Source organism: Hyla sarda, chromosome 2, assembly GCF_029499605.1.
Source record: "Hyla sarda isolate aHylSar1 chromosome 2, aHylSar1.hap1, whole genome shotgun sequence".
NCBI lineage: Eukaryota > Metazoa > Chordata > Amphibia > Anura > Hylidae > Hyla > Hyla sarda.
Genome location: NC_079190.1, coordinates 127,622,530 through 127,694,618, shown reverse-complemented (window position 1 = coordinate 127,694,618; position 72,089 = coordinate 127,622,530).

Genomic DNA, 72,089 nt, shown 5'->3' with positions numbered 1-72,089 from the left:
GACGAGGACACCGGGATTGATAGTAGGGTTTCCTCAAAGGCAGGCAGTACAGCAGGAGTGGGAATGGGGAGGGAGGGCAGAGGGTGAAGCTTGGCACGGGGCAGGGTGTCACCAGGACGGGGGCCAAGAGGAGGCAAGGCACAGTCCTGATAAGCCTTGGGGAGACCAGGTGTAGGAGGAGGCACTGAGGCTTGCCTGACGGGACTGGGAGGAGAGGAGAGGCATTTGTGGCAAGCAGAGCCCCAATTCTTGATCTCCCCGGTGGTCCAGTCAAGGGTGGGAGAATGAAGCTGGAGCCATGGCAGACCGAGGAGGACTTCGGAGGTGCAGTTGGGAAGGACGAAAAATTCAATTTTTTCGTGATGGGGTCCAATGCACATTAAGAGGGGTTTTGTGCGGTAACGCACGGTGCAATCCAATCTAACACCGTTGACCGAGGAAATGTAGAGCGGCTTGACGAGACGGGTCACCGGGATGCAGAACTTATTCACCAAAGAATCCAGAATAAAATTCCCAGAGGCACCAGAGTCCAAGCAGGCCACGGCTGAGAGGGAGGAGTTGGCAGAAGGAGAAATCCGCACGGACACCGTGAGACGTGGAGAAGCAAACTTCGAACCAAGAGACGCCACACCCACGTGAGCTGGGTGCGTGCGTGCGTTTCCTAGACGTGGAGGACGAATAGGGCAATCCACCAAGAAATTTTCGGTACTGGCACAGTACAGACAAAGATTTTCTTCCCTACGGCGATTCCTCTCTTCCTGGGTCAGGCGAGACCGATCCACTTGCATGGCCTCCTCGGCGGGAGGCACAGGCGTAGATTGCAAAGGATACTGTGGGAGAGGTGCCCAGAGATCTAAGTCTTTTTCCTGGCGGAGCTCCTGGTGTCTCTCAGAAAAACGCATGTCAATGCGGGTGGCCAAATGGATAAGTTCTTGCAGGTTGGCAGGAATCTCTCGTGCGGCCAGCACATCCTTCATGTTACTGGATAGGCCTTTTTTAAAGGTCGCGCAGAGAGCCTGGTTATTCCAAGATAATTCGGAATCGAGAGTACGAAATTGGATGGCGTACTCGCCTACTGAAGAATTACCCTGGACCAGGTTCAGCAGGGCAGTCTCGGCAGAAGAAGCTCGGGCTGGTTCCTCGAAGACACTACGGACTTCAGCGAAGAAGGACTGGACTGTGGCTGTGGCAGGATCATTGCGGTCCCAGAGCGGTGTGGCCCAAGACAAGGCCTTTCCAGAAAGAAGGCTCACTACGAACGCCACCTTAGACCGTTCTGTAGGAAATAGGTCCGACAACATCTCCATATGCAGGGAACATTGAAACAAAAATCCACGGCAGAGTCTAGAGTCCCCATCAAATTTGTCCGGCAGGGGCAAGCGGAGGCTAGGAGCGGCCACTCGCTGCGGAGGAGGTGCAGGAGCTGGCGGAGGAGATGGTTGCTGCTGTAGCAGTGACAGAAGTTGCTGTAACGTGGCGGTCAACTGCGACAGCTGCTGTCCTTGTTGGGCAATTTGCTGCGATTGCTGAGCGACCACCGTGGTAAGGTCAGCGAGACTTGGCAGCGGCACCTCAGCGGGATCCATGGCCGGATCTACTGTCACGATTCGGCTAGCTGGTTGGGCCGGATCTACTGTCACGATTCGGCTAGCTGGTTGTGGATCCACTGTGTCAGCGAGGGATTGGCGTGGACCGTGTCGGTGGACCGGTTTTAAGAGGCTACTGGTATTCACCAGAGCCCGTCGCAAAGCGGGATGGTCTTGCTGCGGCAGTAGCATCCAGGTTGTATCCACTAGCAACGGCTCAACCTCGCTGACTGCTGAGAAGGCGTGGGACAGAAGGACTAGACAGAGGCAAGGTCAGACGTAGCAGAAGGTCGGGGCAGGCGGCAAGGTTCGTAGTCAATATGGAAAGCAGGAGATCTGGTAACACAGGCTTTGGACAACACTAAACGCTTTCACTGGCACAAGGCAACAAGATCCGGCAAGGAAGTGCAGGGGAAGTGAGGTGATATAGCCAGGGAGCAGGTGGAAGCTAATTAGGCTAATTGGGCCAGGCACCGGGGCGTGAGCGCTCCGGGGAGGAGCAGGGACCCGGAGCGCTCGGCGTAACACAGACCTTCACCGCCAAGATTGGTTGTCTCATGTCTAAGAGCGTGTTATCCCCTATGGCTTTCGCTGCTTAGTACATAATACAGTTGATTATTTTTCACGTTCCCGAATTATAGGTGTCAGTTGATATCTACTCCATTGTTTTTGACATGTTAGTTTGCTTTTACTTTGCTTTTCTTTTGCTTGCAGTGCTTTACACACCAGCTTCACTGACTGGGCATCCTGTGACGGGTGAGTCTTGCTGTGCTGGTGCATCCCCTTTTTCTTTTCCCTCTTCTTCTCCCCCTTACTCGCTCTTCGCTATTATTTTGCCACTTTCCCCCCTCCCTTCCACATCCCACCTTTTCATCTCTGGTTCCTTTTCCTCCTCCGCACCTATTAGCTGACTCCCATCTAGAGATTATGGGTATTAAGGTAATGTCCCTGAATGTGAACGGACTTAACAGTCCTCAGAGACTAAACTTTCTCTGGCGAGAGGCGTTGCGCAATCCTGTGGACATACTGTGCATCCAGGAGACACATGTGTCCTCTACTCATCCCCCACCTCTGCGTCATAGAAAGTTTCCGACTATTGTCTCTTCTGAATATGTTAAGAAGAAACGGGGGGTCCTAATAGCATTTAGCGATAACCTTGCAGTCAACATCCAGCAAACAGTGATTGATCCTCAAAGTCGCTACATCATCATAGTGGGTCTCATTGATAATACTGAATACACTATAGTGAATCTATACGCTCCTAATGCAGGTCAGGGTCGTTTTTTACTGAGGTTGTTGAAGAGGGTGGACAGGATCCGGAGGGGTTCCCTGGTGGTGTGTGGAGACTTTAACTCAGTGGCGTCTCCTCTTCTAGACTGCTCCACCAATACTAGCATGCGCAGCTTCTCGCTAACAAATTTCCTAATGGCTCATGACCTTTTTGATATATGGAGACTGCAGCATGCTACAGAGCGTGGGTACACACACTGCTCAGCTAGATTTCATTCTTTCTCCCGCATAGACATGATTCTGATAGGTAGGTCCCTACTAGATAGAATCTCAGGGTCTGACATTGGTCTTAGGACGTGGTCAGACCACGCGCCGGTCTCTGTTACCATATCGGATGCTTTCCCTAAACATTCTGATTTTGTGTGGCGCGCCAATTCCCACCTCATTGCAAACAACACTCATGCTTCCTTTCTAGAAACCATCCTGACAGAATACTTCACCCTGAATAGGACCCCTGACGTCGATCCCACAACAGTATGGATGGCCCATAAGGCGGTGGTGAGGGGTTCATTTATTCAGTTGGGGGCTACCCTGAAAAGACGTAGGACACTTGAGCTAAATGAGTCCCTCAATAAGATCAGGGCTTTAGAGGCCATTCAGCAATCGTCCCCAGCTGGTGACGTTGGAGACACTGCTGAACATCTGCGGGCCGAGCGGCTTCATATGAGGAGACTCTTGTTGCATGACTACGAGAAATCACTTAGGAAGTCTAAACTATCTTACTATGTCCACGACAATAAAGTAGGATCACTTCTAGCGAAATAACTGAAACCTGAGTTCCTCAAGCAGCGTATCTCTACCCTTAAACACCCTTCTACTCTGCAACCTCAAACCTCCCCCCGCCAAATAGCAAACGCCTTTAAAGAGTACTATGAAGCACTCTATAATCTTACTCAAGACCCCTCATGTCCTCAGCCTCTTCAACCTGACATTGACGCCTTACCTGCCTCTCTACATCTCCCTCAACTCTCTCCTTCTGCTTTATCTATTCTAAATCGGCCCATCTCCCCTCAGGAAATAGCTGACGCTGTTAAGACTATGCCCAGCAACAAGGCACCGGGACTGGATGGTCTCCCCAATGAGTACTATAAGAGATTCTTACCCATATTACTCCCTCACTTACACCTAGTGTTCACAACATCTGTAGAGACGGGCTCTCTTCCAGCAGATATGCTAGATACCCTCATAACCACTATCCCGAAGCCTGGCAAATCCCCTGACTTGCCTTCAAATTATTGCCCTATTTCACTCCTTAACGGGGACATTAAGCTATACGCGAAGGTGATTGCGGCCTGTCTTCAGTCCTTTATGCCCGCTTTACTAGGGGAGGAGCAGGTAGGGTTCACACTGGGTCGCCAGGCCCCCGATAATACACGGCGGGTTATCTTCCTGCTACAACATTGTGAGGGTGGGGGAGTCCCTGCGATCTTTTTGACCCTGGATGCGGAGAAAGCTTTCGACAGGGTGAGCTGGCCTTATGCTTTTTCTGCCTTAAGGGCCTTTGGTTTTGAGGGCCCTATCGTTTCCGCTATACAGGCTTTGTACTCTAACCCTGTTGCGAAGGTTTTTACTAATGGAGCACTCTCTGGCCGGCTCACCCTGTCGAATGGTAATAGACAGGGATGCCCCCTTTCGCCCTTGATTTTTCTCATTGCTATAGAGCCTCTAGCCCAAGCGATTCGCTTACACCAGAACATTTCGGGGATTACAGTGGGGGACAGGGAACATAAATTAGCACTTTTTGCTGACGATGTGCTCTTGACCTTGACAAACCCAGCCTCCTCTTTGCCCTCTCTTTTTGAGATTCTAGACCACTTTAGCAAACTATCGTACTATAAGTTGAATGTCACCAAAACTCAGGCCCTCCCAGTGGGACTCCCCATCGAGTTGTTGGAGTCCCTCCGCCCCCGGTTCCCTCTGGATAGGCAGCGTCACTCTGTTGACTATCTGGGTATTAAACTCACCTCACCCTCCTCTTCTCTGTTTGCCTCCAACTTCCTACCGCTCCTTTCCACTCTGTCCACTTTTCTCTCTACCTATGACAAACGCATGCTATCCTGGTTCGGCCGTATTGCGGCATTCAAAATGATGCTCCTGCCGAAGATGCTATACCTCTTCCGAACTCTCCCCATAGCTATTCCCCAATCCTACTTTAAATCAGCTAACAGGCTGCTGGATGATTTCATCTGGCAGAATAAGAGACCTAGAGTCTCTAGGCGAGTCATGACACACCATAGGGGAATGGGAGGCCTAGGCAGACCAGACCTGGAGGATTATTATAGGGCTGCTATTCTAGATCAGATGACACATTGGTGGTCAGGGAACTCCAACAAGTTGTGGGTATCTGTTGAGACAGCCCACAGCACGGATTGCTCCCTTAGATCAAGGATTCTGACTCCTCTAGCAAATAAACCACCTCTCCCCACCCCTCTTTCGGCAATTAATGTCACGGACAGGATCTGGGCTACTAGCATTGCAAAATTCCCGACTCTAATCCAATGTCCTGCTAACCTTATCCCCCTTGAGCAACTGCTCCTACACATACCTGACCTGGATCTTTCTTTGTGGAAAGCTGCGGGCATTCATACCATACAAGACATTTTAGACGACTCAGACACAGTTCATTTCCCATCAATCCCAAATTGTTACAACATCTCACATACGGAATTCTACAAGAGCCTTCAGATTAGAAGCCTACTTAACACGGGATGGTTACGCTCTTTTAGACTGCCTCCGAGAATGCTAGGCTCGCTGGGATCATCGGGCCCCCTGAGGGGTGGGATTACACTTTTCTATGATATGCTGAATGGAAAGACGGAACTCGTCCCTCTGCCATTCATGTCCCGTTGGGAGAGTGAACTTGGAGTCTCGATCTCCTTGGAACAGTGGAAACTGGCCTTCCAGACTATTAGAGATAGCTTCAAATGTGCGAACCATCAAGAGGCAATGTTTAAGACCATTCATAGGTGGTACTTTACACCCCACAGATTGCACAAACTAAACGCTGCCTGCTCGGAGAGGTGTTGGAGGGGGTGCGGCCGAGAGGGGACTCTGCTGCACGTCCTTTGGGACTGTCCAGCTCTGGGTTATCTTTGGAGAGGAATCGAGTTAGTAGTCTCTAGGATAATGGGGATAGCCTTCTCACTGTCTCCTATAATGGCCCTTCTAATGATTGGTCTGGATGAGATCCCTTATGACTCACGCACTGTTATTGCACACCTCCTCATGTCAGCTAAATTATTTATTACCAGGCACTGGAAATCTCCTACTGTGCCTACCTTATCTGAAATATTGGCCAACGTAAACCTCTCCTATGACTATGAAAGAGCGTTCGCCTTGGCTAACCTGTCTGAACCCCGCTTCCAAAAGAGGTGGGAGGTGTGGAAGCGCAGTGCACATTATGTCCCCCTGGGAATGCATACTGGCTGAAGTCCTTCCATATGATCTTTCACTGTCTTCCCTGACTCCGCTACGACCCATCTGCTCTCCTCCCTATCTTTTTCCTAAAGGGGGTGCGCCACGTGTTGTTCACACATTGCTCACATTTTATCTTGCCTTCTGCCCGCTTGCTTTTTGCCTCGCCGCCTTCTCCAGTTCACATAGTGTCACACGCCAACTTGGCCTTTTCTAGGTGCTGATCGGGGCGGCTGCTCCGAGTCAACAGTCTTTATGATGTACTGCTACATTAATATTCTTGATTGTTTTAACTAATTTGTTTGTGTTTGATATTTGGGTAACGGTCTTTTTCTTTTGCCCCTTGTTTGTCAGCTCTAGGACACTGTCAATCGTACTTATTTGGAAGGTTTATTACCTTGACAGTAAAGAGTGGTTTATAGTCCATTACATCTTAAATTTACCCGCAGTTTTATGTCTAACTGACCGCACCCATAATGGATGCACTACCTATCTGCTTTCTATTTGGATAGCTGTGCCCTTCCGTACTATATTCTAATATCCGATTACCCTTTTTGGTTCAATTAGTTACTGTTTTTTCCAGGATGCAGAGATTGCTTCGACTAGTAGCTATGTCTTCCCTACATTTTCTCCTATACAATGTTTCTCTTGTGTCCTTGCCTACTGTGTGGTATCCATTTTGTATTGTAAAACTTGAATTAAAAAAAAAAAAAAAAAAAAAAATCAACTGGTGCCAGAAAGTTAAACAGATTTGTAAATTACTTCTATTTAAAAGTCTTAACCTTCCAGTACTTATCAGCTGTTGTATGCTCCAGAGGAAGTTGTATAGTCCTTTTCTGTTTGACCACAGTGCTCTCTGTTGACACCTCTGTCTGTGTCAGGAACTGTCCAGAGCAGGAGAGGGTTGCTAGGGGGATTTGCTTCTACTCTGGACAGTTCATGACATGGACATAGGTGTCAGCAGGGAGCACTGTTCTGACTGGAAAGAACTTTCTCTGGAGCATACAGCAGCTGATAAGTATTGACAGGCTAAACAATTTTTAATAGAAGTAATTTTCAAATCTGTTTAACCATCTAGCACCAGTTGATTTGAACATTTGCTTTCCACCGGAGTACCCCTTTAATCTAATGGCATGTGATATTGTCTTAAAGAATAACATAAAGATAATTATTTACAGTGCTAGAGGGACCGTTATTTTTTATATTTAAAGATTCTATAATAACGGGGAGTGTTTCATAGCACTGTTGCTTGGCAAATGTGGTACCAATATATAAAAGGGTTAAAATGGGATCCTGGGAACTATAGGCCTGTAAGTTTAACTTCTGTTGTGGGTAAGATTTTGAGGGATTTCTCAGAGATGCTATTCTTAACCCCTTAAGGACTCAGCCCATTTGGACCTTAAGGACAATTTTATTTTTACGCTTTAGTTTTTTCTTCCTCCCCTTCAAAAAATCATAACTCTTTTATATTTTCATCCACAGACTAGTATGAGGGCTTGTTTTTTGTGCGACCAGTTGTCCGTTGTAATGCCATCACTCACTTTACCATAAAATGTATGGTGCAACCAAAAAAATACTATTTGTGTGGGGAAATTAAAAAGAAAACCACAATTTTGCAAATTTTGGAAGGTTTTGTTTTCACGCCGTACAATTTATGGTAAATTGACATGTGTTGTTTATTCTCTGGGTCAATACTATTAAAATGATACCCATGATTATACACTTTTCTATTACTGTTGTGCTTAAAAAAAATCGCAAACTTTTTAACCAAATTAGTACGTTTAAAATCCCCCTATTTTGAAGACCTATAACTTTTTCATTTTTCCGTATAAGCGGTGGTATGAGGGCTCATTTTTTGTGCCATGATCTGTACTTTGTATTAATACCATATTTGCTTATACAAAACTTTTATTACATTTTTTTATTAATTTTTTGGGGAATAAAATGTTATAAAAAAGCAGCTATTTTGGACTTTTTTTTTTTTACGTTCACGCCGTTCACCATACGGGATCATTTACATTTTATTTTAATAGTACGGATTTTTACGCATGGGGTGATACCAAATATGTATATAAAATATTTGTTTTACACTTTTTGGGGTAAAATTGGGAAAATGGGACAATTTATGTTTTTATTGGGGGAGGGGGTTTTTCACATTTTTTTACTTTATTTTTTTACTTTTTTTACTTTATTTTTACACTCTTATAGTCCCCATAGGGGACTATTTATAGCAACCATTCGATTGCTAATCCTGTTCAGTGCTATGTATAGGACATAGCACTGATCAGGGTTATCGGTCATCTTCTGCTCTGGTCTGCGGGAAGGCAGATCAGAGCAGAAGACTCCACGAAGACAGCGGAGGCAGGTGAGGGGACCTCCGTCTGCCGTGCAGGATGATCGGATTGCCGCGGCAGCACTGCGGGTGATCCAATCATCCTGTTAAGTGATCGCGATGCTGCAGATGCCGTGATCTGTATTGATCACGGCATCTGAGGGGTTAATGGCGGACATCCGCGGGATCGCGGGTTTCCACCATTACCGGCGGGTCCCTGGCTGTGATCCGATGCCCGCGGTTATGCTCAGAACGTAAATGTACGTCTTGGTGCGTTAAGTATCACATCACCAGGATGTACATTTATGTAGTGCGTCGTTAAGGGGTTAAAGGGGTACTCAACTAGATAAAAAAAATTAAAATAAACTGGTGCCAGAAAGATAAACAGATTTGTAAATTAGAGCAGGAGACCTCAGCTCAACCAGTCCTTCTACACAGCAAAGAAGACCTCCAACTATGACACAAAATTGCAGAAGCCAGCGGTAAAAGTAACTTCACCTTTATTTTATGCAAGTTAAAATATAGATATGAATCTGTCTCAAACAATAATGACAATGGATAAAAACTCAGGAAGCGTACAGCATGATGTGTTTCAGGTCATGTGACCTTTCAGTAGGAGAAAATCCCCATAGCAAACCTCTCCTACTCCGGACAGTTCCTAAAATGGACAGAGGTGTCAGCACTGTGGTCAGACAGAAAGGAAATTCAAAAAGAAAAGAACTTGCTTTGGAGCATACAGTAGCTGAAGTACTGGAAGGATTAAGATTTTTAAACAGAAGTCATTTACAAATCTGTATAACTTTCTGGCACCAGTTGATTAAAAAAATAATAATAATGTTTTCCAGGGGAGTACCCCTTTAAGTATCTTATTGAAAATAACCTTCTTACAGAGCACCAACATAGGTTTATGCGGGATCAGCCCTGTCAGAGGAATCTTCTATGAGGAGGTCAGTTATAGATTGGATCGGGGTTAAGCTGTTGATATTGTATATCTGAACTTTTCTACGGCATTTGATACTGTGCCACACAAAAGATTAGTACATAAAATGATTGTTACGCCGAGCGCTCCGGGTCCCCGCTCCTCCCCGGAGCGCTCGCTTCTCTCTCTCCGCTGCAGCGCTCCGGTCACGTCCTCTGACCCGGGGCGCTGCGATCCCGCTGCCAGCCGGGATGCGATTCGCGATGCGGGTAGCGCCCGCTCGCGATGCGCACCCCGGCTCCCCTACCTGACTCGCTCCCCGTCTGTTCTGTCCCGGCGCGCGCGGCCCCGCTCCCTAGGGCGCGCGCGCGCCGGGTCTCTGCGATTTAAAGGGCCACTGCGCCGCTGATTGGCGCAGTGGTTCCAATTAGGGTAATCACCTGTGCACTTCCCTATATTACCTCACTTCCCTTGCACTCCCTTGCCGGATCTTGTTGCCTTAGTGCCAGTGAAAGCGTTCCTTGTGTGTTCCTTGCCTGTGTTTCCAGACCTTCTGCCGTTGCCCCTGACTACGATCCTTGCTGCCTGCCCCGACCTTCTGCTACGTCCGACCTTGCTTCTGCCTACTCCCTTGTACCGCGCCTATCTTCAGCAGCCAGAGAGGTGAGCCGTTGCTAGTGGATACGACCTGGTCACTACCGCCGCAGCAAGACCATCCCGCTTTGCGGCGGGCTCTGGTGAAAACCAGTAGTGGCTTAGAACCGGTCCACTAGCACGGTCCACGCCAATCCCTCTCTGGCACAGAGGATCCACTACCTGCCAGCCGGCATCGTGACAGTAGATCCGGCCATGGATCCCGCTGAAGTTCCTCTGCCAGTTGTCGCTGACCTCACCACGGTGGTCGCCCAGCAGTCACAACAGATAGCGCAACAAGGCCAACAGCTGTCTCAACTGACCGTTATGCTACAACAGTTACTACCACAGCTTCAGCAGTCATCTCCGCCGCCAGCTCCTGCACCTCCTCCGCAGCGAGTGGCCGCTCCTGGGCTACGCCTATCCTTGCCGGATAAATTTGATGGGGACTCTAAGTTTTGCCGTGGCTTTCTTTCCCAGTGTTCCCTGCATCTGGAGATGATGTCGGACCTGTTTCCCACTGAAAGGTCTAAAGTGGCTTTCGTAGTCAGCCTTCTGTCCGGAAAAGCCCTGTCATGGGCCACACCGCTCTGGGACCGCAATGACCCCGTCACTGCCTCTGTACACTCCTTCTTCTCGGAAATCCGAAGTGTCTTTGAGGAACCTGCCCGAGCCTCTTCTGCTGAGACTGCCCTGTTGAACCTGGTCCAGGGTAATTCTTCCGTTGGCGAGTATGCCGTACAATTCCGTACTCTTGCTTCAGAATTGTCCTGGAATAATGAGGCCCTCTGCGCGACCTTCAAAAAAGGCCTATCCAGCAACATTAAAGATGTTCTGGCCGCACGAGAAATTCCTGCTAATCTACATGAACTTATTCACCTAGCCACTCGCATTGACATGCGTTTTTCCGAAAGGCGTCAGGAACTCCGCCAAGATATGGACTCTGTTCGCACGAGGCTTTTCTCCTCCTCGGCTCCTCTCTCCTCTGGTCCCCTGCAATCTGTTCTTGTGCCTTCCGCCGTGGAGGCTATGCAGGTCGACCGGTCTCGCCTGACACCTCAAGAGAGGACACGACGCCGTATGGAGAACCTCTGCCTGTACTGTGCTAGTACCGAACACTTCCTGAGGGATTGTCCTATCCGTCCTCCCCGCCTGGAAAGACGTACGCTGACTCCGCACAAAGGTGAGACAGTCCTTGATGTCTACTCTGCTTCTCCACGTCTTACAGTGCCTGTGCGGATGTCTGCCTCTGCCTTCTCCTTCCCTGCTGTGGCCTTCTTGGACTCTGGATCTGCAGGAAATTTTATTTTGGCCTCTTTCGTCAACAGGTTCAACATCCCGGTGACCAGTCTCGCCAGACCCCTCTACATCAATTGTGTAAATAATGAAAGATTGGACTGTACCATACGTTTCCGCACGGAGCCCCTTCTTATGAGCATCGGATCTCATCATGAGAGGATTGAACTTTTGGTCCTCCCCAATTGCACCTCAGAAATTCTCCTTGGACTTCCCTGGCTTCAACTTCATTCCCCAACCCTGGATTGGTCCACTGGGGAGATCAAGAGTTGGGGGCCCTCTTGTTCCAAGAACTGTCTAAAACCGGTTCCCAGTAACCCTTGCCGTAACTCTGTGGTTCCTCCAGTAACCGGTCTCCCTAAGGCCTATATGGACTTCGCGGATGTTTTCTGCAAAAAACAAGCTGAGACTCTACCTCCTCACAGGCCTTATGATTGCCCTATCGACCTCCTCCCGGGTACTACTCCACCCCGGGGCAGAATTTATCCTCTCTCTGCCCCAGAGACTCTTGCCATGTCCGAATACGTCCAGGAGAATCTAAAAAAGGGCTTTATCCGTAAATCCTCCTCTCCTGCCGGAGCCGGATTTTTCTTTGTGTCCAAAAAAGATGGCTCCCTACGTCCTTGCATTGACTACCGCGGTCTTAATAAAATCACGGTTAAGAACCGCTACCCCTTACCCCTCATCTCTGAACTCTTTGATCGCCTCCAAGGTGCCCACATCTTCACTAAATTGGACTTAAGAGGCGCCTATAACCTCATCCGCATCAGAGAGGGGGACGAGTGGAAAACGGCATTTAACACCAGAGATGGACACTTTGAGTATCTGGTCATGCCCTTTGGACTGTGCAATGCCCCTGCCGTCTTCCAAGACTTTGTCAATGAAATTTTTCGTGATCTGTTATACTCCTGTGTTGTTGTATATCTGGACGATATCCTAATTTTTTCTGCCAATCTAGAAGAACACCGCCAGCATGTCCGTATGGTTCTTCAGAGACTTCGTGACAACCAACTCTATGCCAAAATTGAGAAATGTCTGTTTGAATGCCAATCTCTTCCTTTTCTAGGATATTTGGTCTCTGGCCAGGGACTACAGATGGATCCAGACAAACTCTCTGCCGTCTTAGATTGGCCACGCCCCTCCGGACTCCGTGCTATCCAACGCTTTTTGGGGTTCGCCAATTATTACAGGCAATTTATTCCACATTTTTCTACCATTGTGGCTCCTATCGTGGCTTTAACCAAAAAAAATGCTGATCCCAAGTCCTGGCCTCCTCAAGCAGAAGACTCCTTTAAACGACTCAAGTCTGCCTTTTCTTCGGCTCCCGTGCTCTCCAGACCTGACCCTTCCAAACCCTTCCTATTGGAGGTTGATGCCTCCTCAGTGGGAGCTGGAGCTGTTCTTCTACAAAAAAATTCTTCCGGGCATGCTGTCACTTGTGGTTTTTTCTCTAGGACCTTCTCTCCAGCGGAGAGGAACTACTCCATCGGGGATCGAGAGCTTCTAGCCATTAAATTAGCACTTGAGGAATGGAGGCATCTGCTGGAGGGATCAAGATTTCCTGTTATTATCTACACCGACCACAAGAACCTCTCCTACCTCCAGTCTGCTCAACGGCTGAATCCTCGCCAGGCCCGGTGGTCTCTGTTCTTTGCCCGATTTAATTTTGAGATTCACTTTCGTCCTGCCGATAAGAACATTAGGGCCGATGCTCTCTCTCGTTCCTCGGATGCCTCAGAAGTTGATCTCCCTCCGCAACACATCATTCCACCTGACTGCCTGATCTCCACTTCTCCTGCCTCCATCAGGCAGACTCCTCCAGGAAAGACCTTTGTTTCTCCACGCCAACGCCTCGGAATCCTCAAATGGGGTCACTCCTCCCATCTCGCAGGTCATGCGGGCATCAAGAAATCTGTGCAACTCATCTCCCGCTTCTATTGGTGGCCGACTCTGGAGACGGATGTTGGGGACTTTGTGCGAGCCTGCACTATCTGTGCCCGGGATAAGACTCCTCGCCAGAAGCCCGCTGGTTTTCTTCATCCTCTGCCTGTCCCCGAACAGCCTTGGTCTCTGATTGGTATGGATTTTATTACTGATTTACCCCCTTCCCGTGGCAACACTGTTATTTGGGTGGTCGTTGATCGATTCTCCAAAATGGCACATTTCATCCCTCTTCCTGGTCTTCCTTCTGCGCCTCAGTTGGCTAAACAATTTTTTGTACACATTTTTCGTCTTCACGGGTTGCCTACGCAGATTGTCTCGGATAGAGGGGTCCAATTCGTGTCTAAATTCTGGAGGGCTCTCTGTAAACAACTCAAGATTAAATTAAATTTTTCCTCTGCATATCATCCCCAGTCCAATGGACAAGTAGAAAGAATTAACCAGATCTTGGGTGATTATTTGCGACATTTTGTTTCCTCCCGCCAGGATGACTGGGCAGATCTCCTTCCATGGGCCGAATTCTCGTATAACTTCAGGGTCTCTGAATCTTCCTCCAAATCCCCATTTTTCGTGGTGTACGGCCGTCACCCTCTTCCCCCCCTCCCTACCCCCTTGCCCTCTGGTCTGCCCGCTGTGGATGAAATTTCTCGTGACCTTTCCATTATATGGAGAGAGACCCAAAATTCTCTCTTACAGGCTTCTTCACGCATGAAGAGGTTCGCGGATAAGAAAAGAAGAGCTCCCCCCGTTTTTTCCCCTGGAGACAAGGTATGGCTCTCCGCTAAATATGTCCGCTTCCGTGTCCCTAGCTACAAGTTGGGACCACGCTATCTTGGTCCTTTCAAAATTTTGTGTCAAATTAATCCTGTCTCTTATAAACTTCTTCTTCCTCCTTCTCTTCGTATCCCTAATGCCTTTCACGTCTCTCTTCTCAAACCACTCATCCTCAACCGTTTTTCTCCCAAATCTGTTCCTCCCACTCCTGTTTCCGGCTCCTCGGACGTCTTCTCGGTCAAGGAAATTTTGGCTGCCAAAAAGGTCAGAGGGAAAAATTTTTTTTTCAGTAGACTGGGAGGGTTGTGGTCCTGAAGAGAGATCCTGGGAACCTGAGGACAACATCCTTGACAAAAGTCTGCTCCTCAGGTTCTCAGGCTCCAAGAAGAGGGGGAGACCCAAGGGGGGGGGTACTGTTACGCCGAGCGCTCCGGGTCCCCGCTCCTCCCCGGAGCGCTCGCTTCTCTCTCTCCGCTGCAGTGCTCCGGTCACGTCCTCTGACCCGGGGCGCTGCGATCCCGCTGCCAGCCGGGATGCGATTCGCGATGCGGGTAGCGCCCGCTCGCGATGCGCACCCCGGCTCCCCTACCTGACTCGCTCCCCGTCTGTTCTGTCCCGGCGCGCGCGGCCCCGCTCCCTAGGGCGCGCGCGCGCCGGGTCTCTGCGATTTAAAGGGCCACTGCGCCGCTGATTGGCGCAGTGGTTCCAATTAGGGTAATCACCTGTGCACTTCCCTATATTACCTCACTTCCCTTGCACTCCCTTGCCGGATCTTGTTGCCTTAGTGCCAGTGAAAGCGTTCCTTGTGTGTTCCTTGCCTGTGTTTCCAGACCTTCTGCCGTTGCCCCTGACTACGATCCTTGCTGCCTGCCCCGACCTTCTGCTACGTCCGACCTTGCTTCTGCCTACTCCCTTGTACCGCGCCTATCTTCAGCAGCCAGAGAGGTGAGCCGTTGCTAGTGGATACGACCTGGTCACTACCGCCGCAGCAAGACCATCCCGCTTTGCGGCGGGCTCTGGTGAAAACCAGTAGTGGCTTAGAACCGGTCCACTAGCACGGTCCACGCCAATCCCTCTCTGGCACAGAGGATCCACTACCTGCCAGCCGGCATCGTGACAATGATGATGCTGGGACTAGGGGAGGATATCTGCAAACGGGATAGCAACTGGCTCAGGGATAGGAAGCAGCTGGTGGGGATCAATGAAACTTACTCTGGTTACTTACTCAATGGCCCTGATTCACTAAGAGTGGAGTGGAGTTTTCTTTGTGGGTTTTGATTGCCAGCAGGTTTTTTTTCCCATGGTATTTACTAATTGTCCCTGCGTTTTGCACTTTTCATTACATTTTCCTTTTTTTACACATGCTCTGAGCTGTCGGGTTTTCTAGAGCTCAAATCCACCACATTTTAACTGGGAATATTACAGTAGTACATATGTTGTTGTTTTTTTGGAGTGTTTTTTTTGGCCACAAATTGTGTTGCATGCAGTGTGCTTCACAATTAGAGTGCACAACCCGAGGAAAGACTGTCGGAAAAACGTTAGTACATCAGGCCCAATATCTTTATTAACAACCTTGTAGAGGGATTACAGAGTAGAATTTCAATATTTGCAGATTACACTAAACTGGGTAAGGTCATTGCCACAGAGGAAGATAACATAATATTGCAGTGGGGATCAAAAGTTTGTATTAATGTGCATAAAGAAGCCAAGGAAAGATGGAAAAATCTCCAAAAGGCATCACATTGCAAATAAGACATTCTTATAATATGTCAACAAAAGTTAGATTTTATTTCCATCATTTGCACTTTCAAAATAACAGAAAACAAAAAAATGGCATCTGCAAAAGTTTGGGCACCCTGCAGAATTTATAACATGCACTGCCCCCTTTGCAAAGCTGAGACTTGCCAGTGTCATGGATTGTTCTCAATCATTATCTGGGAAGACCAGGTGATGTCAATCCCAAAGGTTTTAAATGCCCAGACTCATCTGACCTTGCCCCAACAATCAGCACCATGGGTTAATCTAAGCAGTTGTCAAGAAATCTGAAACTTAAAACAGTTGATGCTCACAAAGCTGGAGAAGGCTATAAGAAGTTAGCAAAACGTTTTCAGATGTAAATATCCTCTGTTCGGAATGTAATTAAGAAATGGCATCATCAGGAATAGTGGAAGTTAAAGCAAGATCTGGCAGACCAAGAAAAATATCAGACAGAACAGCTCGCAGGATTGTAGGAAAAACAATTCAAAACCCACGTTTGACAGCACAATCCCTCCAGAAAGATCTGGCAGACACTGGAGTTGTGGTACACTATTCCACTATAAAGAGATACTTGTACAAATATGGTCTTCATGGAAGAGTGATCAGAAGAAAACCTCTTCTACGTCCTCACCACAAAAATCAGCGTTTGAACTTTGCAAATTTAGACAAGCCTGATGCATTTTGGAAACAAGTTCTGTGGACCGATTAGGTTAAAATTGAACTTTTTGGTCGGAATGAGCAACGGTACGTTTGGAGAAGAAGGGGAACATAATTTAATGAAAAGAACCTCTGTCGTTAAGCATGGAGGTGGATCAATCATGTTTTGGGGTTGTATTGCAGCCAGTGGCACAGGGAACATCTCACGAGTAGAAGGAAAAATGGATTCAATAAAATGTCAGCAAATTTTGGATGCTAATTTTATGCCATCTGTGAAAAAGCTGACGTTAAAGAGAGGACAGTGTGTGACAGACAGCCCAGAAATCTCAAAGAACTGGAAGACTTTTGTAAGGAAGAATGGGCAAAGATACCTCAAACAAGAATTGAAAGACTCTTGGCTGGCTACAAAAAGCATTTACAAGCTGTGATACTTGCCAAAGGGGGGCAGTACAAGATATTAACCCTGCAGAGTGTCCAAACTTTTGTCTTCTGTTATTTTGAAAGTGTAAATGATGGAAATAAAATCTAACTTTTGTTGACATATTATAAGAATGTCTTATCTGTAATTTGATGCCTTTTGGAGATTTTTCCATCTTTCCTTGGCTTCTTTATGCACATTAATACAAATTTTTACCTGGGGTGCCCAAACTTTTGATCCCCACTGTACAAAGGGATCGACAATTGTTAACACTTAGAGGATGTAGGGTGTATATGTATGCACTGCACCATTTCTTGGTCTGTGGTGCCAGCTGCTATCAACCGGAACCCATGGCTAATGCTATACATCACCAAACAAAGAGATGCCCAATAACTTTAGATGCTGTGAGAAAAGTTTATAGAAGCATTTTAAAGTGCCAAAAATTATTGCCAGTAGCTCAGTGGAGCTGATTAAGGACCACCATGGCAAAATTGTGGGGTTCTGATCAGCTAAGAGGACAGCTCCCTGTCTTTTTGACACTTCATCATTGCAGGTAACCTCAGCAGCCCATAATAATGGACCACCAATAACACTTATCAATGCTTTGCAATGTAATAGCCAAAATGGAAAAAAAAAAGTAATAAATAAATCACCTCACTAAATAAAATAATGTAAACAAAAATAAACAGGGAGATATTTAATATTGTTGCATGCATAAATGTCTGAACTATTAACCCCTTTCTTCCGAGTGCGTTTTTCAACTTTGAACACCACGGGTTAATAGCACAAGGCACAGCGATTGGTGCTGCATGCTATTATCCCAGGGTCCCGGCTTCATTAACCCCTGGGATCGACCCGCTATGATGCAGGGTCTCGGCATGAAACCGCGTTACAGACTGGGATCAGGCGCAGGGCGTTCAGGTACACCCTGCATCCTTAAGAGGTTAAAATATTAACTAATTATTAACTTTAAAATGGGAAAAATACCAACATTCATAATTGATGATTCCTGGTCTAAAAGTAATTGAAAGGTCCATCAAAACAATAATGGTACTGATAAAAACTACAGATCACAACGCATAAAATATATAGCCAGTATGCAGAAAAATAAAAGTGTTATCGGGACAGGTGATGATAATTTTAAGCATACTCACTTTCAAATAAAAAATAAAAGTAGTAAAAAAATGAAACTTCTAAAATAAAACCTATATACATTTAGAATTGTTCTAATCGTCTGGACCTACAGAATAAAGGAAATTTGTCATGTTTAAAGAAAAGAGCACTGCATAGAAACAGAAGACGCTAAAATTTACAAAAAGGCATTTTTTTCTTTTCAGTTATTTCTTTTGTTTCATCGTAGATCTTGTGGTGAAATAAAATGTGCCATTACAAAGTACAGTTGGTCGCACACAAAACATGCCCGAATTTGGGTCTGTAGGTGAAAAAGGAAAGTGAAAAAAAAAATGAAAAATCACTGCAGCATAATAGGGATAAAGTCAGCCTTTCAGACTTTAGCAACAGAACATTGATTACATTAGTCAATGTAATGCAGTAGTACTACATTGATCTATGTAAGTCATCAACTCATGATTTATAATAGACCATGAATGGGGGGGGGGGGGGGAGAATATGTTGAGAAGCAAAGTCAATAAAAGTTTTTTATTTTTTTTTATAAGTAATAATTCCCTCCCCCTCATAAAAAAAATGTAATCACCCTCTTTTTCTATTTTCCAAATAAAACTCTGTGAATAGATACAAAAAAACTTAATACATATTTTTTATTACTGCATGTGAACTTTTACATTATCACAATCCTGATCCTGCACGGTCTACAGCGTAAATGCAGAATAAATAAATAAATAAATTCAAAGGCCAAAATTCCTGTATTTTGATCATAATCACATCCCAGATTTTTTTTTAAGTGATAAAAAATCCAGAACTAAACAAAAATTGTATTGTAGAAAAAAAAGCTTATGATGCAAAAGATAAAACATTAGGGTATTTTAACATGGTGGAAATTCCATGTTGGAATTCTACAGAAGAATTTCACTGGAAATGGGATTCTGCTGTCCCATTCAGACAGCAGAATTTCCGCAGCGGGAATTCCGCCACAGAAATGATGCTTTCCTTATAAATTTAAGATCAGTCTTATATTTTGCGGAATTCCATGGCTGAATCCCATTGAAGTCTGTGGGGATTTAATTTCGGCAGAAATATGTGTTCTGAGAACAAAAAAATTCTGCCGCAATTCTACAATTACATTCGGAAATCTTGACTGAACAACTTAATTCCTGGAAAATGTCACTTGGTGACCCGGAAAAAAAGCGTGAATGGGGCTGTCCGAGACAGCCCCATTCACCCTTACCAAGCAGGAGTGAGGTGGCACGGATTGACCGACCAATCACGACCCTGCTGGGTGGAGATTGGGATGGCGATGATGGGGGTGATCGGCACCGGCGGGGGTCTCCTGCCTTACCCTGGTCCGGCGGGGATCCCCTCAGAGCAGCAGGATCGGTGGCGGCAGCAGCGGCGGCGGTGCCGGAGGCAGGATACAGCAGGAGGTGAAGCATGTTCTCTTCCTGCTGTTGCTTAGCAACAACTCTCGCCAAGCAAAGCCAAAGGGCATGCTGGGAGTTGTAGTTTTGCAACAGCTGGAGTTCCAACTACAACTCCCAGCATGCCCTTTGGTAGTCTGTGCATGCTGGGGATTGTAGTTATGCAACAGGTGGAGGCACATTTTTTCTATGAAAAAGTGTGCATCCAGCTGTTGCATATCTACCACTCCCAACATGTACAGACTACCAACTGCTGACTACCAACTGCTGATGGCAGTTTTGCAACAGCTGGAGACACATTGGTTGTGAAACCGAGTTTGTTAACTAACTCAGTGTTTTGCAACCAGTGTGCCTCCAGACATTGCAAAACTACAACTCCCAGCATGCACTGAGAGACTGTACATGTTGGGAGTTGTAGTTTTGCAACAGCTGTAGTCACACTGGTTGCAAAACACTGAGTTAAGTAACAAACTCTCAGTGTTTCGCAACCAATGTGCCTCCAGCTGTTGCATAACTACAATTCCAAGCATGTTTGGTCTGTCAGTGCATGCTGGTAGTTGTAGTTTTCAACAGCTGGAGCTTTGCCCCCCCTCCATGTGAATGTACAGGGTACATTCACACGGTCGGGTTCACAGCAAGTTTTCTGCTGCAAGTTTGAAATGCGGCAAATTTTCCGCCGCAGCTCAAACTCCCAGCAGGCAAACTCATTGTAAACCCGCCCGTGTGAATGTACCCTAAAAACACTACACTACACCTACACCAAATAAAAAGTAAAACACTACATATACATATACCCCAATGGTGTAGTGCCGTACCCCAACACCATTGGGGTACGGCACTGTTTCCAAAACGGAGCCTCCAGCTGTTGAAAAACTACAACTCCCAGTATTGCCGGATAGCCACTGACTGTCCAGGCATGCTGGGAGTTTTGCAACAACTGGAGACACCCTGTTTGAGAAACACTGCCCAATTTAGGCCTCAAATGCGCATGGCAGTCTCTCACTTCAGAGCCCTATCGTATTTCAAGGAAACAGTTTAGGGCCACATATGGGGTATCTCCGTACTCGAGGGAGAATTTTTTTTACAAATTTTGGGGGGTTTTTATGAAAAGGTAAAGTTTGGGTCTACACCAGCATGTTAGTGTAAAAAAAAGAAAAAATTTACACTAGCAAGCTGGTGTTGCCCCATACTTTTAATTTTCACAAGCTGTAAAAGGAAAAAAAAGACCCGCAAAATTTGTCACACAATTTCTCCTGAGTACAGAACTACCCCATCTGTAGGCGTAAAGTGCTCTGCGGGCGCACAACAGGCTCAGGAATGAGAGCGTGCCATGTACATTTGAGGTCTAAATTGGTGATTTGCACAGGTTCTGACATAAACGCAATTCTGGCGGTTCTGACATAAACGCAAAACAATAAATACCCAGATGTGACCCAATTTTGGAAACTACACCCCTTACGGAATGTAACAAGGGGTATAGTGAGCCTTAAAACCCCACAGGTGTTTGACACATTTTTGTTAAAGTTGGATGTGAAAATGAAAAAAATATTTTTTTTTTCTCAAAAATGCTGGTGTTACCCTACATTTTTCATTTTCACATTGGAGAATAGGAAAAAAGCCCCACAAAATTTGTAGCCCCATTTCTTTTGAGTAAGAACATACCCCATATGTGGATGTAAAGTGCTCTGCGGGTAAACTACAATGCTCAGAAGAGAGGGAGCACCATTGGGCTTTTGGCAAGAGAATGTGCCCAAAATTGAAGGCCATGTGTGTTTACAAAGCCCCCACAGTGCCTGAACAGTGGACTCCCCCCACATGGGACCCCATTTGGGAAACTACACCCTTCATGTAATGTAATAAGGGGAGCAGTGAGCATTTACACCCCACAGGTGTCTGACAGATTTTTGAAACAGTGGTCAGTGAAAATGAAAAATTAAATTTTTCATTTTAACAGCCCACTATTCCAAAGATCTGTCAAACGCCAGTGGGGTGTAAATACTCACTGCACCCCTTATTAAATTATGTGAGGGGTGTAGTTTCCAAAATGGGGTCACATGTAGAGGGGTCCACTGTTCTTGCCCCATGGGGGGCTTGGTAAATGCACATGGCCTCCCACTTCTATTACAACCAAATTCTCTCACCAAAAGCTCAATGGTGCTCCTTCTCTTCTGAGCATTGTATTTCCATACTCAGAAGAAACAGGGTTAAAATAGTATGCCATGGTTTTATTTATTTTTTTGCTGTTCTGGAACCATATTGGCTTCCTAAATGCAACATGCCCCCCAAAAACCATTTCAGCAAAATTTGCTTTCCAAAAGCCAAATGTGGTATCTATGTAAGAAAAATTAGAGCAGAGCTTCCTCTAAGGGTAGTAGTTTGTGGTGGTATGCAGCATGCAACAGAGCTATCATCTATTAGATATGTGCAGACCTTACTGGGTTGTGTGCCAGACACAACCACCATGAAACGCTTGCAGGTGTAGAGTGGCGGAGCTGCCTCCCGGGGATCAGTCTCGGAGTCCCTCGGCTGATCTTGGACATCAAGTGGAGGTAGGAATAAAAAATCCGGGTGGTTCAGACGCGTGCCGCAAAGATGGAGAAACATCCAATATTTGGATATATGTTCTTTATTTTGCCGGTTCAGACGCGTTTCGAGGCTTCCGCCTCTTTCTCAATGAACAATGGCTTATACATTACATACAATAGCAAGTGATATTTAAAACAGTAGAAACCCCACAAACGGGTCAGGTGAGGGACCGCGCCATGTAAACTGCCCACAATGGTGACATAACAATCGCACCTGTCAGAATGATGTCTTGAGGGTTGAAAGGACAGTGTTTCACAATGTGTTTCACAGTATGTTTCGTATGTACATCCTACTCATTGACGGTATCTGTTAAAAGTTATATATACCTTCATATTAAAACTTTATAATAAAATTCAAATAACTAAAAGCTTACAAAGTAGATGCTTTGTTTATTATGCAACGTTGTGGGGTTGCGTGCACGCTGTCAATATCCTATTATGGGGTGTGTGTAACGTTACGGTAATAAAATAGGAGTTACGTGCATACTGTGTGCAACCAATATTCTGAAACTCAGTTATGCAATACATGTAACATTATGGGTAGTGAAGTAGAAGTTACGCGCATGCTTTGTACAGTCAATACTCTGGTGGGTAATGAGATAGGAACGCAGCGCTCAGAAGTGGGAGCTGCGTGCATCCTTCGTGCAGTCTATACTCTGGCAGGTAATATAATGGAAACGCAACGCTCTGGTGGTGCGTGGCAGGGGCTATGACAACTCTTATAGGCAAGGATTATGACAACTCCTATAGGCATGAGTGTCAAAATGGATTCGGTGAATGCAGGGAATCGCAATTTGGGCTTTTATTCGGTTTGGTATCTTATAGCTCTTGGTCCGATGTGTGTTTAAGTTTGGTGGGATGATTCTAGATAAAGAGTCGGGATCACCGCGCTCCAATAAGCATGGCAAGGACTATGATAGTGCTTATGGGCATATCTGTTTAGATATGTCAGATGTAAATCCTCATAGCCGATCTTTCAATTCCTTTTTGGTGGGTCCTTACTTCACTGACAAATGGTTGTTAGATGGAGTATAGTTTCTATTCAGAACCAGTTAAATTGTCTTTTCTTCAGGAATGTATTATATTGTTACCATTGTTGTGCTCAGTAGTAAGCAAATTCCTAATCGATATTACAGGTGTTGATCGAATAGATCCGATGTTCTCGGACATGAGGTAAGTGCCTGATCTCCAACTCTTATGGGTAGAGGGATGAAGTGAGTTTATGGATATTGGGGTAAGGTTGGTTCAAACCTGCTCAATCGATTCATTAAGACCCGAAGGGTAAAGTGTATCCATTTTATAAATCCAGTAAGATTCTCGCTTGCATAATAGTCCGAAACAGTCCTCCGTGTCTCCTGGAATTTGGTCAAGTGCTGTTACTGTAAAATCCTTGAAGTTGTTATTATGGACCTCTGTTGCGTGTCTTGACTGTGTTTCTGATATTGGTGAATGACATTATACTTGTGTCCATTGAATCTGGTCCTCAGTTGTTGGGATGTGCGACCGATGTACTGTAAATGACATGTACATCCTATTAACACCTTAAGGACTGAAGACGTACTCATACGTCTCCTTTTCAGAGTCCTTAAGGACTCATGACGTATGAGTACGTCATCAGCTTTCCCGGCCCCCCGCAGCCAGCTTGAGCGGAGCCGGTGCCCGATGTCTGCTGAAATCGTTCAGCAGGCATCACGGCATATCGCCCAGGGGGGTCATGATGACCCCCCATGTCAGCGATGGCCGCAAATCGCTGTACAATTCAGCCCAGCGATCTGCGGCGGATTCTGGGTCAATCGGGTCTCCAGTGACCCGGTGACCTGGAATTACTGGCTCAACGAGGCCGTCTCTGATGGCCCCGAACAGCCATAGCCAGTAGGGGTGAGGTGGCACTGGTGCCACCTCCCGACCGCCCTGATTTGTTTGCCGGTTTACCGGCCGACCAATCAGGGCACCTGCTGCGGGTGTCACTCCCGCAACCCGCTCCGCCCCTCTTCCGGAGGACGTGAGCGGGTGCAAGAAGTGGACCCCGGCAGCCTGAGACCTCGATCCCCGGAGTCCATGTTGGGATCGGGGCCCCAGGAGCGGCGGCGACGAGGGACTGACATGTGTGCCGGAGCAGCAGTTGGAGGTGAGTGACAGCCTCCTGCTGTTGCTTAGCAACAGCTCCCAGCATGCAAAAAGGGCATGCTGGGAGCTGAGCTGTAGTTATGCAAAAGCAGGAGGAAGACCACCACAACTCCCAGCATTCCCTTATGGGCATGCTGGGACTTATAGTTTTGCAACAGCTGGAGGCACATTTTTCTATGGAAAAGTGTACCTTCAGCTGTTGCATAACTACAACTCCCAGCTTGCACAATCAGCTAAAGTTCATGCTGGGAGTTGTAGTGGTGCATCTGCTGGTTGCATAACTACAACTCCCAGCATGCCCGTTGGCTGTCGGTGACTGCTGAGAGTTGTAGTTTTGCAACAGCTGAAGGCACACTGGTTGTGAAACACTGAGTTAAGTAGCAAACTAGTGTGTCTCCAGCTGTTGCATAACTACAATCCCCAGCTAAAGTAGTATGCCTCCAGCTGTTGCATAACTAAAACTCCCAGCATGTACGGTCTATCAGTGCATGCTGGAAGTAGTAGTTTTGCAACAGCTGAAGGCAAGCTGGTTGCAAAACAATGTGATTGTTACCAAACTCGGTGTTTCACAACCAGTGTGCCTCCAGCTGTTGCAAAACTACAACTCCCAGCATGCACTGATAGACCGTACATGCTGGGAGTTGTAGTTTTGCAACAGCTGGATGTTTCTCCCCCCCAATGGGAATGTACAGGGTACACTCACTTGGGCGGAGGATTACAGTAAGTATCCGGCTGCAAGTTTGAGCTGTGGCAAATTTTCTGCTGCAGCTCAAACTGCCAGCAAGAAACTACTGTGAACCCCCACCCGTGTGACTGTACCCTAAAAACACTACACTAACACAATAAAAGAAAAAGTAAAAAACACTACATATATACATACCACTACACAGCCCCCCTCCCCTCCCCAATAAAAATGAAAAACTTCTGGTACGCCACTGTTTCCAAAACGGAGCCTCCAGCTGTTGCAAAACTACTCCCAGTATTGCCAGACAGCCACTGACTGTCCAGGCATGCTAGGAGTTTAGCAACAGCTGGAGGCACCCTGTTTGGGAATCACTGGCGTAGAATACCCCTATGTCCACCCCTATGCAAGTCCCTAATTCAGGCCTCAAATGCTCATGGCGCTCTTTCGCTTTGGAGCCCTGTCGTATTTCAAGGCAACAGTTTAGGGTCACATATGGGGTATCGCCGTACTCGGGAGAAATTGTGTTCAAAATTTTGGTGGGTATTTTCTCCTATTACCCTTTTTAAAAATTTAACATTTTTGGGAAACCAAGCATTTTAGGTAAGAATTTAATTTTTTTCTTACATATGCAAAAGTCGTGAAACACCTGTGGGGTATTAAGGTTCACATTACCCCTTGTTACGTTCCCGAGGGGTCTAGTTTCCAAAATGGTATGCCATGTGTTTTTTTTTTGCTGTTCTGGCACCATAGGGGCTTCCTAAATGCAGCATGCCCCCAGAGCAAAATTTGCTTTCAAAAAGCCAAATGTGACTCCTCCTCTTCTGAGACCTGTAGTGCGCCAGCAGAGCACTTTTCACCCCCATATAGGGTGTTTTCTGAATCGGGAGAAATTGGGCTTCAAATGTTTGGGGGGTATTTTCTGCTATTACCCTTTTTAAAAATGTAACATTTTTAGGAAAACAAGCATTTTAGGAAAAAAAAAATATTTTTACATATGCAAAAGTCGTGAAACACCTGTGGGGTATTAAGGTTCACTATACCCCTTGTTATGTTCCTCGAGGGGTCTAGCTTCCAAAATAGTAGGCCATTTGGATTTTGTTTTGCTGTTCTGACACCATATTGGCTTCCTAAAGGTGACATGCCCCCCAAAAACCATTTGACGCTCCTTCCCTTCTGAGCCCTATACTGAGCCCACCGAACAATTAACATAGACAATTAACATGTCCTTACTCGAGAGAAATTGGGTTTCAAATACAAGTAAAAATTTTCTCCTTTTTACCCCTTGCAAAAATTAAAAAATTGGGTCTACAAGAACAGGCGCGTGTGAAAAATTAAGGTTTTGAATTTTCTCCTTCACTTTGCTGCTATTCTTGTGAAACACCTAAAGGGTTAAAACACTTACTGAATGTCATTTTTAATACTTTGGGGGGTGCAGTTTTTATAATGGGGTCATTTGTGGGGTATTTCTAATATGAAGACCCTTCAAATCCACTTCAAAACTGAACTGGTCACTGAAAAATAGTGAGTTTGAAAATTTTGTGAAAAATGTGAAAATTGCTGCTGAACTTTGAAGCCCTCTGATGTCTTCCAAAAGTAAAAACTCATAAATATTATGATGCAAACATAAAGTAGACATATTGTATATGTGAACAAAAAATGTTTTATTTTTTATTTTGAATATCCAATTTCCTTACAAACAGAGTGCTTCAAAGTTAGGAAAATGCAAAATTTTCATTTTTTTCATCAAATTTGGGGATTTTTCACCAAGAAAGGATGCAATTTACCACAAAAATTTACGACTATGTTAAAGTAGAATATGCCACGAAAAAACAATCTCGGAATCAGAATGATAAGTAAAAGCATTCCAGAGTTATTAATGTTTAAAGTGACAGTGGTCAGAATTGCAAAAAACGGCCGAGTCCTTAAGGTGAAAAAAGGCTAAGTCCTTAAGGGGTTAAATAAATGAAGTAGGAAGAGCCGCAGTCCATACGGATTTTTATCAGAAAAATTTCTCCTGTTTGATTGCTGCTGAATTGGGTTATTTGATCACTGATGTTGTTGCAAAGTTTGCACGTTTTGTTGTGACACTTGAAGCATCCTCTGACGCTCTCAGTTGATCAGCAGGGTTTCTCCTTAGTGGGTTTCTTCAGTCGACTTGGTGCAATATTATTTTTGATTGTTCTGGCTCTCATTTATGTAAAGCCGGGTTTATCTGGCAAGATTTTTTTCATGATGGTATCGTGTTGTAGGATGTTCCAATATGTTTTTATTATGTTTCCGATGGTTTTGAAGCTTGCTGTGTAATTGGTGATGAAATTAAGCTTGAAGGTATTTTGATCCGTGTTGTGGAATTTTGGAGGATGGGTCATCTTGCGAGATTCTACTTCCTTCTTGTACGCATTTTTGATGATGTTGTTGGGATACCTCTTTTCTTTCAGTCTCCTTTCTATGATCTTACTCTGAGATTTGAAGTCGGAATCTTTGGTGCAGTTCCAACTTATTCTATAGAATAGCCCGTATGGTACAATCTTCTTCCATTTCTGGAAGTGGCAACTTCTATAGTCTAGAAGGCTATTGCAGTCCACCGTTTTGAAATAGGTTTTGCTAATGATTCTGGTGTCCTCTGATGTCAGTACCAGATCCAAGTATTCTATTTCTTCTTTTTTACATTTACCTGTAAGTTTCAGATTGTGTTTATTTATATTCAGGTAGGTAGTAAATGAGTTGAATTCCTCTTCGGTCAAATCCCAGATAAACAACAAGTCGTCTATATGTCATCTGTAGAACATTATGTGTCTGCTCCAGGCATGTGGTTGGTAGATGAACCTGTTTTCAAAGTCTCCAATGTAGAGGTTTGCAAATGATGGCGCGAAACGCGTGCCCATTGCTGTTCTGGTGGTCTGCAGAAATATTTTCTGTTCAAATCCAAAGTAGTTGTGTGATAGGATAAACGCAATACTATCTGTGATTAATGTTTTTTTTTCCGGGGGCATGTGTTGATCTGTGGATAGGACGGATGTGATTACTTCTAATCCGAGGTTGTGGGGGATATTTGAATACAGGGCAGAAACATTCAGGGTCACCTACATAAAGCTTGGTTTCCAGAGTATAGGTTTTAGTAGGTTGATGAAAGTGGGTGTGTCTTTTAAATAGGATGGGAGGACTGTTGCGTATTTTTGCAACATAATATCAATGTAATTTTATAGACTACTTGTTATTGAATTTATCCCTGAAATTATAGGGTGTCCTGGGGGATTAACTGGATCATTATGCAGTTTGGGTAAATGATAGAATATGGGTAAACAGGGATTGCAGATTTTCATAAAGTCTCGTTCTTTTCTCTTCAGGACACCTTTCTCATAAGCACATTCGATGAGGGAATAACATTCCTTCTGGAATTCCTTCGCCGGGTCTGTAGGAAGTTACTCGTAGTACAGGGGATCAGATACGATGTTGAATGCCTCCTTGAGGTACGTGGGGCGGTCTTGGATCACCACTCCGCCACCTTTATCTGCACTGCGGATAATGATATTCCTGTTTTCAGTCAGTTTTTTCATTGCCTCATTTTCCTGTTTGGTGAGGTTATGTTTTATTTTTTGTTGTTTGTTATTGATGCAACGGAACTCATTTATTACTAGTGCATAGAAGGTTTTTTATGAATTCCCCTTTACGATGGGTTGGATAAAATGTTGATTTAGGTTTGAGGCTGCTGTTGATTGCCGGTGGAGAGAGGGGAATGGTCTCATCCTCTTTCTGGTCAATGGTCTTTTTAGTGCCCTTTACTTCCATCATATGGAATTGGCGACTCAGAGTTAATTTTCTGATAAATGTGTTTAACCCCTTAAGGACTCAGCCCATTTTGGCCTTAAGGACTCAGACAATTTAATTTTTACGTTTTCATTTTTTCCTCCTCGCCTTCTAAAAATCATAACTCTTTTATATTTTCATCCACAGACTAGTATGAGGGCTTGTTTTTTGCGCGACCAGTTGTCCTTTGTAATGACATCACTCATTATATCATAAAATGTATGGCGCAACCAAAAAACACTATTTTTGTGGGGAAATTAAAACGAAAAACGCAATTTTGCTAATTTTGGAAGGTTTTGTTTTCACGCCGTACAATTTCTGGTAAAAATGACATGTGCTCTTTATTCTGAGGGTCAATACGATTAAAATGATACCCATTATGATATACTTTTATATTATTGTTGTGCTTAAAAAAAATCACAAACTTTTTAACCAAATTAGTACGTTTATAATCCCTTTATTTTGATGACCTATAACTTTTTTATTTTTCCGTATAAGCGGCGGTTTGGGGGCTCATTTTTTGCGCCATGATCTGTACTTTTTTTTGATACCATATTTGCATATAAAAAACTTTTAATACATTTTTTATAATTTTTTTTTTAATAAAATGTATTAAAAAAGTAGGAATTTTGTACTTTTTAAATTTTTTTTCGTTCACGCCGTTCACCGTACGGGATCATTAACATTTTATTTTAATAGTTCGGACATTTACGCACGCGGCGATACCAAATATGTCTATAAAAAATTTTTTTTACGCTTTTTGGGGGTAAAATAAGAAAAAACGGACGTTTTACTTTTTTATTGGGGGAGGGGATTTTTCACTTTTTTTTTACTTTTACTTTTACATTTTTTTACATTTTTTTTTACACTTGAATAGTCCCCATAGGGGACTATTCATAGCAATACCATGATTGCTAATACTGATCTGTTCTATGTATAGGACATAGAACAGATCAGTATTATCGGTCATCTTCTGCTCTGGTCTGCTCGATCACAGACCAGAGCAGGAGACGCCGGGAGCCGCACGGAGGAAGGAGAGGGGACCTCCGTGCGGCGTTATGAATGATCGGATCCCCGCAGCAGCGCTGCGGGCGATCCGATCGTTCATTTTAATCGCGAACTGCCGCAGATGCCGGGATCTGTATTGATCCCGGCACCTGAGGGGTTAATGGCGGACGCCCGCGAGATCGCGGGCGTCGGCCATTGCCGGCGGGTCCCTGGCTGCGATCAGCAGCCGGGATCAGCCGCGCATGACACGGGCATCGCTCCGATGCCCGCGGTTATGCTTAGGACGTAAATGTACGTCCTGGTGCGTTAAGTACCACCTCACCAGGACGTACATTTACGTCCTGCGTCCTTAAGGGGTTAAGTTAACGAATAACTTAAATTCGTCTACTTTATTTGTGGGACAGAAAGAGAGCCCTTTCTTGAGGACCTCTATTTCTGTCTCAGATAGTGGGTAACTGGAAAGATTGAAGATGTTCATCGCAGTTTTTTGTTCTTTTTTGCTCTCTGGCTGTCGGGGCCGTTTTTTTCTTTTTCCCCGACATCCCCTCTTTGTCTTTCTTCGGACAGTTTTCTCTTCATCCTGGCTGGACTGTAATATTCTGTTATAAGTGTCGTGAGGGTATCTGTCCTGTTTTGGTACATGGGGGTGGGGGTGAGAGCTTGTGGAAGCTCTAAAAAAGCTGGCGAACCTCTGTTGGCACTGGCTGGTATATTTGGTACTCCTATGTTTCTGTCTTCCAGTTTTATATTCTTGTGGGTCAGTTCTTTTGTTGTATCTGCAGCTTGTGTATCCCTGTTATCATGACCAAGTTCCTGATTCCTAGTAGTATCAGTGTAGTCTCTCTGCGCATTTAGTGTTACTCCTATAAAGGATGTGGGAGGTAGTTCTAGGGATGACAGTTCTCGGGCTTATTGTAGGAGGACATCCAAGTTCGAGGATTCCTCCAAAATCTCCACAGCTTGATCTAGGTATTGGGTGGCTGTTGCTTCGTACCCATCTGGCTCAGGTGTCTCAGTGGTGTTACTATTCACCTCAGTCGTTTTCTGGGGTACTCTATCTTCTCTAGGGGTGCCTTGTGTAGAAAAAGTTTTTTTGCTGAGGAGAGGGTATTCCTTCCTCATCTTATCCTCTGTTATTTCTTTGTTATCTTCTTGCTCCTTCATTCTGTGTGACAATTCTTGATTTTGGGTGTTATTAGTGGGGTTCTTCTTGTTATCATTGTTTCCATTTTGTGTTGAAACCCCAGTTTTCCTATGGTTATTGTCACTGTGTATCCTGTATCTGGTGTTTAGAAATGACCGGCCATTTTGGGGTGCAGTATTTTGTCCCCGGTTTTTCAGTCCAGAGGGTGTGTTTCTCACGGTTTCTGACCTTTGGTTTTTCTCTGTGTTTATGTCCAGGTTTCCTCCATCCTCCATCTTTGATTTCTTCCAGTATTTTACATTGTTGGTAAGATAGTCATTTTTTCCCTGTTTAGTTTTTGAGATTTCTTCTCCAAAGTATCCTTCTCCTGGTTCAGGATCCTCATGGTCAATAGTTTGTCCATCCGAGTGAAGTCACGGTTCTCCCGGTATTGGTTCAGGGTATCAGTGATTTTGGTGATTTTCTCATCTAGTTCTGTACATAGTTCTTCTCTTTTATCACATAGCGTTTGCATCATATTAAGTGAAAAGTCATGGATAAGGTTTTCCCATTTTTTGACAAATACCTCATCATTTTGGAAGGCTGGTTCTGGATGTAGCCTCAGGCCTCTAGGGATAATATTTTCTTGTATATATATCCGCATGTATTTCAGATCCAGGTGGTGCTGTATCTCACTTTTCAGTAGTCTTTCTAGTTCCAGGAACATTTGAGGTAGGTCCACATCTGGTATTGTGTCTTTTGGTTCCAATGTGTTTTGGAACATGTTCTGAATGTTCAACACTTGTCTGAGTGATTGCTCTATGAGTTTTTCCCTCTCACTCAGACGGTTGGCACAGTATTCCATAACTGAGTGTTTGTAAAATTCTCAGTGGGAGTTGAAGGGTCTCAAGAAACACAAGTGGTTATATTGAGGCTCTCAATTGATGAGTAATATACAATATTTACTGTTTGGGTATTAGGTAGTGATAGGCCTATGAGGGCCGAGGGTATTATAACAGGAAAATGTGAATATGTGTGCAGTGTATGCCAGTGTGTAATGATCAGCGACATGTATATGCACAGAGGCTGGTATAATCAGTTGTTTTGAGGAATACAGTAAAATCCGTGTCTTTTGGGAGTAGTGGGTATATATGGTAACTGTGAATGAGCGGCGATGCTTAATGTTGTTTGTAGTCCCTGTCTGGGACTGTAAATAGCAGTACCGCGGATTGCTTGGTTGGTGTGTTATACAGAATGTACACCTATATAACGTATCTTTACAGACCTAGTGACTATATGCAGGTTTGCAGAATATTGGAAGAGCAGATATAACAGCCTAACAGTAGATAATAACAACAGTGCTGTCTAATACTTGCGGCGGCAAAGTGTGGACTCTGGTTTCTTTTCACATAAATATCAATTAATGGATAACAGTAACAATGATACTGATGTGTTTCTTACAGTTCTAAATGGTTGTATTAAACTGCACGTATATGGGTGAAGTTTCATTCAATAAGTCTCGATTCAAGGTACTTTTATAAGTAACAGTTTTTTGAAAAAGAAGAAGAAAGTTTTGCGGGTACACTTCAACCAATCAGAGTCCCATAGGACTGCAAGTCAAGGGGTGAGTGCAGATCTCCTGTCCCGTAAATAATGGCGTGCCAGATGTTCCTGGTTTGGATATTGTAAGTGCCCGTATAGTGGTGCTCCAATGCTCTAGAGATGGTGTTTCTCAGAATCCACTTCCAATAACAGGGGGTCGTGGGCTCTGGTCGACCATCAATTCGGAAGCCATTATATGCAGGGTCCGATAGTATATGGTATCTATGTAAGAAAAATTAGAGCAGAGCTTCCTCTAAGGGTAGTAGTTTGTGGTGGTATGCAGCATGCAACAGAGGTAGCGTCTATTAGATATGTGCTCACCTTACTAGGTTGTGTGCCAGACACAACCACCATGAAGCGCTTGCAGGTGTATAGTGGCGGAGCTGCCTCCTGGGGATCAGTCTCGGAGTCCCTCGGCTGATCTTCGACATCAAGTGGAGGTAGGAATAAAAAATCCGGGTGGTTCAGGCGCATGCCGCAAAGATGGAGAAACATCCAATATTTGGATATATGTTCTTTATTGTGCCGGTTCAGACGTGTTTCGAGGATTCCGCCTCTTTCTCAATGAACAATGGCTTATACATTACATACAACAGCAAGTGATATTTAAAACAGCAAAAAACCTGCGAATGGGTCAGGTGCGGGACCGCTCCATGTGAACTGCCCACAATGGTGATGTAACAATCGCATCTGTCAGAATGATGTCTTGAGGGGGGAAAGGACAGTGTTTCACAGTGTGTTTCGTATGTACATCCTACTCATTGACGGTATCTGTTAAAAGTTATATATACCTTCATATTAAAACTTTAAAATAAAATTGAAATAACTAAAAGCTTACAAAGTAGATGCTTTGTTTATTATGCAACGTTGTGTGGTTGCGTGCACGCTGTCAATATCCTATTATGGGGTATGTGTAAGGTTACGGGTAATAAAATAGGAGTTACGTGCATACTGTGTGCAACCAGTATTCTGAAACTCAGTTATGCAATACATGTAACGTTATGGGTAGTGAAGTAGAAGTTACGCGCATGCTTTGTACAGTCAATACTCTGGTGGGTAATGAGATAGGAACGCAGCGCTCAGAAGTGTGAGCTGCGTGCATCCTTCGTGCAGTCTATACTCTGGCAGGTAATATAATGGAAACGCAAAGCTCTGGTGGTGCGTGGCGGGGGCTATGACAACTCTTATAAGCAGGGATTATGACAACTCCTATAGGCATGAGTGTCAAAATGGATTCGGTGAATGCAGGGAATCGCAATTTGGGCTTTTATTCGATTTGGTATCTTATAGCTCTTGGTCCGATGTGTGTTTAAGTTAAGTGGGATGATTCTAGATAAAGAGCCGGGATCACCGCGCTCCAATAAGCATGGCAAGGACTATGATAGTGCTTATGGGCATATCTGTTTAGATATGTCAGATGTAAATCCTCATAGCTGATCTTTCAATTCCTTTTTGGTGGGTCCTTACTCCAGTGACAAATGGTTGGTTGGATGGAGTATAGTTTCTATTCAGAACCAGTTAAATTGTCTTTTCTTCAGCAATGTATTATATTGTTTCCATTGTTGTGCTCAGTAGTAAGCAAGTTCCTAATCGATATTACAGGTGTTGATCAAATAGATCTGATGTTCTCGGACATGAGGTAAGTGCCTGATCTCCAACTCTTATGGGTAGAGGGATGAAGTGAGTTTAGGAATATTGGGGTAAGGTTGGTTCAAACCTGCTCAATTGATTCATTAAGACCCGATGGGTAAAGTGTATCCATTTTATAAATCCAGTAAGATTCTCGCTTGCATAATAGTCCGAAACGGTCCTCCGTGTCTCCTGGAATTTGCTCAAGTGCTGTTACTGTAAAATCCTTGAAGTTGTTATTATGGACCTCCGTTGTGTGTCTTGACACGCTGTGTTTCTGATATTGGTGAATGACATTATACCTGTGTCCATTGAATCTGGTCCTCAGCCAAATGTGACTCCTCCTCTTCTGAGCATTGTAGTATGCCCGCAGTGCACTTGACGTCCACTCATAGGGTATTTCCATACTCAGAAGAGATGGGGTTACAAATTTTGGGGGACAATTTCTCTTATAACCCCTTGTAAAAATGTGAAATTTGGGGGGAAACCACCATTTTAGTGAAAAAAATTATAATTTGCACATCCAACTTTAACAAAAAGTCGTCAAACACCTGTGGGGTGTTAAGGCTCCCTGGACCCCTTGTTACGTTCCTTGAGGGGTGTAGGTTCCAAAATAGTATTCCATGTTGTTGTTTTTTTTTTTTGTTGCTATTCTGGCACCATAGGGGCTTCCTAAATGTGACATGCCCCCCAAAAGCCATTTCAGAAAAACTCACTCTCCAAAAATCCCACTGTCGCTCCTTCCCTTCTGAGCCCTCTACTGCGCCCGCCGAACACTTGACATACACATATGAGGTATTTCCTTACTCAAGAGAAATTGGGTTACAATTTTTTTTCTCCTTTTACCCCTTGTAAAATTTCTAAAACTGGGTCTGCAAGAACATGCGAGTGTAAAAAATGAAGATTTTGAATTTTCTCCTTCACCTTGCTGCTATTCCTGTGACACATAAAGAGTTAACACACTTTCTCAATGTCATTTTGAATACTCTGGGGGGTGCAGTTTTTATAATGGGGTCATTTATGGGGTATTTCTAATATGAAGACCCCTCAAATCCACTTAAAGCTGAACTGGTCCCTGAAAAATTCAGATTTAGAAAATGTTGTGAAAAATTGGAAAATCGCTGCTGAACTTTGAAGCCCTCTGATGTCTTCCAAAAGTAAAAACATGTGAACTTTATGATGGCAACATAAAGTAGACATATTTTATATGTGAATTGATATATAATTTATTTGAAATATCTATTTTCCTTACAGGTAGAGAGTTTCAAAGTTAGAAAAATGCATAATTTTCTAAATCTTCATGAAATTTGGGAATTTTTCACCAAGAAAGGATTCGAGTAATAACGAAAATTTACCACTAACATAAAGTAGAATAAGTCTCGAAAAAACATTCTTGGAATCAGAATAATTGGTAAAAGAATCCCAGAGTTATTATTGCATAAAGTGATTGTCACGATGCCGGCTGGCAGGTAGTGGATCCTCTGTGCCAGAGAGGGATTGGCGTGGACCGTGCTAGAGGATCGGTTCTAAGTCACTACTGGTTTTCACCAGAGCCCGCCGCAAAGCGGGATGGTCTTGCTGCGGCGGTAGTGACCAGGTCGTATCCCCTAGCAACGGCTCAACCTCTCTGGCTGCTGAAGATAGGCGCGGTACAAGGGAGTAGACAGAAGCAAGGTCGGACGTAGCAGAAGGTCGGGGCAGGCAGCAAGGATCGTAGTCAGGGGCAACGGCAGAAGGTCTGGAATCACAGGCAAGGAACACACAAGGAACGCTTTCACTGGCACTAGGGCAACAAGATCCGGCGAGGGAGTGAAGGGGAAGTGAGGTGATATAGGGAAGTGCACAGGTGTAAACACTAATTGGAACCACTGCACCAATCAGCGGTGCAGTGGCCCTTTAAATCGCAAAGACCCGGCGCGCGCGCGCCCTAGGGAGCGGGGCCGCGCGCGCCGGGACAGAACTGACGGGGAGCGAGTAAGGTACGGGAGCCGGGGTGCGCATCGCGAGCGGGCGCTACCCGCATCGCGAATCGCATCCCGGCCGGAGGTAGTAACGCAGCGCCCCGGGTCCGTGGAACCGACCGGGGCGCTGCAGTGAGGGAAGTGTAGCGAGCGCTCCGGGGAGGAGCGGGGACCCGGAGCGCTCGGCGTAACAGTACCCCCCCCCTTGGGTCTCCCCCTCTTCTTGGGGCCTGAGAACCTGAGGATCAGACTTTTGTCCAGGATATTGTCCTCAGGTTCCCAGGACCTCTCTTCTGGACCACAACCCTCCCAATCCACTAAAAAAAAAGTTCTTCCCCTGACCTTTTTAGAGGCCAAAATCTCTTTGACAGAGAAGATGTCCGAGGAGCCGGAAACAGGAGTGGGAGGAACAGATTTAGGAGAAAAACGGTTGAGGATGAGAGGTTTAAGAAGAGAGACGTGAAAGGCATTAGGGATACGAAGAGAAGGAGGAAGAAGAAGTTTGTAAGAGACAGGATTAATTTGACACAAAACTTTAAAAGGACCAAGATAGCGTGGTCCCAACTTATAGCTCGGGACACGGAAACGGACATATTTAGCGGAGAGCCATACCTTGTCTCCAGGGGAAAAAATGGGAGGAGCTCTTCTTTTCTTATCTGCGAATCTCTTCATGCGAGAAGAAGCCTGTAAGAGAGAATTTTGGGTCTCTTTCCATATGGTGGAAAGATCACGAGAAATTTCATCCACAGCGGGCAGACCAGAGGGCAAGGGGGTAGGGAGGGGGGGAAGAGGGTGACGGCCGTACACCACGAAAAACGGAGATTTGGAGGAAGATTCAGAGATTCTGAAATTATACGAGAATTCGGCCCAAGGTAGAAGATCTGCCCAGTCATCCTGGCGGGAGGAAACAAAATGTCGTAAATAGTCACCCAAGATCTGGTTAATTCTCTCTACTTGTCCATTGGATTGAGGATGGTATGCAGAAGAAAAATTTAATTTAATCTTGAGTTGTTTACAGAGAGCCCTCCAGAATTTAGACACAAATTGGACGCCTCTATCCGAGACGATCTGTGTAGGCAACCCGTGAAGACGAAAAATGTGTACAAAAAATTGTTTAGCCAACTGAGGCGCTGAAGGAAGACCAGGAAGAGGGATGAAATGTGCCATTTTGGAGAATCGATCAACGACCACCCAAATAACAGTGTTGCCATGGGATGGGGGTAAGTCAGTAATAAAATCCATACCAATCAGAGACCAAGGTTGTTCGGGGACAGGTAGAGGATGAAGAAAACCAGCGGGCTTCTGGCGAGGAGTCTTATCCCGGGCACAGATAGTGCAGGCTCGCACAAAGTCCACCACATCAGTCTCTAGAGTCGGCCACCAATAGAAGCGAGAGATGAGTTGCACAGATTTCTTGATGCCCGCATGACCTGCGAGATGGGAGGAGTGACCCCATTTGAGGATCCCAAGGCGTTGGCGTGGAGAAACAAAGGTCTTTCCTGGAGGAGTTTGCCTGATGGAGGCTGGAGAAGTGGAAATCAGGCAGTCAGGAGGAATGATGTGTTGAGGAGAGAGTTCAATTTCAGAGGCATCTGAGGAACGAGAGAGAGCATCGGCCCTAATGTTTTTATCAGCAGGCCGAAAGTGAATTTCAAAATTAAATCGGGCAAAGAACAGAGACCACCTGGCCTGACGAGGATTCAGCCGTTGGGCAGACTGGAGGTAGGAGAGGTTCTTGTGATCGGTGTAAATAATAACTGGAAATCTTGATCCCTCCAGCAGATGCCTCCATTCCTCAAGTGCTAATTTAATGGCTAGAAGCTCTCGATCCCCGATGGAGTAGTTCCTCTCTGCCGGAGAGAAGGTCCTGGAAAAAAAACCACAAGTAACAGCATGCCCGGAAGAGTTTTTTTGTAGAAGGACAGCTCCAGCTCCCACTGAGGAGGCATCAACCTCCAATAGGAAGGGTTTAGATGGGTCAGGTCTGGAGAGCACGGGAGCCGAAGAAAAGGCAGACTTGAGTCGTTTAAAGGCGTCTTCCGCTTGAGGAGGCCAAGACTTGGGATCGGCATTTTTTTTTGTTAAAGCCACAATAGGAGCCACAATGGTAGAAAAATGTGGAATAAATTGCCTGTAATAATTGGCGAACCCCAAAAAACGTTGGATGGCACGGAGTCCGGAGGGGCGTGGCCAATCTAAGACGGCAGAGAGTTTATCTGGGTCCATTTGTAGTCCCTGGCCAGAGACCAAGTATCCTAGAAAAGGAAGAGATTGGCATTCAAACAGACATTTCTCTATTTTGGCATAGAGTTGATTATCACGAAGTCTCTGAAGAACCATACGGACATGCTGGCGGTGTTCTTCAAGATTGGCAGAAAAAATCAGGATATCGTCCAGATATACAACAACACAGGAGTATAGTAGATCACGAAAAATTTCATTAACAAAGTCTTGGAAGACGGCAGGGGCGTTGCATAGACCAAAGGGCATGACCAGATACTCAAAGTGTCCATCTCTGGTGTTAAATGCCGTTTTCCATTCATCCCCCTCTCTGATGCGGATGAGATTATAAGCACCTCTTAAGTCCAGTTTGGTAAAAATATGGGCACCTTGGAGACGATCAAAGAGTTCAGAGATGAGGGGTAGGGGGTAGCGGTTCTTAACCGTGATTTTATTAAGACCGCGGTAGTCAATGCAAGGACGTAGAGAGCCATCTTTTTTGGACACAAAGAAAAATCCGGCTCCGGCAGGAGAGGAGGATTTACGGATAAAGCCCTTTTTTAAATTTTCTTGGACGTATTCAGACATGGCAAGAGTCTCTGGGACGGACAGAGGATAGATTCTGCCCCGGGGTGGAGTAGTGCCCGGGAGGAGGTCAATGGGACAATCATAAGGCCTGTGAGGAGGTAGAGTCTCAGCTTGTTTTTTGCAAAAAACGTCCGCAAAGTCCATATAGGCCTTAGGGAGACCGGTTACATGAGGAAGCACAGGGACACGGCAAGGTTTACTGGGAACCGGTTTTAAGCAGTCCTTGGAACAAGAGGGCCCCCAACTCTTGATCTCCCCAGTGGACCAATCCAGGATTGGGGAATGGAGTTGAAGCCAGGGAAGTCCAAGAAGGATTTCAGAAGTGCAATTGGGGAGGACCAACAGTTCAATCCTCTCGTGATGAGATCCGATGCACATTAGAAGGGGCTCCGTGCGGAAACGTATAGTACAGTCCAATCTTTCATTGTTTACACAATTGATGTAGAGGGGTCTGGCGAGACTGGTCACCGGGATGTTGAACCTGTTGACGAGAGAGGCTAAGATGAAATTTCCTGCAGATCCAGAGTCCAGGAAGGCCACAGCAGAGAAGGAGAAGGCAGAGGCAGACATCCGCACAGGCACAGTAAGACGTGGAGAAGCAGAGTAGACATCAAGGACTGTCTCACCTTTGTGCGGAGTCAGCGGACGTCTTTCCAGGCGGGGAGGACGGATAGGACAATCCTTCAGGAAGTGTTCGGTACTAGCACAGTACAGGCAGAGATTCTCCATGCGGCGTCGTGTCCTCTCTTGGGGTGTCAGGCGAGACCGGTCGACCTGCATAGCCTCCACGGCGGGAGGCACAGGAACAGATTGCAGGGGACCAGAGGAGAGAGGAGCCGGGGAGAAGAAACGCCTCGTGCGAACAGAGTCCATATCCTGGCGGAGCTCCTGACGCCGTTCGGAAAAACGCATGTCAATGCGAGTGGCAAGATGGATGAGTTCATGTAGGTTAGCAGGGATTTCTCGTGCGGCCAGAACATCTTTAATGTTGCTGGATAGGCCTTTTTTAAAGGTCGCGCAGAGTGCCTCATTATTCCAGGATAATTCTGAAGCAAGGGTACGGAACTGTACGGCATACTCGCCAACGGAAGAATTACCCTGGACCAGGTTCAACAGGGCAGTCTCAGCAGAAGAGGCTCGGGCAGGTTCCTCAAAGACACTTCGAATTTCCGAGAAGAAGGAGTGTACAGAGGCAGTGACGGGGTCATTGCGGTCCCAGAGCGGTGTGGCCCAAGCCAGGGCTTTTCCAGACAGCAGGCTGACTACGAAAGCCACCTTAGACCTTTCAGTGGGGAACTGGTCCGACATCATCTCCAAGTGTAATGAACATTGGGAAAGAAAGCCACGGCAAAACTTAGAGTCCCCATCAAATTTATCCGGCAAGGATAGTCGTATTCCAGAAGCGGCCACTCGCTGCGGAGGAGGTACAGGAGCTGGCGGAGGAGATGATTGCTGGAGCTGTGGTAGTAACTGTTGTAGCATAACAGTCAGTTGAGACAGCTGTTGGCCTTGTTGCGCAATCTGTTGTGACTGCTGGGCGACCACCGTGGTGAGGTCAGCGACAACTGGCAGAGGAACTTCAGCGGGATCCATGGCCGGATCTACTGTCACGATGCCGGCTGGCAGGTAGTGGATCCTCTGTGCCAGAGAGGGATTGGCGTGGACCGTGCTAGAGGATCGGTTCTAAGTCACTACTGGTTTTCACCAGAGCCCGCCGCAAAGCGGGATGGTCTTGCTGCGGCGGTAGTGACCAGGTCGTATCCCCTAGCAACGGCTCAACCTCTCTGGCTGCTGAAGATAGGCGCGGTACAAGGGAGTAGACAGAAGCAAGGTCGGACGTAGCAGAAGGTCGGGGCAGGCAGCAAGGATCGTAGTCAGGGGCAACGGCAGAAGGTCTGGAATCACAGGCAAGGAACACACAAGGAACGCTTTCACTGGCACTAGGGCAACAAGATCCGGCGAGGGAGTGAAGGGGAAGTGAGGTGATATAGGGAAGTGCACAGGTGTAAACACTAATTGGAACCACTGCACCAATCAGCGGTGCAGTGGCCCTTTAAATCGCAAAGACCCGGCGCGCGCGCGCCCTAGGGAGCGGGGCCGCGCGCGCCGGGACAGAACTGACGGGGAGCGAGTAAGGTACGGGAGCCGGGGTGCGCATCGCGAGCGGGCGCTACCCGCATCGCGAATCGCATCCCGGCCGGAGGTAGTAACGCAGCGCCCCGGGTCCGTGGAACCGACCGGGGCGCTGCAGTGAGGGAAGTGTAGCGAGCGCTCCGGGGAGGAGCGGGGACCCGGAGCGCTCGGCGTAACAGTGATAGTGGTCAGAATTGCAAAAAAGGGCTCAGGCCTTAAGGGGAAAAAGGTCTGAGTCCTTAAGGGGTTAAGGAAAGGAAAACAGTGGGAAACTTTTTTTTTTTATATCAACTGGCTCCAAAAAGTTTATCAGATTTGTAAATTACTTCTATTAAACAATCTTAATCCTCCCCATACTTATGAGCTGCTGTATGCTCCCCATGGAGCTTAGTTGTTATTTTCTGTCTGACCACAGTACTCTCTGTTGACACCTGTGTCAGCAACTGTCCAGAGTAGGAGCAAATCCCCATATCAAACTTCTTTTGCTCCAGACAGTTCCTGACATGCACAGAGGTGTCAGCAGAGAGCACTGTGATCAGACAGAAAAGAACTTTACAACTTCCTGTGGAACATACAGTAGCTGATAAGAACTGGAAGAATTAAGATATTTTAATAGAAGTGATTTAAATCTGTTTAAATCTGTTTCAAATTAAATACAATGTACAATTTACAATTTATTTCAGATTTTTCGGTTCTAAAACCAATTTCCAATACACAAACTTAGGACAAGATACTTCTTTTTAAATAGATAAATAAATGCCATGATTCAGAAAAGAGGAAGATTAAAAGGAGCTGAAAAAGCATGGAAAAAACATGACAGCAGTGAGTGTAGCCAAATAGACAGGTGGTGAATCAAGAGTCTCAATCCCCAGAGAGCTCACTGATCTGAAAAATTAGTATGTGTCACAGACCCCTTTTCACTCATTTTTCTACATACATTTCTAACATGTCATTTTACAGATTTTAAATTATGAACAGAAACAACATCTCCCATCATTCATTAAATCATGTGAAATGAGATATGGGTATTGCATTGTAAGCTGTGTCATTTATAGAGCCTTGACCTATATGCTTTCACCATCTTTCCACCAGTCATTTTTCTTTTGAATCTAACAAGTGGAACACCTGTTTATCATTTAAAGCCAGTTCCAAGATCACTAGAGGCACATCTTGAGACTTCTACTTATCAAAGAGACCACATTTCTTTGACATAATGAATAAGACACTCCATTGTTACTTTTCTGTAGAAACTACTTGTCATTTTCACCCATTATTTGCCAGATATAACTTAGAAGCTGCAGGTTACCTGAAAAAAAAAAATATATATATATATATATATATATATATATATATATATTGAAAATGCACCCTAGTTTCAAACAACTACAACTACTTGACAAGTATAGAATCAATCTTATCAACACTCACATACAGAGGTAGCGTAGAGAGAGGTGCAGATACAGATATGTTTGAACACTATCTCTTAGTCATGTAAATATAAATAAACATTTTTTACTTGCAGGCTACACTAGACCTGAGGCTTACAATCGATTCCAAGCAGGTGAGAAGATCTTCCTGGTAAGGCTATCACTGTGCACTCTGTGTCAGGCAGTACTCAGTGGGCGACCCAGCTATGTGGGAGTAAAGAGAGTTTTTAATTGGCATAAAGAGGGGAAGCCAGTTGTAGCTTGAAGAAATATTAATTAATTGGTCGGAATTAGGGATGAGCGAATCGAATCTGACAAATCCGAATTTGTTACGAATTTCAGGAAACATTCGATTCATTACGAATGCGAATATCGCCGCAATTCAATTGCGGGAATCACTTCATTAAACTCCATTTAGTGCGGTCCAGGCGCCGATAGCCAGGGGGAGAGAAGGGCCGGCAGCAGGGCTCTAGACCCCAGGAAAGCCAGGGGGAGAGAAGCAGGCAGCAACGGCCTCTCTCCCCCTGCCTTTACTGGGGGTGTATCGGGGTATACACGCGCACACACGCACCCTCATTTTACCTCATTTAAAAAAACTTTTTTTACTCAAATATCCTTGGTAAAATGAGGGTGCGTGTTATAGGCCAGTGCGTGGTATACCCCGATAAATACGGTATATAATGAATATCCATAATTAAACTTAATCACAGAAGTGGGTTAGTTCAGATATCAGGACATAACTTTGTGTAGAGATCATCATATTTTATGATATCCTAAGGGCATATTATCTCTAGATACATAAAATGGGAATAAATCCAGCCCAGTCCTAACCACAACTTTCTCTGGTAAGATACAGTATTAAATATACTCTTTATTAGGAAAACTTAAATTAAGTTTCCTTGTGGCAATTATTATGTCATGTGGAGGAGCAGAGAGATCCAATAGACTATGCTATATGCAATATGATCAGTGCATTGATCCCCATAAGACTCACTCTGTTGGCATAAAGAGGGGAAGGTTTATTTTAGTGTTGGGCACAGAAAGGGGCACACTAATGAGGGAGAAGCAGAAGGGTGCATCTTAGTTTTAGGTAGCAGAAATGGGCATGTAGGTATGGGGACACAAAAGGTTGGCACAGAATTGGTGTGAGGGCACAGAAGGGGGCTTAAAAGTGTAAGGGACTGTGTGGGACCAATTTAAGTTTGGCTGGACAGAGAGGGGCATAGCCAAAGTGTAGGGCACAGATGAGGAATAATTATATGTGGGAATAGACAAGGGTTATGACCATGTGAAAGTACAGAAAGGGCTAGTTACAGTATCGGGCATAAATTGGCCACTATAACTGTTTGGAGGAACTATGACTGTTTAGAGCAATATAGATGTTTGTTTACAGGGGGTGACATTCCACAAAAGGAAAAAGTCTCACATGTTTTCTATTAAATTATGTAGACAGTTGTAGCTTGAAGAAATATTAATTAATTGGTCGGAATTAGGGATGAGCGAATCGAATCTGACAAATCCGAATTTGTTACGAATTTCAGGAAACATTCGATTCATTACGAATGCGAATATCGCCGCAATTCAATTGCGGGAATCACTTCATTAAACTCCATTTAGTGCGGTCCAGGCTCCAGGGCATCTAAAATGGTGGATCCACATGTGAGGACATGGGGCAAGGAATCCTGGGAAGAAGCAATGGTGGGGTTACCCTGAATCACATGCATCATGCAGCCGGTCAGCAGCCAGTCACCCCTGTGATAGCACAGCCCTATATTATCAGCAGCCATCTTGCGGGCAGTCATATCAGCGTTCTATTGTAGAGAGAGAGAGAGAGAGAGAGAGAGAGAGAGGGACAGAGAGCAGTGTGGTGCACAGAAAAGCTTGTTACAGCAGCGATTCACCTCAAGCCCAAATCCAGCCTAAAAGCACTGATAGGGAAGGGAGTGAGATTGAGAGAGAAAGTGCTATTGTGGGTTATTACAGCAGTGATTCATCTCAAGCCCAAATCCAGCCTAGAAGCACTGATAGGGAAGGGAGTGAGATTGAGAGAGAGAGAGAGTGCAATTTTGGGTGTAGTTCACAGCGACTGTGTGCTGCAGTACTGGTGTGTACAACAACTGAAAAGATAATAGTAACAAGCCAGTTAGTTAGGGTGAGCAGAGAACTAAAACTGTCGCTGCCCACTTCTCTCCCCCTGCCTTTCCTGGGGTCTAGAGCCCTGCTGCCGGCCCTTCTCTCCCCCTGGCTGTCGGCGCCGCTGCCCGTTCTGTCCCCCTGACTATCGGTGCCGGCGCCCCATTGCCTCCCCCCATTCCCGGTGGCATAATTACCTGTTGCCGGGGTCGGGTCCGCGCTGCTGCAGGCCTCCGGCATGCGTCCCCTGCATCGTTGCTATGCGCTGCACGGCGCATGACGTCAGTGCGCCGCGCCGTGCATAGCAACGACGAAGGGGACGCACGCTGGAGGCCTGCAGCAGCGCGGACCCGACCCCGGCAACAGGTAATTATGGCACCAGGGATGGGGGGAGGCAACGGGGCAGCGGTGCCGGCAATGGGTGCTACCCCTTCTCTCCCCCTGGCTGTCGGCGCCGCTTCTCTCCCCCTGGCTATCGGCGCCGGCAATGGGGCGCCGGCACCGATAGTCAGGGTGACAGAGCGGGCAGCGGCGCCAATAGCCAGGGGGAGAGAAGGGCCGGCAGCAGGGCTCTAGACCCCAGGAAAGCCAGGGGGAGAGAAGCAGGCAGCAACGGCCTCTCTCCCCCTGCCTTTACTGGGGGTGTATCGGGGTATACACGCGCACACACGCACCCTCATTTTACCTCATTTAAAAAAACTTTTTTTACTCAAATATCCTTGGTAAAATGAGGGTGCGTGTTATAGGCCAGTGCGTGGTATACCCCGATAAATACGGTATATAATGAATATCCATAATTAAACTTAATCACAGAAGTGGGTTAGTTCAGATATCAGGACATAACTTTGTGTAGAGATCATCATATTTTATGATATCCTAAGGGCATATTATCTCTAGATACATAAAATGGGAATAAATCCAGCCCAGTCCTAACCACAACTTTCTCTGGTAAGATACAGTATTAAATATACTCTTTATTAGGAAAACTTAAATTAAGTTTCCTTGTGGCAATTATTATGTCATGTGGAGGAGCAGAGAGATCCAATAGACTATGCTATATGCAATATGATCAGTGCATTGATCCCCATAAGACTCACTCTGTTCATCTGCAGTAGAAGGGGGTGTGGCTTAGAAAGTACTGTTACCATCTCACAATTGAGAATATATATATATATATATATATATATATATATATATATATATATATATATATATATATATAAAATGCTTATGACTTGATAAAGGGAGGAATCCCGAAAGCTTGTCTCTACATAATCTTGTTAGTCCAATAAAAAAGGTATTACAAGATACTGCAACTATCGATGATTTTGCTTTTTGCATCACTGGACTAATACGGCTACTCCTAACTAATATATATATATATATATATATATATATATATATATATATGCCTGCCTGCTCATAAACATGACATAACTGTCCACATTAAAATGAGGCAACTTTATCAAATAAGAAACCTGTGTATATTACCGAGAGCACTTCTGGATAAAAGAAAGATGGCTGCCTGGAGTCCATGGGTGTGCCTGTAGTCATAACCGGTTAGCAGAGAAGAGTGACTATGGGTTTAAATTCTCTCCCTGACTCTTCATGGCTCCACCTCTTTCAGGGAGCTTCTAGGAACTTCTGTGATGAGGGTTGGGGTGCCTCTGTCTGTCTGTATGTGTGTGTTTTTCATGTCCTCCTTATACCCGCTTTTAGCTTGTCTCCTGTCTCAAAGATCCACCCCTACAAATATCAGATCATCCAATGATGACTGGTGGGTGTGTATATAGAGGGACATTTACTAAGGGGTTTAGTCATTTTTTTTCTTACTATGTTTGTCGCTAAATTGTGGCTATTTTTCGTGCGACTTTCTCTCGGAAGAGCTAGAAGAGCAAATTTTTTTTCCCGCTTGATTTAAGATAGTTTGGATTTTTAACTTGCAGTGGTCACGAATTTATCAACTGCTACAGTCGCAAAACAGTCGCAATGGCTAAAAAAACTTGACTAAATGTACCCCACCAAAGTTTTGGATTACTAAACGGAACTATGTAAGCAAAGAATAGGCCATTAGTAATTATGCAGGTTTTTAAACAAAAATGTTGTTTATTTTTCAAATTTAAACACATATGTATAGTTTGAAATAATCTGCTATCAGAAACTCTTAAATAAAACACAAGTGATTTTACCTTTTTTTTCTCCTTTTTGGTTTGTTGCTTTTTTTTGGTTTAAGGAAAACTTAAAACAGCAGGGTTAATACTTTTCGAATCCAACATCCTCTTTGGGTATGCTTTTTTAAAATCACAGCAGTTTCCCGTAGAGGGAATGGGCATTGAAATCTTATGTGCTTCAAAAATTGCAAAATTGGAATATCTGCAAATTGGTGGGCTATAAAGTAAAAAAAAACTCAGAAGATCCGGTGATGGTTAACATCACCACCTTTTTTTTATAGGTAAAAGCTGTTTTAAACGCATACGCTGCATTGCGGGCGCCACTGAGCCTTCACCATCCGAAACTTCAGAGGAAGGGTGAAGCGAAGAGCCAGCATCAAAATCCTGATTAACAGTTGTGGCAGACAGGTTTTCCAACAATACCTCAGCAGCAGTAGGTTGAGCAACATTACGGGTTTTGGACTTACGCTTCCCACTAATATGAGCCATTTAATTAAGCCTGTAGTAGATTGAGTAAAATGGGTTCAAAAACCAGAGATCTACACCAAAAAAGAAAGTCCAGAGAGAGAACAGACTGCCTGACCAAGTCAGAGAGCAGAAACTAGTAAATTACTATTTTTTCAACTACATGAAGTAAATTTCCCGCTTTTGCCTACGTGCAACAAATTTATTAACGCCATGCGACAATTTAGTAAATTTTTCGCACGTAAGCAAAAATGAAGTAGAAAAAAAAGGGTAAAAAGCAGACAACATAGTCAAAGAGTAGTAAATGTCCCTCATGGAGATCAGGGTAGTGGGTAGTGACATAACATCACAGCTTATCCTTAATTATAGCTAATATATTCTGTATTATTACATTCACCATAAGGGATAAATATATCTCTACCAGGTGTTATGGCTACTATATTTTCATAATATGATATATAATTCCTGAGATTAATAATATTCATGAATTAATCCATCAGGCAACACCAATTACATGATTAAACATCTAACACATTATTTATGCACCTGAATACAACATTTAGCTATACAGCTGTATACACAATAATAATGCTAATGGTAATAATGCCCCTATCTATCAGTTATATATATATATATATATATATATATATATATATATATATTGTATAATAGGGCAATATAGCATATTCATGCTACAAAGATCACATTATGAGATCATCTGTTTTATGAAGACATTATATGTTAACTTTCTGTTCACCTTTGGCTGTCTACAACTGCTTATATTAACTCAATCCTCTCAAGGACATGTCTGTTTACAGACCCCAGTATCACTTAGCTCAATAAATACGAGTGATATTGTGTTCAAATCTCAGCTAACACTGTTAAGATGTGAATACCTTGAGCATTTGCTTTTTAAGGTTTTCGTCATTGTTCAAGGTAGAGCACTGTCAATAAACCATTGTCTTTGACCCTTAGAAGAGATACATATTTGCATTCAGGCAAGGTCTGTGCCCTTTCAATGAACTACACTTTAGCTCTATTTTGGGTCTTCTGAGAATAGAGACAACATGGAGGACATATTGCCATGTTTTATTAAACATAGCGATTCATATTTGGGGCCGACGATAAGTATGACAACACCTGCTGGTGTTGTAGACAAATAATGTTTTAAGCGTAGTGGTGCGCATTGTACTCCCCTCATAAGTGCATACCACATATGCACATCTAAGTGGTGTACCATTTTGTTCCTGTTAAAATCTTAAAGGCCTAGATACTGTGAAAGGCCAGCCAAAAGTACACACCTGTTGGTATTGTAGACAAATACTGTTTTAAGTGTACTGGAGTACAATGTACTCCCCTCATAAGTGCATACCACATAAGTACATCTAAGTGGTGAACCATTTTGTTCCTGGTAAAGTCTTAAGCGCCTAGATACAGTGAAAGGCAAACCAAAAGTACACAAATACTGTTTTAAGCATAGTGGAGCGTATTGTACTCCCCTCATATACGCACTAAGTATGTGAGGCTGGGAAGTGCCAGGAGGTGCACCGAGGAGAGGCAGAGGCCTTAATTCATCAGGCAGAGGTCGCAGTAGACTAGAGGCGAGTGGCAGCGAGAGGCCTGAGCTCCCAGTATCAGCTAGTGGTCGTATCGACCAGCAACCCATCTGCCATCATCGATTGGTTAACATTGTCATTCACTTCATCACAAGAGACATCTGACACCCCAAGTCAACAGTCGGTTGGTTACTCAGACATAACTCTCAGTTGGCATGGCCTGGGAGCAATCATTGTCCTCCCATTGCCTCTATCCTATGCTGTTCCCTACCCCACATAAGTATCTTATGCTGTGGGTTCAGCTCCACTATTTAATGAGGACGATCTACTAGAGGACAATCAGTAGCTACTACCCAGCCTAGAAGTGGAGGAGAAATCTGCTGCTTCCTCCGCTAGGCTGGCAAGTAGTGATGAGTAGACTGGCGTGGGAGGTTGTGTTGAAAGCATTTAAGTTCCTGAAGCAGACACTGTTGAGGAACCTGAGGAGGACATCAGTGACGTGCAGACACAACTCGATGATGATGAAGCCAATTGCAATTGGGAGCCTGGTGCAGAAGGAGCTTCATCATCATCAAGAGAAGAGGGTTGCAGGTTGCTTGTGAGGCAGCAGCTGAGCCAGCAAGGTGGTAGCTTGGTTGGCATTCAGCATGGTGGCAGAAGTGGAAAGTCTGGAGCCAAACATGCCCGGGGCAGACCGCCTGCTTTGCGGCAGCCTACCTTCCCAAGAGGTAGTGGAACCGGGGTTCCTGGAGTCAACGGCAGTAGTAGTCAATCAGTGCGGACTGTTGGTGGGAAAATCAGCTACTCGACGGTGTGGCAGTTTTTCACCAAGCATCCGGAGGAGGTTAACATGGCCACATGCAAGATGTGTCGGCAGAAGGTGAAGCGTGGCCAGGGTCCCAATGTTGGCACCCACGGCCCTGCGTCAACATATACAATGTCACTATAAAGCGGCCAGGATTTCCACCCATCAATGCCTGATGCATTAGAGTAGATTGACCATGGTGTCACACCATGGATAGTGCAAAATATAATTAAGGTGCTGCTCACCATTTACAGACATTCCTCCTCTTTAGACCACAAGTAAGTATTGAGGATATGCATTAGCTAAAACTTAACTTTTCTTAGGATAAAATATGTGTACCCCAAATTTTTTTAAATCAATCTAAAGGAAAGGTGTGCAAAAAACACCATGTGCCACCTACACAACCATGTTTTGATGTGATGCAAAGACCCTTAAAAGGTGGTAGGGAACAATGTATGGTCCATTGTAACCGGTGGGGGTAAAAACTTTCCCTGTAAGACCCTACTCTCGCATTATTAATTCCCTTCTTGGCAAGTGTTACTTGCCCTAAAAAGGGTGGACACACGCAGGAACTTCTCCCTATTTCCACCTACAAACACTGCCATTTCACAGGGTTTTTAGATAGAAAAAGGGAGAAGTTCCTGTGTAGGGCCGCCCTTTTTAGGGCGAGTAACTCTTGCCAAGAAGGGAATTAATAGGGCGAGAGTAAGGCCTTACAGGGAATTTTTTTACCCCCACCTGCTACAATGGACAATACGTTGTTCCCTTTCACCTTTTAGACGTCTTTGTATCACATCAATACTTGGTGGTGCAGGTGGCACATGGTGTTTTCTTTACACACCTTCCGTTTTGTTTGATTTCAAAACATTTTTGGATACATATATTTGATCCTAAGAATATTATTAAAAAATTAATTTTTACATAATGCATATCCTCAATACTTGCTTGTTCACACTAACACTTCTTCTGCCTACCTGCCTCAGCTACTATTCTAATCCTGATACCCGCCTGATGCCACGCATCTCATGCCTAGTTCTCCTTTTTTCACCCACCTTCGTCAGTGGGTACTGGTATTGCCACCCACCGCCCCCCTATGTCACCGGGTCACTTTCAGGACTCCTTATGCTGCTGATGCCACTTCAAGGCTGTCTCATTCTTCCACCATATGTTCTCCTTATGCTGATGCCACCTCCAGGCTGTCTCATACTGCCACCATATGTTCTCTTCTTGCAGATGCCAGCTGCAGGCTGTCTCATACTGCCACCATATGTTCTCCATATGCTGATGCCAGCTCCAGGCTGTCTCATACTGCCACCATATGTTCTCCTCATGCTGATCCCAGCTTCAGGGTGTCTCATACAGCCACTATATGTTCTCCTCATGCTGCTGCCAACTCCAGGTTGTCTCATTCTGCAACTATATGGTTGATTCATGCTTCCACCACCTCCAGGCTGTGTCATTCAGCCACTATATGGTCTCCTCATGTTGCCGCCACCTCTAGACTGTCTCATTCTGCAACTACATGGTCTATTCATGCTTCCGCCACCTCCAGGCTGTGTCATTCAGCCACTATATGGTCTCCTCATGCTGTTGCCAACTCCAGGCTGTATCATTCAGCCACTATATGGTCTCCTCATGCTGCTGCCAACTCCAGGCTGTGTCTTTCAGCCACTATATGGTTTCCTCATGCTGCCGCCAACTCCAGGCTGTATCATTCAGCCACTGTAAGTTCTCCTCATGTTGACCCCATCTCCACGCTGTGTCCTTCAGCCACTATATGGTCTCCTCATACTGATGCCACCTCCAGGCTCATTGTCATTGTTCCGCTTTGTGACAGTGATTCTAATAGTGACACTTGTAATCTGCATGTCATACAAAATAACAGTATAATTTCACTAACCCAGCACACCCTATGTGTGTTACAGCAAGGCAAAGTGTTCTACACCCCTATTGAGGCTCTCTGTAGGCCAGAAATTGCCGTTTTTAAGACAGATTAATTAGAAATAATTTCAGACAAAACCACATTTTTTCCGAAAATTTTGGCGAATGGGCTGAATCAAATTTTTTGAAAATTTGCTCATCTCCAGTCTCAACTAAAGAAAATGACTACAACCATAGATAACATGACCTTTGAGTCACTAGGTAGAACTATGCTGTAATAAATTATACAGTCTGCAAAATACTGGGTAAAGTTGCCTCCACCACTGTATGGAGAGGGTGGTATAATTGTCTTTGTGTAGTGAATTTTATTGAGTAGAAGGATAGTGGTATTATTCAGTCAAAATTTAGAGGTAATATGTGGTTATTTTATGGGGTGGCATTATTGGGTACTTGTATAGTGGTTTCTAAACCACTAATGTATAAATCTTGGCAACAAAAGTGAGTGCATCACTAAGTGGAAATGCCCAAATTAGGCCCAATTAACCATTTTCCCTTCCCAATGGGATGTGACTTATTAGCGTTACAAGGTTTCAAGTGTGAATGTGTAGCAGGTATCTTAATTTTGCTGTTATCATTCTCATACTGAGAGCTAGAAGTTTAACTTTGAACCTCATAACATTGTTGCTCTACATAACGATGGCACAGGCTATAAGAAGATTGCCAAGACCCTGAAACATGCAGTGGTTTCACAGGACAGGCTCTACTCAGAACAAGGCAATTAAGTGATCGTGCTCAGCATCATTTACAGAGGTTGCCTTTTGGAAATAGACATATGAGTGCTAAAAGCATTGCTGCAGAGGTTGAAGGGGTGGGGGTCAGCCTGACAATGACCAGACCATACAGCACACACTGCATATTTCATAAGATTGGTCTGCATGGCTATGGGTCCTGAAGAAAGCCTCTTCTAAAGATGATGCACAAAAAAAAACAACAACCTGCAAACAGTTTTCTGAAGACAAGCAGACTAAGGAAATGGATTACTGAAACCTATGTCCTGTGGTTCGATGAGACCAAGATCAACCTATTTGGTTCAGATGGAGTCAGCAACTAGGTGAATAGTACAAAGAGAAGTGTATGTCTTGCCTTCAATCAAGCATGGTAGTGGCTAGAGATGAGCGAATCGAAGCTGACAAATCAAAATTCCTTACAAATTTCATGAAAATTTTGATTTGGGATTAATTTGAATATTGCCACGATTCTATTGCGCAAATCGCTTCATTAAACTCCATTTAGTGGGGTCCAGGCACCAGGGCATCTAAAATGGCGGATCCACTTGTGAGGAAATGGGGCAAGGAACTCTGGGAAGGCGGAAACAACGGTAAGCGGGATGAACCTGAATCACATGCAGGATGCAGCCTATCAGCAGCCAGTCACCCCTGTGATGTCACAGCCCTATATAATCGGCAGCCATATTGTGACCAATCACTTCATTCATTTCACTGCAGAGAGATAAGACAGACAGCCTTTGTGTGCGTGTGTGTTACACAGAAAAGCTTGTTACAGCAGCGTTTAAACCTCCTAGTCACATCAGCGTCCTGGTGGACAGGTGCTTTTTTCCACTGAAAAGGATTTTTACTGCAGCCATTAACCTCTCAGTCTTTTTCTACACCATTGTATTACAGAGAGGGGCAGAGAGCAGAGAGCTGTTTCAATATTCAACAAACTGTCTCAGCTTCATAAACCTTAACAGAGGAGGCAGGAACAGTTTTTCAGTATAATTCTGTTCCACAACAAATCATCTGATGGTTATACCAGTCTGTAAACGGTATAATACCCAGGCAGTCCATTCCTAATAGTCTTTGACAGAGTTCAATTTTGGGTTTAGTACACAGCTTTTATGTGCACCAGCACTGTTGTGTACTGCTGGTGTTTTACTCCAATACGTTTTTTTAAGCGTACTGTAGCTCATTTTTATGCCCTCATAAGTGCATACCACATACGTACATCTAAGTAGTGTACTATTTTGTACCTGTTAATCTGTCAAGAGCCTAGATACTGTGAAAGGACAGCAAAAAGTAATTGCCGGCTTGTGTTTTACTCCAATAATCTTTTTTAAGCGTACTGTAGCGCATTTTTCTGCCCTCATAAGTGCATACCACATACAGACATCTAAGTAGTGTACTATTTTGTACCTGTTAATCTGTCAAGGGCCTAGATACTGTGAAAGTCCAGCCAAAAGTAATCACCGACTAGTGTTTTACTGCAATACATTTTTTTAAGCGTACTATAGCGCATTTTTCTGCCCTCATAAGTGCATACCACATACGTACATCTAATTAGACACAAGGATATACAGCCTTGGAAGTATATACTCCTACATTATAACCGCATCATAATTATGTATAGTGCTGAGGGTCTATAGACTAGAATCTCAGTATAGCTCCATAAACAACATTTGATACACAAGAGGAAAAATTAGAGCCATTGCTACTGATAAAAAAAATATATACTTTATTGATATCAGGATTAAAATTACATACATGTGTCAGGATCCGGACTGGTATGCAGCGAGGACACTGGTGGTGGATCCTCTGTGTCCGTGGGGTGATGGCGTGGGCCGTACCAGGGGGTCTAAGGGGTTACTGGTTTTCACCAGAGCCCGCCGCAAAGCGGGATGGACTTGCAGCGGCAGGTAACCCCCAGGTCTTTCCACCCGATAGTGACTCAACCCCACCTGACAGCTGAGACAGGCGCGGTACACAGGGACAAGGCAAGAGCAAGGTCGAACGTAGCAGAAGGTCAGGGCAGGCAGCAAGAGTCGTAGTCAGGGGCAACAGCAGAAGGTCTGGGTACACAGGCTTGGGAACACACTAAACGCTTTCACAGGGCACAAGGCAACAAGATCCGGCAAGGAAAGGAAGGGGAAGTGGGTTTAAAAACACATGGCGCAGGTGTAGGTACTGATTGGGCCAGGCACCAATTAATGGTGCACTGGCCCTTTAAATTTCAGAGAGCCGGCGCGCGCGCCGGGACAGAAGAGCAAGAGGACGGGGCAGGTGAGGAGATTGGGATGCGACCCGCGGGCGGGCGCGTCCCGCTACACGGATCGCATCCCCGCCGGTGACACCAGTGGGTCTGACCGGGGCGCTGCACAGAGACGAACGCCGCGAGCGCTCTGCGTAACAACATGTGACTATAATATGAGGATAATATGATAATGACAGTATATAGTACAAAACAATGATTTGTTCAAGCTATTAAACCCAATAAAATGGTGGGACAGGTGAAATAGTCAAAGATTGTAACAGAAAAAATAATATTACATAAGTAACTGAGAGGTGGAACAGCAGTTAAAGGGTCATAATTAGTGTTGCTCGCGAATATTCGCAATGCGAATTTTATTTGCGAATATTGCATATTCGCGAATTTGCGAATATTCGCGAATATAGAACTATATATTCGTAATTAGGAATATTCTTTTTTTTTTTTTTTTTCACAGTACACATCACAGTGATCATCCTTCTCTGCTTCCAGCTTGTGTGGTGTAAAGAAGGCTCTAATGCTACTGTGTGAGACTGGCGTGCAAATTTTCGCATATGCTTATGCTAATTTCTGTATATGCGAATGAAAATAAAATGCGAATATTACGAATAAGCAAATTTAGCGAATATATGACGAATATTCGTCCATATATTCGCAAAATATCGCAAATTTGAATATGGTCTATGCAGCTCAACACTAGTCATAATGAGAGCAGTGTAGTTTAGTAGGGTTCAAAGACAATCCCTCCACTAAATATGTAGCCGCACACTGCGGGCTGCTATAAGTAAACAACCTACACACTCTACCTGGACTTTCTCAAGGGACGCTACCTCTGTCTATTGTGTTCTCCCTTATATACCCAGCCAAAGTGGTGTGAATGCGCACCGCGTCATAGCCTCGGCACGCAGGTCACAGATGCGTCACATGCGCACATGCCACATAGGCTGTCATTGCCCACGTATCATAATGAATACTCATACCCCATGTATATCATGTAAAAAAGTGAAAATATCCTATGTGAAAGTACAAGAAATAGAACAAATTACTTACGAAATGCTTTCTCCAACGGGGATACAACAAACGATGCTTAAAGGGGTACTCCGGTGGAAAACGTAGTTGCTGTTTTTTTTTTTTTTTCTCAAAGAAGTGGTGACAGAAAGTTAAACAGATTTGTAAATTACTTCTATTAAAAATTATTAATCCTTTCAGGACTGTTTAACACCTGTTTGCTACAGAAGAGAATCTTTATTTTTTGAATATCTTTTTTGTGTTGTCCACAATGCTCTCTGCTGACACCTGATGCCTGTATCAGGAACTGTCCAGAGCAAGAGAAAATCCCCATAGCAAACCTATGCTACTCTGGACAGTTCCTGACATGGACAGAGGTGTCAACAGAGAGCACAGAGAGCACAGCGATTGAAGTGTGCCTGAAAACCGCGTCGAGGTTCTGCCTTTAGAGGGCATCCCCTTATGTACATGATAAATGAAAGAAAGGGTGAGGCGGGTGGGTTTCGCCAACCCAGCATGCGCCCCTATGGAGGGGTTGCCGGGGATTAAATATCCTATGCCCCTCCCACAAATGCAGCCTGATAGGCTTTCTACTTGTGGTCAGGACTTATCAGTGTGAGTGGTCTTACTTGTTACCTGCTGCCAGGGAAACCTGAAAGAGACATGATTAATACCACACGAAGCTTAACAACTACCTGCCCCTTGAACAGCGGTTGAAGTGTGCCTGAAAACCGCGTCGAGGTTCTGCCTTTAGAGGGCAAAAAGACAACACTATTAGGGTAATTTGAAAGTGAACTTTATTATAAAGCTAAATGATGAAACGCGTCAGCCATCTCCCTTGAGGGATCTGGGACATACGTGGCATACGCATCAGAGCGCCACCTGCCCAACTTCTGAATCACATGTACTGGCACCTTATGCCTGGAGGCCGCTGATGCCGCTCCGATCCGAAAGGAGTGCCCTGAGTATTCCCTGGGGTTGTGGCCTAACGTACGAAGTAACGTGCGAATATGTGACATGAACGTGGAAGTAGTGAGCGCCCGTGCACCGAAGGGCAACAGAGGTGACTCCGGAGGTTTGTCGTGTAGCATGTTGGCCAGTTGTGACAACACCGCCACCGGGCACCATTTATTACCTGAAGGGAAATACCTCACCACTGCACCCCACCTGCATGTCTTAGTGACAGAAAGTGCAACCTCAAACCAAGAACCCTGCCACCTCAAGTGAGCTTTCTGTAAGTGTGTGGTGCCCCGCCTAGCACACGAGAATTCTCCCGGACGGAGGAAACCATAAAAAGCCAGATACACGGCAGACTTTAGAATCAAGCTGCGCTCGAAACCGAACGGGTTACTGTTCAAAGCATCGGACAACGCCCTGAACAGGTCACCGCTGATAGGTCTCCGGAGAGCCGGAACTCTGGAGCTACGGGCCAAGACCCCTCTGAGCGCAGCCTTGACCGCCTGAGATGAAAGAATAGAGAGCTTGTCCGGGTGAGCTAAAGAAATGAAGTGCTAGATGCCTGACAGATAAGATTTGATGGTACTATGAGATAAGTGCAGAGAAGAGTGGCAAAAACCGATGAAAGATAGAATGACCTTAGTGTAGAAAGAGAAAGGAATATTGTGATGCGATAGATAAGACCTAAAAGTGTTGTAAGCCGCGTGGTATGCCTTCTTAGTGTTGGGTGCCAAGGCGTCAGACATTAAGTCCCGGGCCACTTTCGTGTAATAGGCTAATCCATAATTAGCTGGGCCAAACCTGGGGCCTGAGCTCCGACCAGCTCTGCCTTTGGGACCACCTGTGAAAAAAGACGAAAATTAGCCCTGGACAGCGCATCGGCAGCTGTATTGTCCACCCCCGGTATATGTATGGCCACAAAATTAAACTTGAACTGCAGGGACACCCAGACTAACTTACGAACGAACCTCATGACTGTGGTGTGATTGGAACTGCCTTTTTTTACTATGGCTACTGTCGCCTGATTGTCGCATAGGAATTGCACCGTCTGCCCTGCCCATTTGTCACCCCACACTACTGCCGCTGCTACAATAGGCAATATCTCAAATAGAGCAGAAGTGCTGCCAAAACCCCCCAGCGCCAACATCTGTTCGGACCATTGCCCCGCCATCCACCTGTTGCCCCACACTGCATCATATCCGGTGGAAGATGACGCATCAGTGCAGACTTTGGGGGACCACTCGGAGGCTGGCGGAACAAACATTGCTGTGCCATTCCAATGCTCCATGTACCTGTCCCACATCCCAAGATCAGCCAGGGCTTGCCGATCCAGGGATACCCTACTGTGCTGGTGTGGGACATCGTGTAGGAGGGACAAGATCCTGGACACAAATGCCCTACCCTGCGGAATGACCCTCATGGCAAAAGCGAGCATACCTAGCAAGCTTTGTAATTCAACCTTGGTCGTGATGCGAGAGATCGTGAACTTGTGGATGGTCTGTCTGATTCTATTGAGTTTGTCGGTAGGCAGGCTAACTTGCATGGTAACTGAGTCTAGGACTACTCCCAGAAAGGTGAGGCATCCTGCTGGACCAACTGTCTTCTTGGGAGATACCGGCACCCCAATGTCAGCAAACAGCCCGAGTAATCTGGCCAACTGGCCTGGCTCTTCCCTCGGACCACTGAGCAGAAGAAAGTCATCCAGGTAATGGATGACTTGGCTGCATCCGGAGACATTGACCAGCAGCCAGTGCAATGCCTCGGCCAGTCGGTCAAACAACCACGGGCTGCTTTTACAACCGAAGGTCAGCTTGGTAGCGAAATAATAAGAACCCTGCCACTTAAGACCGAACCATTGCCACTGATCCCTGCGTAACGGGAGCAACTTAAACGCGTCTGTGAAGTCTGCTTTAGCCATCCAGGCCCCTGGACCGAGTTTCAGGATGAGCTCAATGGCCTCGTCTATCGATGAGTACTGCATGTTAAATTCGTCTGATGGTATGAGTGAATTGATGCTGGGAATTACTGAACCGTGGGGAGCCGACAAGTCAAAAATCATCCTTTTCTTCCCACTGAACTTCCCCGTCACCACCCCTACCGGGCTGACTCTCCATGAAGTGAAGGGAGAAACTGCAAAGGGCCCAATCATGTAACCTTTCAATAACTCAGTGTTTATTAAATCGGTGATGGCTACGGGATCGTGCAGAGCTGTCAACAAATTATCACATTCATGTGTGGATTGTGGAATCGTGACCATGCCAGCGTGGAAACCCTCTGTCAACCCGGTGACCAACCACTGCACCCAGGCCGGGTCTGGGTGATCTACGAGTAAGGCAGCTAGGACTGCGGTGCGAGCCCCGCCTAGTCATGCTGGCCCCTTTTGCCTGCAAGCCAAGCCCGGGTGGGCCCTAAAACAGTAAAAACAGACATGCAACAACCTGCAGTTGCTGTAGTTGCAGGAAGGGATGTTGTAATTGTTGCATAACTGCGAGCCACCGAGGTAATGCACCGGACGGCCCAACTTATCCACTGATGGTATCTGAGGATGTGGATGGTCTGGCCGCCCCATGCTCCCCATGCTGCCCAAGCCCTGCGCACCATGCGGTGGCGTGAGTGATGGCCTGACAGTGAGCGCACGCTGGGAACTTCAGATTTGCAAAATGACTGCAAAACATCTGCAAATCCTCTAGGCTCCAGTCAGTCACGTAACCATCCTGGCTGGAAGCGGCCGCTGCCATAGCCGAGAACTTCTATGATAGTCGTAGAAGTGGGTACCACCATACTTGTACGCATACTCAGTGACCCTCAGCAAGTACAGATCGAGCTCCTCCCTTCTCTCCGGCCTGACAGAGCATATCACTTCCCTGTACTTGCTGAAGGCAATAACATACTCATGAATGTTCAATTTCCTTTTCAACCTAGCGTCCTTACTTTTGAGGACCACTGATAACTCTGCACAAGCTACCGTCTTAGTGTCCTCCACATCAAAAGCAGATATCAGAAGTGAAGCCAAGTTAATGTCCTTCCCTTCCAGTATGTCCTTCCTCAGGGCCGCCGGGACAAAATGCACCGGTGACACCCTTGGTGGCCCTGGACGCCTACCTGGGTTGACCTCCACTACTGGGGCAGTCGCTACCGCAGGGGCCGGCCCCTGTGGGGCTACTGGGGCTGCCGCCTCCTGAGTACCCCTCTTCTCAAGAGACTCCAGTCTGCCCATCATGGATATCATCACGGCATGTAGTTCATTTAGTCTAGCCTGGCTCGAGGTACCCTCCAGAGTGCCAGTAGCATCCTGATCCGCCAAGAGGAGCTTATATAAGTCCACTTTACGAGCGGTGGCCGGGAAAGGAGTTGCCCTCTTGCGCAATTCCTCCATTAGCTTGGGAATCGTCCACGCTCTGTATGCCGCAGAGGAGGACGTCCCTCGCATGGAGCTCCTGCCTGGAGTTTCAGGGATGGACATCGGGTCCTCGATGTCTGAAACGTGAGACATGACCTATCTGGGCCGAAACGGGTGCCGGGGAAAAAGCGATAATAGTGAGTATCTTGACAAAACTGAAAAACGTGTCCCCCTCAATGACAGCTACTGACCTGACCCCTAATGAAACCACAACAAATCGAAATATCCGATGGACACCTGTAACGCCTGTGGATAACCAAATGAGAACACTTATTACCTCGTACCCCTGACCGTGCCTGAAGTGTGCAAAGGTGTGGACCCTGAAACGAGTAATGACCGCAAGTCGAGTGTACCCCTTGGTACCCCTGATGCCACGTGCAAGGTGACAGTATGTAGGAGAGCGCTATGAAATGCATGATGCGTGAAGCCATGATGTGTATTATGACAGTGAATACCTCCTGACGGCGGGCCAAGATTACAGTACGCACCATCCCTGACTAACTAGCAACGGTCCTGAAGACGTGTCAGCAACCATCACAGGTAAACGGTCACCCTTGAAGAAGAGTCTAGATAACAGCAACCGTTACCCATGTACCTGGAAATGCTCTGAACGCGTGCCAGACCAACGAATGCACTGTAATCCCTCTGACGGATTGGAGTCAGACTACTCATGATAACAGCGTCTATGTGATACTGCTACTGTATGTACTATATAAGTTGGTGTAGACCAATATTATGTGAACTGAAAACGGAAGGCGCGAACTGGCCCTACTACCAGGAAAGTGACAACCACAGTGTGACATAAGAACAGAAGGGGAAAAAAATAAAAAAAAAGAAATTGCTGTGCGGCTAGTACTAACCGAAGCCCCTAGGCGTAGATGCAATGTACAACACAGGAACGTAGCGATCACCTAACCGAAATACACCCAATCTGAAACAAAATAACAACCAGTGTTTCTGAGCTGAAACTAACCACAGAGTTACCTAGCTAGCAATCCTGAAAATGACCCAACTAAACCCCCGCTAGCCCCCCTACTGCCCCACTCCCTGTTGATGTGAACCATGAACGTGTGTGTGAAATACTGGGTATCTATATGTATGAGTACATATATGCGGGGGGAGGGGCATCCACCTTCTCTTTCCTATCAAGTATATATGCACATATATATATATATATATATATATATATATATATTTTATATATATAATTTTTTTTTATTTTTTTTTTTTACTGGTGCATGTATCCGAGGCCTGTGCCCCCCGAACACCGGTGCACCTGCCAGGAACTATACTTCTTATATCAACACTGCATGTACCCCACTATAAATGCTCTCTTTTTTTTTTTTTTTTACTTAATATGTGCATGTGTTTGAGGCCTATGCCCCCCCAAACACCAGTGCACCTGCCAGAATAACACCCCCTCCAATACCAACACAGTGTATGCATGAATATAGCACTATACATGTCCCCCCCCCCTTTTTTTTTTTCCGTACCGCAGCACCACCTGCGGTCCGCAGACGGAACTGCAGCCCGAACCAGCTACTCCCCTGGCCTGCCGACTCCCCTCACCCAGAGACCCAGCGTGTCACGTGAGTCGCTGAAACTGTGCGCCCACGTGGGACGGCTGCGTGAGAGCGACCGTGTCCAGCCGGTGAGGCCTGCCCCAGCATCCGCTGACCTACGTGAGGTTATACCGTCCCCCCCGAGTGCAACGGCACTCCAACCACGTGTGGATGAGGCGGCGCAGGGAGACTCCGGGTGCCGTGTCTCCCCGCCCACCCCCGCTGCAGCCACGCGCCACAAAATATATGTCTGCATGACCGGCCAGCCTGGCTAAGCTGTCGGTGCCCCCTGAAAGATACTGCCGCCTTGCGGACCTTGGGTGCCGGAGACCGCCCCACTCACTTGGGTGCCCTGAGGGGAGAAAAGCTGCGGCCCAGGGCACCCAAGTGAGTGAACAACCAGCCGGTACTCCGGCACTTACCTGCATACGCCCCTAGGGAGAGGTTGCCGGGGATTAAATATCCTAAGCCCCTCCCACAAATGCAGCCTGATAGGCTTTCTACTTACGTGATATTCTGGTTAAAAGCCACTACATTGCCAAAACCCCTATTTGGGACAAAAGGACCTAGAATGGGATGCTTCCCTTGTGGACAGTGCCGGGCATCCAGCAATATCCAGATGGCAACTGATTTCTGGTCAGCCGATGGCCAACATCATTTTGAGATCCGCCAGTATGTCTCGTGCAGTAGTTCCCATGTAATTTACTATGCCACTTGTGGATGTTCAAAGATTTATACTGGGCTTACGTCCAGAGAATTACGCATCAGAACAAGGGAGCACGTGCAAGACATACTGGCGGCAAAAGAGACAGAAGATATAATTCCCCTGAAGACACTCCCCAGGCATTTTAAAGATTTTCATCACTGTGACCCGACTTCCCTGAAGATTAGAGGAATTAAGCACATAAATATGAATATCATGGGGGTTATTATAAAAAAAAATTCTGGCCCAAAAAGAAGCCAGATGGATAGTAACGCTGGGAACCATGGGAACCAGCTCAGCTTCTCATTTTTCCTATAGGTTACTTTCCCTTTACCGTTTGCCTTGATTTTAATGCTATCTTTTTCTTTTTTTAAGGTTTTAATTGTTCGGATTTATAGTTACCGTATTTATCGGGGTATACCACGCACCGGCCTATAACACGCACCCTCATATTATCAGGGATATTTGGGTACCCCGATACACCCCCAGGAAAGGCAGGGGGAGAGAGGCCGTCCCTGCCGGCTTCTCTGCCCCTGCCTTTCCTGGGGTCTAGAGCCCTGCTGCCGCCGCTTCTCACCTGCTGGCTATCGGCGCCGCTGCCCATTCTCTCCCTCTGAATATCAGTGCCGGCGCCCCTTTGCCGGCGCCGATAGCCAGGGGGAGAGAAGCGGTGCCGGCAATAGGGCAGCGGCGCTGACAGCCAGGGGGAGAGAAGGGGCAGCGGCACCCATTGCCGGTGCCGCTGCCCCTTTGCCTCCCCCATCCCCGTTTGCATAATTACCTGTTGCTGGGGTCGGGTCCGCGCTGCTTCAGGCCTCCGGTGTGCGTCCACTGCGTTGTTGCTATGCACTGCACGGTGCGGCGCACTGACGTCATGCGCCGCGCCGTGCAGCGCATAGCAACGACGCAGGGGACACACACCGGAGGCCTGAAGCAGCGCGGACCCGACCCCGGCAACAGGTAATTATGCAACCGGGGATGGGGGGAGGCAGCGGCACCGGCAATGGGTGCCGCTGCCCCTTCTCTCCCCTTGTCTGTCAGCACCGATAGTCAGGGGGAGAGAACGGGCAGCGGCGCCGATAGCCAGGGGGAGAGAAGGGCCGGCAGCAGGGCTCTAGACCCTGGGGCAGGCAGGGGCAGAGAAGCCGGCAGCGCCCGCTTTAAATCATTGAACTGCAGCGGCTTATCGGCGTATAACACGCACATAGACTTTAGGCTACAAATTTTAGCCTAAAAAGTGCGTGTTATACGTCAATAAATACGGTAAATGTGAATTGTTTACCAGCCCAAGTGTACCCATTCATAGTGGAATTTTGTGACAATCGAGCAGTATATGCCCCTCGTCTCCCATGAACAAGATAATTTTCATAAGAACTGTATGTTTGTATGCACCATGATATCTACACAGACAACCCCATTTCTGAACATTCATATATTTTTGATAATTAAGTATACTACCTCAGTTAAAAAAAAAAAAAAATTCTATCCCAGTTAGCTCTCCTTTTAGAGTTGGATGAGAGGTATACACTAACAAGCACATAGCACTTTTCATACAGTACTTTTGTCTTTAAATAACCCCCTTTTTATCTAAGGGGCACATATTCTTTATATTTTTATTTTTTTTATTTTTGTTTGTTTTTTATGTAATATTGTAGTATTTTAGTTTTCACACTATTATTATCCATCCTTGCGATGGTATTCTCACTTTAAGTTAATTGACCAATTACCATATACACTATTTGGGTTATCTATTCATAATCACATTCATTTAGAGCCTAATTATGGTTAATGTATTTCACATTATGTACTTTCCCATAGGTTATTTTCACTTTTTTTTTAAATACTTTTTTACATGATATACATGGGGTATGAGGATTCATTATGATACTTGGGCAATGACAGCCTATGTGGGATGTGTATTTGTAACAATGTTTTCCTATGGGAAAGAAGTAAGTGTGTATGTGGTGTTGTTCTTGCCCTATTACAGAAGATAATGACACCACGTCCATACTATTATTTATTCCATCATGTAATTTGTATACTGTATTAGTTATAATATGGTTGTAATAAGTATTTTATGTATCTTCACTTGCATGTTTGAAAATCAGTCAAGAATGGGCCTTTATTTGACATGTTATAACAAGTGGCGCCTATATTCGGGTCCGTATATATGATTTATGTATTTTTCTATGCATTACCAATATACAGTGAGCAGCAGTTATGGGCCCCCAATCCATATACAAACATGCCATTCCATTACAAAATAGGGGACAAGGGTATTTACCTGTCATTGTACAGTATTGTATCTGACAGCGCCAACTCCTGCATGTGCGCATGCGCCGGGTTCGTTTCCCGGCACCGACTCTCTGGGCATCAGGGAGCAAGTTGCGCATGTCCGGATGTGACGCATCCGTGACCTGCGTGCCCAGGCTGGTACGCAACGGACAGTAGTGAGTATGTTCCAGGTCAGGAAAAAAAATATATAATAATTCTATCCCAGTCAGCTCTCCTTTTAGATTTATATGAGAGGTATACACTAACAAGCACATAGCACTGTTCATACAGTACTTTTGTCTTTATATAACCCCCTTTTTATCTAAGGGGCACATATCCTTTATATTTTTTATTTTTTTATGTTTTTTATGTGATATTGTAGTATTTTAGTTTTCACACTATTATTATCCATCCTTGTGATGGTCTTCTTCAGATTTCTCACTTTAAGTTGATTGACCAATTACCATATACACTATTTGGGTTATCTAGTATGAGCATGAGCGTCGGCGCGCATTTACGCCCACTTTGGCTGAGTATACAAGGAAGAACGCAATAGACAGAGGTAGCGTCCCTTGAGAAAGTCCAAGTAGACGAAATGTATGTTGGGGCGGTGGTGACGTGCCTCCATCTTGAGTAAATGAGGTGGCGATTTGGTATATTTATATTTGAGTGTGTAGGGTGTTTACTTTAGCAGCCCGCAGTGTGCGGCTACATATTTAGTGGAGGGATTGTCTTCGACCCCTTTAAACTACACTACTCTCATTATGAAACTTTAACTGCTGCTCCACCTCTCAGTTACTTATGTAATGTTTTTTTCTGTTAGAATCTTTGACTATTTCACCTGTACCACCATCTTATTGGGTTTAATAGCCTGAACAACTCATTGTTTTGCACTGTATACTACCATTATTATATTATCCTCACATTATAGTCACATGTATGTGATTTTTATTCTGATATCAATAAAGTATATTTTATCAGTAGCAATGGCTCTAATTTTTCCTCTTGTGTATCATACGTACATCTAAGTTGTGAAATATTTTGTACCTGTTAATCTGTCAAGGGCCTAGATACTGTGAAAGTCCAGGCAAAAGTACTCACCGGCTGGTATTGTACTCAAATACTTTTTTGAGCATACTGTAGCACATTTTTATGCCCTCATAAGTGCATACCACAAACGTACATCTAAGTAGTGTACTATTTTGTACCAGTTAATCTGTCAAGGGCCAAGATACTGTGAAAGTCCAGGCAAAAATACTCACCGGCAGGTGTTGTACTCAGAAACTTTTTTAATTGTACTGTAGCGCATTTTTCTGCCCTCATAAGTACATACCACATACATACATCTAAGTAGTGTACTATTTTGTTCCTGTTAATCTGCCAAGGGCCTAGATACTATGAAAGTCCAGGCAATAGTACTCACCGGCTGGTGTTGTACTCAGACACTTTTTAATTGTACTGTAGCGCATTTTTCTGCCCTCATAAGTGCATACTACATGCGTACATCTAAGTAGTGAACTTTTTTGTACTTGTTAATATTGTCAAGGGCCTAGATACTGATAAAGTCCAGGCAAAATTAATTGCCGGCCGGTGTTTTACTCCAATACATTTTTTTAAAGCGTACTGTAACGCATTTTTCTGCCCTCATAAGTGCATACCACATACATACATCTAAGTAGTGTACTATTTCCTACCTGTTAATCTTTCAAGGGCCTAGATACTGTAAAAGGACAGCCAAAAGTAATCACCAACTGGTGTTTTACTCCAATAAGTTTTTTTAAGCGTACTGTAGCAAATTTTTCCGCCCTCATGAGTGCATACCACATACATACATGTAAGTAAGGTACTATTTTGTACTTGTTAATCTGTCAAGGGGCTACATACTGTGAAAGGACAGCCAAAAGTAATTACCGGCTTGTGTTTTACTGCAATACATTTTTTTAAGCGTACTGTAGAGCATTTTTCTGCCCTCATAATTGCATACCACATACCTACATCTAAGTAGTGTACTATTTTGTACCAGTTAATCTGTCAAGGGCTTAGATACTGTGAAAGGCCAGCCAAAAGTACACACCTACTGCTGTTCTAGACATATACTCTTTTAAGCGTAGTGAAGCGTAGTGTACTCCCCTCATATACACACTAAGTATGTAAGGCAGAGAAGTGCCAGAGGAGTCGCTGAGGCCTAAACCCTTCAGGCAGAGGTCACAGCAGACTAGGGGGCGAGTGGCAGCAGGAGTTGCAGCGAGAGGCCTGAGCTCCCGGTATCAGCTAGTGGTCATGTCTCGACCAGCAATCCATCTGCCGTCATCGATTGGTTAACACGTTCATCCACTTCATCATAAGTGACATCTGATACAACCAGTCAACAGTCGGTGGGTTCCTCAGACACAACCCTCAGTTGGCATGGCCCGAGAGCAGTCCCTGTCCTCCCATTGCCTTTGTCCTATGCTGTTCCTTCCCCTACAGAAGTATCCTATGCTTTGGGTTCAGCTCCGCTATTCACTGAATCTGTGAAGAGAAAAAAAGGGACCGATGGACGGCGCCTCGTGTATTACCCAGGGGTAAGAGGGTGGGGAGTGGGGAGCGACCCTGCGGAGCTTATAGATGACTGCTCACCTTATGAAAGTATCAATAGCGCATGTAACCCACAAACACAGTTGGGGTGCTAGGGGTACGAGCCGCTGCTGAGCCAAAGGGTTGCAGGAGTAGACAAAGTCGTCCTGGAGTAGGAGGTAGAAGCAAGGCAGAAAAAGGACTCTTTAAATTGGTGAAGCCAGAGGTGATGCAAAAGTCCTCAGCAGGACATCTTATTAATAGAAAATAAAAAACGAACAGATGACGCTTTTTGGGAGGATCCCTCCCTTCCTCAGATGAAGGTGAGGTGGTAAAATTACAAACAGGTTTATATGGCCCAAAATGGGTGCCAAAAACAAGGGGGAGGAGCATACAGTAGACAGGTAAAAATAGCATACAATGTGTTAAACAATAATATAACATCATGCATAGTATAAGTAAATATAAAAAGATATATTTATAAAAATAAAATGCAGATTTGGTGCAGTGTTGTAAGGACAGGTGAGGTTTTGCAGCAGCTGCAGAACCGCAGTGGGCCGGAAGTGACCCACTGCGGTGTGTGAATGAAAGCTCCTATGTGTGGAGCACAATCTCCTGTTTCTAGTATGTTGTCAGGGATGTGTTGCTATGCCTGTCGGCCATGTGATCGGTAATCAGCCAATCAGATGGCACAGCAGGAGCACCGCTGAATACATAGTGCTGGCTGTTGTGACAGTTCAGTGATCGCTCAGCAATCGCACTGTTAGTAAAACTGTTAGTGAAACTGAGTACAGTAAGAGAGGGAGAACACCGCTCTGTGTGTGATGACTGATGTGTATGACGAATGATATGGCCGGTCGGCCGGGATAACATAGCGCCCATGTGTCAAGCAGCTCACAGATTGCACTGACAGCGGGGCTGAGACATAATAATAAAAGAAGGGGGAGCGCTCAGTGAGTAATGGGCATTTAGTTCACTAAGGTGCATGACTGATAATTATTAACCTAGATTAGCCATTTAGTGGATGGCTAGAAATGTATGTAAAAGTCATATATAGCATAAAGGACATACATTGTGTATAGCAGTAATATATAATAAGGCACCTTAACAGTATATATGAAGGAACACATAGCATGGCATATAGTGGTATAAAGTGTAGCAGAAACTGTATCAAGGCACATGGTATGCAGTAGATAGGGGTATATATATATATATATATATATATATATATATATATATATATATATATATATAGCCATGCACATTGTAATCAGTAGCTAGGGGTATATATATACACATACTCTGTGTGAGGCTACACTATTAGAGGAGAGCATTCCCAATTCAGGATTGCTCTTTATATAGCAGTCAAAGGGTGTTAGAATAAATATTGGTACATAAAATATGAATACATACAGCAAGGCATGAAAAGCACATGGTAAAAACAAACCCAGGCTGTCGGTAAAATCTGTTTAAAAACATGTATAAACCAGGTACAGTAAATAAATACAGAAAATAAATACAATAAGACTGATCAGAAAATGACTTATTGTCTGGGAGGTATGTGGGCCATGAGCATAGCTAGAGGGAACATTCGATCAGTTCGTTAAGGCCAGAAGGGACCAGGGTTTGTAATTTATATATCCAGTAGTTATCTCGCCTTCGGAGGGTGCCAAACCTATGAGCATTATCTCTGGTTATTTGTTCTATAGGAGTGATAGATATTACATTAATGTTTTGGTCATGGAGTTCAGTTATGTGTCTGGAAACACTGTGTAGGAGGTAGAGGTGTTATTTCTATGTTTTGTGATCCTTTCTCGTAAACACCTAATGGTCCTCCCCACATACTGAACTCCACAATGGCATTCAAGCAGATAGATAACATACTGAGAGGAACAATTTAATAGTGTTTTAATTGAAAAAGATTCTCCCGTGGTTTTGGATGTAAATTTTCTGGCCCGTGTAGGTTGGCACAGCATTTACAGCGGGCATGCCCACATCGATATGCACCAGTAGTAGAGAGGAAGCTTGCTGGTTGCAGGTTGTGGGTTTTCAGTCAACTGGGGGCCACAATATTCTGCAGTGTTTTGCCTCTCCTGAATGTGACACCGGGTTTTTGTGGGAGTGTGTCCCGTAAAAATGGGTAGTTCATTAGGATTGGCCAGTGTTTGTGTAGGACATATTTAATTAGGTTATGTTCCCTAGTATGAGTAAGTCGTGATGAAGTAAGTCGTGATGAAGTTAATGGACCAATCTTGTTTATTTTTCGTGGTGTCTTGGATTTTAGTCAAACATTCAGGTTGTGATAGATTGTTTGCCCTTTTAAAAGAGGAGTCCACAATGGCCTTAGGATATTTTTTCGCCTTAAATCTCTTTTTTTTAAATATTGCTCTGTTCAATAAAATGACTAATATTAGAGCAGTTGCGTCTAATACGCTTAAATTGCCCATAGGGGACATTTAAAAGCCATTTCTTATAGTGTGAGCTGGTAAAATCAAGGTAGCTATTACTGTCTACTTAAAAAAAAAAAAAAAAAAAGTTTTGGTGTTAAGGGATCCTTGGCCATTGTGGAAAACAACAACATCTAAAAATTCAGCATTGTCATTAAAAACATTATGCGTAAAATGAAGCCCCCGGGTGTTGTTGTTGAGAGAGGTTAAAAACTCATCAAGTAAAATAGTGGAACCGTTCCAGATAAAAAATATATCATCAATAAAATGCTTAAAATAAATACAATGCTTAAATAAATGGTGAGGATAAATGAAGGTTTCCTCGAATAGACCCACAAATAAATTAGCGAAACTGGGTGCCACTCTCGATCCCATAGCGGTGCCTGTATGCTGTGCATAAATACGTTTTTGAAACTCAAAATAATTATGTTTTAAAATATAACGGAGCCCTTTAAGGATAAAATCACGTTGGGTTTGGGGGAGATCGGGATCGCCCTGTAAGTAGTGGGCCACTGCATTTATCCCCAAGTCGTGATCAATGACAATATAAAGGGTGGTAATATCCATGGTGACCAACGTGTATTCATATTTCCATTCTACTTCTAAAATTGAGGAGATAAAATCAGTGGTATCCTTAAGATAAGATGTTATGCTCCTCCCCCTTGTTTTTGGCACCCATTTTGGGCCATATAAACCTGTTTGAACTGAGGAAGGGAGGGATCCTCCCGAAACGCGTCATCTGTCCATTTTTTTTTTCTATTAATTAAATGTCCAGCTGAGGTCTTTTGCATCACCTCTGGCTTCGCCTTATCCTTCATACCTGAGTCAGCAGCGCCAATTTAAAGGGTCCTTTTCCTGCCTTGCTTCTACCCACTATTCACTGAGGACGATCTAATAGAGGACAGTCCGCAGCTACTGCCCAGCCAAGAAGTGGAGGAGACATCAGCCGCTTTCTTCGCTAGGCGGGCAAGTAGCGATGACGAGAGTGATGTGGAAGGTGGTATTGCCAGCGTTCAGGGTCCTGAAGCACACACTGTCGAGGAACATGAGGAGGACATCAGTGACGTGCAGATACTTGTTGATGATGATGAAGCCGATTGAAATTGGGACCTGGGTGCAGAAGGGGCTTCATCATCATCAGGAGAACAGGGTTGCAGGTTGCCCGTGTGATCAGCAGCTGAGCCAGCAAGGTGGTAGCATGGTTGGCAGTCAGCATGGTGGCAAAAGTGCCCGTGGGAGACCGCCTGCTTCGCGGTACCCTACCTTCCCAAGAGGTAGTGGAAACGGGGTTCCTGGAGACGGTGGCAGTAGCAGTCAATTAGTGCGGAATTGTTGGTGGGAAAATCAGCTACTCAGCGGTGTGGCAGTTTTTTATCAAGCATCCGGAGGAGGTTAACATAGCCACATGCAAGATGTGTCGGCAGAAGGTGAAGCATGGCCAGGGCCCCAATGTTGGCACCACGAGGGAGGACAATCTGACCTACTACAGAGACATCCTATGTAGTCAGTTGGCCGATGCACCATTGTCCATCCTCTCGCAGGTCTGACTCAGGGGCCCTCTGCGCTCACCTTCCACTGCCATGGCTGCTGGGGAGGGGTTGGATGGCAGGGGAAGTGCCAGCTCCATCAGCAGAAGCCTGAGACTACAGTCACTGATGAGTACCTTTCTTCACCTGCATTGTGAAGCAACTCAGCAGTAGGACCAGGACCTGAACCAGCAGGTGGTGGCATACTTTGACATGACAATGCCAACACACCTTGAAGATGCACTGGACTTCTGGGCAGCTAAACTTGATTTGTTCCCACAACTAGCAGAGTTTGCCCTGGGAAAGCTGTCCTGCCCGGCCGGTAGTGTGCCATCAGAGCGGGTGTTTAGTGCGGCGGGTGCCATAGTCACCACAAGGAGAACGCGTCAGTCCAAGAAAAATGTTGAGAGACTGACCTTTGTGAAGATGAATCAGACATAGATCAGCCAGGATTTCAACCCACCAATTCCTGATGCATCAGAGTAGATTGACCATGGTGCCACACCAAAACTTCACAAATATGGATAGTGCCAAACAGATTTAAGGTGCTGCTCCCCAGTTACAAACATTCCTCCACATCAAACCTTTTTTCACCCACCTTCATCATCGGGTACTAGCATTGTCACCCACAGCACCTCTCTGTCACCGGGTCACTTTCAGGACTCCTGATGCTGCTGCCACCTCCAGGATGTCTCATTCAGCCACTATATTGTCTCCTCATGCTTCACCACCTCCAGGCTGTGCCATTCAGCCACTATATGGTCTCCTTATGCTTAAGTCAACCCCAGGTTGTGCCATTCAGCCACATTATGGTCACATCATGCTTCAGCCAACTCCAGCCTATGCCTTTCAGCCACTATATGGTCTCCTTCTGCTTTAGCCACCTCCTGGCTGTGCCATTCAGCCACTATATGGTCTCCTCATGCTTCAGTTACCTCCAGGCCGTGCCATTCAGACACTACATGGTCTTCTCATGCTGCCACAATCTCCAGGCTGTGCCATTCAGACACTATATGGTCTCCTCATGCCTCAGCCAACTCCAGGCTGTGGCATTTAGCCACTATATGATCTCCTCCTGTTTCAGCCACCTCCAGGCTGTGCCATTCAGATACTATATGGTTTCCTCATGCTGCCC